The sequence below is a fragment of the Muscardinus avellanarius genome (assembly GCF_963383645.1).
Source record: "Muscardinus avellanarius genome assembly, chromosome: 7".
Taxonomy (NCBI): Eukaryota; Metazoa; Chordata; class Mammalia; order Rodentia; family Gliridae; genus Muscardinus; species Muscardinus avellanarius.
In genome coordinates, this window is record NC_137793.1 from 27,664,878 (window position 1) to 27,736,966 (window position 72,089).

Here is a 72,089-nt window from a genome sequence, read left to right on the forward strand (position 1 = left end):
CTGTTTCCAAATAAAGTATAAAATAGGTCTGAGAGTATAGACCGGAGGTAAAAAAGCCCCTGGGTTCCACCCCCAGTAACACACACACACACCAAAAAAAAAAAAAAAAACATAGAAAGAACTCTTACATTTCAATAACAAAAAGGCAAGTCAAGTAAAAAGTGGTTGAAGGACTTGATCAGATATTTTTCCAAGGAAAGGCAAATTATCAACTCCAAACCCACTGCAATGACCAGAAAAAGAAAAGATCCAGGCTCAGTGTCACATGCCTATAATCCTAGGTAGAAGCTGAGAAAGGAGGATCACAAGTTTGACGCCATCCTTAGAAATTTAGCAAGACCTTGTCTCAAAAGTAAAAAGGCCATTTGAATTTCTTCTTTTGTGAAATATCTATTTAGTTCATTTGCCCATTTTTTGATTGGGTTATTTGTTTATTTTTCTTAGCAGTGAATTTCTTGAGTTCTCTGTATATTCTAGATATTAGTCCTCTATCGGAGGAATAGTTGGCAAAAATGTTCTCCCATTCTCTTGGCTCTCTGTTGATGTTCTTGATAGCTTCTTTTGCTGTACAGAACCTCTTCAGTTTAATGTAATACCATGTATTGACTTTTATTTTAATTTCTTGTGCCTTTGGGGTCTTGTTGAGAAAATTGTTACCTATGCTTATGTGTTGAAGTGTTGAACCTAAGCCCTCTTCAGGGAGCTCCAGGGTCTCTGGTCTGATTTTCAAGTCTTTGATTCATCTTGAATTGATTCTTGTACTGTGTGAAAAAGTGGGGTTTATGTCCATTTTCCTACATATGGTTAAATATTTCTAGTAGCTGCATTCACAGCAGCCTCCAAATGGCAACAACTCAAATGTCTAACAAATGTCATCAACAGATGAACAAGCAAAAGGTAGTAGACTTATAGAATAAAATATTATTCAGCTATAAGAGAGAACAAAATACTTGGACAGAAAACAACACAAATAAACCTTGAAAACTTTATACTAAGTGAAAGAAACCAGACATAAAAGCCACATATTTTGTGATTTAATTTATGCAAACCATCTAAAATAGGCAGATCCATAGAAATAGAAAGTAGGTTACTGGTTATCAGAAGCTGATGAGAGTTTGTGAAAGGACTGCCTACTGGGCATAGGTTTTCAATTTGGGGGTCAAGAAAAAGTTCTGGAACTAGATAATGGTTATACAATATTTTAAGTTTACTTAATTCCACTGACTTGTATACTTTAAAGTAGTTACAATGATAAACTTATGTCCTGTGCATTTAAGTACAATAAAAATAAATTTATTCTATTAAGAAAACGCTAACTCATCACTAAGGTGCATACCAATAATAATTGGATTAAAACAGTCTCTAGCAGCAAATATTTCAGATCATCTCCCCCACTACACAATAAATCCTTGCGTGAGGATACTTAATTCTTGCTCTCTGTAGGTAATGTTTGACAATATGCAAATCAAATAATCTTGTATTGATCAAAGGAAACAATTCTGTGTATACCTTACAATGAAATTATAATTATCCAATAGGGAAAAAAAAAATCCCCAAAGCTTCTTTTCTCTCAGTGCCACTCCCCTGACATACCACATCATCTTCTGTCTCCCTCTTGAATTCTCCAGGGGAGAAAACAAATTTCTTTCAACCCTAAGGGCTTTGTATAACACTTTTTCCTTGAGGGTCATTCTATATTTCCCATTCTGGAAACACTGTCGGCCATCCTCACTCCTCAGCTATTCTCAGGAAAAGTCAAATGTTTTTTCTAGTTCAAAAGCATTCTCATTTAAAGACTTAAGAATGTGTCTTTTAGACATGTGCTGAACAGAAAACAGCATATCTCCTGCCACTGACTTGGAGATTTCCAACATTTGAGAAGCTTTAAAATTCCTTAGCTGATTTATTTTTAATGCTACATGTGCTGAAATAATGAGTATTATTAATCCTTAAAGTATTGCCTACTTTCCAACTACATTTTCATACTACATAAATAGAGATGCTGCTGCTAGCTCAAGATCAGTAAGTGACATCCTTGGGTCTGCTTGTTTTTCATGGTAATTAAACAGGAATTAAACATGGTAATTAAACAGGAATCTGGCAAATCAGTTAATGCTGATAAACACTGACCCACTGACCTGATTTTCTCTTCCTGTGGCCTTTGGTATTTCAGCAGGTTGCCACATGCGGGTAGTTTGTGACTGCATGGTTACTTCAGATAAAATTGAACCCCTGACATTTCTGTATCTGTCAAAATGCCATCTCTGTGGTAAATGGCACAGAACTTGGAAGAGGGTGAAGTGCTGAAGGGTGAGTTTTTGTTGAGTTTGTTGCATCTTTGTGGGTGAGCAAATATCTCCCTTTGCTGAGAAGGCTACTGTACTAAGAATGTGGGCACCTTGGGTGTAGCTCCTGTACCACTGAACAGCTCTGGGCTTTGAGAATGCCACTTAATATTCCTATGAACAGGTCAAATCATCAGAAAGGTCTCTCTTCTCTAGTTCTATTGAACTACTATCGCATGAGTTATCTCACTGGCCCCTTCTCTTGGAGCCAATTTTCTCCATTTTGGGTAAATGCTAGAATTCTCTGAGCCCAATTTCTATGTAGAAATGAAAACAAAAGACCAACACATGCACAGTTAAAGGGAAACATGTATTTTTGTTTAATTAAAAATGTTTGCACTGATTCATAATCCATAATAGTTGTACATATTTATAAGGTACCCTGTGATCTTTCAATTTTTGTGTACATTGGGTAGAGATTAACTCAGGGTAATTACCATATCCATTGCCTAAAATTTTTATTATTTCCTTATGAGTGAATACATTCAAATTTCTGTCATCTATTTTGAAATATATAATGCCTTATTGTTAGTTATATTATCCTTCTGTGCCATTTAACACCAGATCTTAGTCTTCTTATCAAACAAGAACATTGTAGCCATTGATCTAGATTTCCCCTCCTGCTTCCCCCATCTTCTCCACAGCCTCTGGTAACCACTATTCTACTCCCAACTTCTAGAAGATCTACTTCCTGATTCCACTATGTCTGATGTGTTTAATGTATAATGTAAAAATGTATTTTGGAACACTGAATGTACATGAACTTCCACTTACAGGGACAAGCAAGTCTTAATACTCAGACTTTAAGAGAGCTGGCAATTAAAGTTAGAGCATACTGTCCCCCACACTTCAGTAAACTCTACAATAAATTGGTTCTTCTCTTTAAAATACAGGGTACAACACTTTTGCAAAGAAGATCCCCCAAAGGTTTTGAGGGGCATCTGGCAAAGACAGTTTTTCCAGTTTCCTCAACATGATCCTCTAACTTCTTACCTTGTCCCTGCCAGTCACCATTTGCTTTATTCCATCTGTGTGAGAGCAAAGCATGGTCTGGGCCCCCTACAGGCCACTGGCTGTTCCAAGTTTTTTCCTGCCAACATGACTGTGAGGCTATGCTGAGTGCCCTTCAACCAGATTGCTAGCCTATGTCAAACCTACATGAACCCAGACTCCAAGCCATTCTAAAGACTGCTTCAGTGTGTTCCTAACTGTGCAGCTGTGGATATTGACTGAGTGCCTCCTGTGTATCAGACACCAGGCTAGTCACGGGGAACTCAGAGTAAACAGAATGCATAGAGGATTCTGTCTCCATGAAATAATAATCTAGTGATGTGAGACGGGAAATAGCATAATATCAATTGTAGTGGATGGTGTTGATGTTGATTGATTGACGAGAAGTAGTCTCTCACGTGAATGACAAAGGAGTCAAGATGGCAGCTGGAGAGGATGAAGAGGGGAGAGATGTCTCTACTTCTCCCATCCTTTCACTACCATCCTGCTTTTATTGAGGGTTAGAACCAAAACATTATAAGATATTATTAATCACAAGAAATAACAAAGAAATCATGGGGTGAGTTAGCGAATAACACTAAGGTAGTCACAGATGAATCAGGGAAGGAAAGGGTAAACAAGAAAACTGTCAGGGTCTTAACTTATCTGTCATGGTCTCTGGTTATCAGTCCCATTTGTTTCTTGGAAACTTGTCTGGTAGAAACAAAGCCCACTTGGGTTTTGTGCCCCTCCTAAGCCAGACCGAGGTGACCTCAAAGCAGGTGACTAACAATGCTCTCAACACTAGATAAGTAATGTATTTGTTGTAATATGGTAAGTACTATGAGTAGAAATAAATCAAGAAATGTAAGGGGGTGTTATTGATATTATATAACACAGTGAGGAAGAGCACAGGTTAAAAAGCAGCTTTGGAAGGAAGTGAGAAGGTGAGTGTGTGACTATATTGGGAGCAAAGCACTGCAATTATGGGAAACAGTGACCACAAACCTTGCACCAAGACACTGGGACACTGAGAGCAGAGCAATAGGGTCATATTACATCTTAATGTAATATTCTGTTGAGAATACTTGGAAGAGGAACACAGAGGAAGGAAGTTAGAATATTAGGACAAGTTTAGGAATAAATGATGGCAGAATGGGCCAGGAGGATAGTACCAGAAGTGATAAAAATCTGAATATATTTGATGGTGAAGCAAAATCAAGATTCTGTGATTTGAGAGGGTACAGTTTTAATGCCTGTGCAAGTGGTTCATCACAAAAACACCACCCTCTACCCAACTAGTCCTTCATCAGTACACACTTAGTGAATCCAGGGTGCTAGTACAAGTGATATTTCAATTTAAATCAGTTCAAAGAGTCATGCGTGAGTGTCCTTTTCTCTCGGTGCTGTGTATGCTCCCTAATCCTTTATCACACATTGCTAAATCACCATAGCAGAGCCTTTGAGAGCACCTGAGCATCCAGTCTGTTTTTCATGGTAATCACTGGTGTGCTAACTTTGTGCCCCTTGCCCCTACCCACAGGTGGTCTCCTTGCCCCAGCCACTGTTGCAGGTGATGATGGAAATAAACAACAGGAGTTCTCCAGATGTGTTTGTGCTCCTGGGCTTCTCCACACGACCTGCACTGGAACCAGTCCTCTTCGTGGCTGCCCTGGGTTTTTATGTGGTGTCGATCTTGGGCAATGCTGCCATTATTCTGGTCTCCCGTATAGATGTACGTCTGCACACACCCATGTACTTTTTTCTGGCCAACCTGTCATTTCTGGACATCAGCTTCACCACAAGCATCGTCCCACAACTCCTAGCCAACCTCTGGGGACCCCAGAAAACCATCAGCTATGGAGGATGTGTGGTGCAATTCTACATCTCTCACTGGCTGGGGGCCACTGAGTGTGTCCTCCTGGCTGTCATGTCCTATGACCGCTATGCTGCCATCTGCAGGCCACTACACTACACGGTCGTCATGCACCCACAGCTGTGCCTTGGGTTGGCATTCGCCTCCTGGCTGGGGGGCCTGACCACCAGCATGGTGGGCTCCACACTCACCATGCTCCTGCCACTGTGTGGCAACAATCGCATTGACCACTTCTTCTGTGAGATGCCCCTTATCATGCAACTGGCTTGTGTGGACACCAGCCTCAATGAGGTGGAGATGTACGTGGCCAGTTTCATCTTCGTTGTCCTGCCTCTAGGTCTCATCCTAGTCTCATATGGGCACATTGCCCAGGCTGTGCTGAAGATGAAGTCAGCAGAAGGGCAGAGAAAGGCATTCAGCACCTGCTCTTCCCATGTGGCAGTCGTGTCCTTGTTTTACGGGAGCATCATCTTCATGTACCTGCAGCCAGCCAAGAGCAACTCCCATGAGCAGGGCAAGTTCGTCGCACTCTTCTACACTGTGGTCACCCCCATGCTGAACCCACTGATCTACACGCTGAGGAACAAGGATGTGAAGAATGCTCTCAGACACGCTGTGTTCCAGAATTGCTGTGACCTCATGGGGAAAAGGGGCAAATTTAAAGACTCTGGTCATTTCTGAGGAAGAAGAATGAGTTTCGGCATCTCAAAATTTATTTTGAAGGGCAAGATATTTGGAATGCCATTTCTATTCCACTATAAATCAAGCTCAAGGTAGGTAGAAATCTGAAATGAGTGTTCATGCACTGTTTTCAGACCAAAATGAAGAAAAAATGTTTTAATTTTCATTACTTATCAAATTCATTTGCTAAGTTGTTAGTACAGTGTATTGTTATATACACATATGCTCTGTATATCATCTTTTGTTTATATTATCATATATGTGTGTAGTATATATCTATGCTATTATATTGGTTTGCTAATTGTTTATAATATGCCAGGGTCCAGCCCTAGCAGAGTCGAGGTTCGTGTGTTGATGAGGGGAAGCCGAGGTCGATGAAAGAAGAATGACCACATGAATTCGATTCAACCTTCTCCATCTTTATTCAGTATCTGTTACAACTTTTATATTTTCTTTTTTGGCAGAAAAGCAAGGGCATAGCCATGCAAGCAGGATCACCAAGGACAGTAAAAGTTATTATTTTCTATAGAGTTTAGGGCAAGGGTGCCAGACATTTAAATAATCATAGTAGGCTTTGTCTCACTTCACAAGGCTGACTCAAACTTAATCTTATACAATGGCTCAAACTAAGGTCAGTTTGAACTTAATGTTTCGCCCAATATCTTTATCCTTGGGAAAAAATCTTTGCTGCCTGAGTCTTTCACAAGCCACTGCCCATTAGTTTAAGTTATAATGTTTATACATAAAATTCCAATTATACATATTAATCCAAATAATCCTAAAATAATTTTATGAAGAAAGGAATGCTAGACAATCTTCATGGGGGATCTATGCCGTTGCGGATCCCCTGATCAAGCTTTCTCAAGATCTGCAAGATATGCTGTAGCAATAATATATCTCTGATTAAGGGTGCATAATCTATTAAAGTATTTTCCATTTTTCCCAATATTTGTAATAACTATGCAAAATAGATATTGATAATCTTATAAAGATAGGTGATTACAGAGCTACTAAAGGTTTAAACAGAGATGTAAGCCTAGATCCATAGATGTGCTTACAATTTTATCTATAACTCTTTGTGGTATAATAAAAAATACATGGTTGGTATTTGTCTCAGTTCCTGACATAGAATTCCTATAGCCGCTTATGATAGCCTGAATGGTCAGGGTAATAGGAGTGTCTTTTGTTGTTCTTTACAAGTTCCTGTTAACCACACCTGAGTTTATCCTAATAAGGTGACTCTTGGCAAGCCCTGAGGGGGCTTGTCACCAGAGAAGCCAACCATAGATTAGAGGATTTGAACTTATAGTCCCACCCCAAACTTTAAGAGAATAGAGATAATCTGGGGGTTGAGTTTGCTTTCTCAGTGAGGGGTTGAGAGACCTCTGGGTTTTTTGACACATTCCTGTACCAGGAGATGGAACATCCCATACCTCAAAGGGACATTGAACAGGACCTTTCCAGACCTCACCCCATGTCCTCTTTATCTAGTTTTCTATTTGTATTCTCTTTAATATTCTTTATCATAATGAGTAAACATAAGTAAAGTACCTTTCTGAGCTTTGTGAGAATTTCCAGCAAACTCTCCACCCTAACAGGAGCCCCTGATTAGCAACAGAGCAACCTGGGGCCTGGGGTGACGTCTGCCCTGAGGATCTTCCATGGGCCTGAGTTCTGTGTAGTGCACATTCAATGCAGGCGGCTAAAGTCAGAATTGAACTGAATCTTAAGAGACATGGTTTGAAAACTTATTGTTGGTGTGGGGAAACCCACACATTTGGCATCAAAAGTGTTAAGAGCAAAAACATCCCTCTTACTTTAGGAGAAGGAATCTAAAGATGCAAAAGAACTTTAAGAGTAGAACTTTGAGTTAAATTAATAAATCAGTGGCTTCATCAATAATGTGCTACACTACTTAGCTATAACACTGAACTACTGTATTAAATTCCCAATTCAACTCTAGACCTGTTTTCAGGACACAGAGGAAGTTTTTAATTGCTCAGTAACACATTTGTTTACTTTTTTCACATATCCAAGCAAACTTTCATTATTTTTAAAGGGAAATCTATTTCTGAATGTTGTAAAAATTAGCACACATGCTGCACTAAGACATAAATCAAGTTCACAGAGTAGTCATTGTCTTGTTGACTTAGAGCTCAAACAGTGTTATAAAGTTGATAATATCAACCATTTATAGATGACAAAATTCTGATCAGAAAGATAGTGTTTATGTTCATTTATTATAACACAGATGAAGTAACCACAAAATCATCTATTTGCAGTAGCTATCCATTCAGTGGCACTATTTTTTTTCACAAAATGCCATCTCCAGAAAATTACCCTCCCCTTTAGAATTAAGCACATTCTTAAATGTTACATTAATCTCACAGATTGCTCATCTGATTAATACCAGCAAATAAATATTGGGAGATTTGGATAAACATGAAAATATATTATTGGTAAGAGTACAGCCTAGAAACTGTTAACTCCTACATTTCAACTGCTAAAAGCTACATTTCTAATGAAAGTAAATTCTCTGTTGATACACAGAAAATGAAAATGAAAAATTCATATATGGATATATGTATTGTAAATATAAAAATATCATTAAAAATTTATCAAAACAAATTTCATTCCGATTACATGAAAACATTAATTCTTTTTGCATATTCTCTATTACCCAATTCCCTTATGTTTACTTATTCACATGTAAAGATTGCCATGGTAAGTACATAGTCTTTGGTTTTGTCTCCTAATGAGAAGAACAAGATACCTGACAGGCTGCATGTGTAGTATCACCAGGAACATTCCTATGCAATGTCTGACTCTCCTGATCTAATTTTCACAATAAATCTGTAAGTTAGAGACCATCATCAACTCCATTTTGTAAACAAAGAAACTGAAGCCCAGTTAGCAGAATGTGAATATGAGAAGGCTCCTGTGTCAACCCAAGAGTTGATTTCAAATGCTTCAGGGCTTCCTGAATACTTTTTTATTAATATTATTGTTTTTTTTAGCGGGTCAAACTCTTCCTAAGGATAGAGCCAAGGAATCAAGTGGTGTAGATGTGGAGAGAGCCCCAGGTGGACCTGGCATGAAGGCTTCCAAGGGGAGGTCTGGTGGTCCTCAAATGTTGAGAGAAAGAACAGACAAATGCAGGAACACAGGTATCAGGAATAAGAGTCTTACAGATGAATGTCAGGTTTTATACTGTTAGACTATTAGGAGAAAGGAGGGCATGGCATAAATATATGTTTGAAGTTATGCTTAGAAATGGCCTCCTATCACCAAGATTATGTTTATATTTTTTATCTTATTCTACTTTTTGTTTAGGTTTTTAATCAATTTCATCTACATTGTGTTGGGGTAGGGGAGAAAGAAAGATGTGTTATAAAACATTTTTCAAATGTTTAGTCAACAGTCCCCAAACAATTTTCCCATTATTTACATTTTCATTATTAGCTAGAAATTATGCCCTTACCATATTCAAAATTTCATATATATATATATATATATATATATATATATATATATATATATATGTGTGTGTGTGTGTGTGTTTATCTGAAGAATATCAATTCAATTGCATGATAGCATATTTATTTGTTTATTTTATTTCATTTATTCAGTTGAAATCATATTCATTTTTAAAACATAAGCAGAGAGTCTCAGTTTTTACTGTAAATTTTAAGAAAAATGTGTGAAACAAACTATAATTGCCATTAACTTTTAAAAAATAAACAAATGCCAGTGGGGATATGGAGAAAAAGAGACTCTTACACACTGTTAGCAAGAATACAAACTAGAACAGTTTAGAGGTTCCTCAATAAGCTTAAAATAGAACTGCCATATAATCCACCTATATCATTCCTGATAACTTCTCAAAAAATAGAAATAAGCACACAGAAGAGATATCTATGTGCCATGTTTATTGTAATACTATTCACAATAGGCAAGATATGGAATTGGCCTAGGTAATTCATCAACACATGAATACCAAAATATATGACACATGTACACAATGGAACTTTATTCAGCCATAAAAAGTACAAAATTATGTATTATAGAAAAATAGATGGCACTGGAAGACATTACGTGGAGGTGAAAGAAACTAGACATATAAAAACAAGTAGTGCATGTTCTTTCCTATGTGAAAGTGAGAAAAAAAAGTGGACATGAAAGTAAAATAGTGATGACTGGGGATAGGAAGGGGTCCAGAGAGGGTGGAAGAAGGGAGGTTGAATTTTTTGGTGCACATTTAATACAAGTATGGAGACATCACACTGGAACCTATTGAATGTCCCATTAAAATGTGTTAAGTTTTTTATAGAAATACAACTAAAGATTCTCACTTTACTTTTTATTATAACTTTCAAGAAAAAAATGTAAGCTATGACATGTCATTAAATCTTAAAACAATCCTACTTTAGAATTGTCAAAAGGAACTGGGCGTGGTGGTGCACACTTGTAATCCCAGTACTTGGGAGGCTGAGACAGGCAGATCCCAGGTTTGTGGCCAGCCTCAGCTACTTAGTGAGGTCCTCTGAAATTTAGTGAGACTCTGTTTCAAAATAAAGAATAAAAAAAATAGGGATAGGGTATAACTAGTAGGTAGAATGTCCCTGGGTTCCATCTCGAATACTGCAAAAAAAAAAGGAAAATAGACAAGTTTATTTTCATCGTGATGAGCATTACCATCATATCACTGTCCCATCCTCATCTTTTCAGTTCTCCTGGAACCCCTTGCCTCACTCCCCACACTCTGCTGTCCATGTGGACCACATCACCATGGCACTCCTTAGACTCACAGCCTAAGTTCTTCTGTAGTACAGAGGTACTGATTGCCTGGAAGCCTGTTCCAAAAGAAAACCTCTAAGATGGTGACTTTCACGCTTTCATATGGTTTCTAAGTGACGCTGTTGGGCTGGGTGTGCACCTCAGAGTCATAGCACTTGCCTAGGGTCCCCAGCCCTGGAGTACAGAAAAGAGAAGGAGATAGAAACACATCTGACATGAAAAAAACCACAACTGACACACCCCTTCCTGTGTGAAATTTTCTCTTCCATGTCATCCTGTCATCGCTCACTTTGAAATGCCTGCTGAATTTGTCAAATTGATTTCACAATACATAAAGGACATGGTGTGAAATTTGAAGGAAACAGTGATCTGAGTAAAGTAGTTACAAATAACCTGTGTAGGGCAAGAGGAAGCAGGACTAAGAACGTGGCAATTTATCTCCCCAGAGATCTGGAAAACTCAGAAAAAAAGGGAATATAGGAAGAGATAAATGTACTCCAAAATACCCCTACACACACACACACACACACACACACACACACACACACACACCCCTTGCATTTGACCAGATGTCATTGCATTTCACATGAGTCAGAGTCACAAGTTTGCTGCAAAGAAATCGTTATCTCCCCTAAAACCACGGTGAGCAAAGGGAAGCAAAAGCTCTCTTTCTGTATGCAGATGATCCGTTGTAATTAAATCCATATATGTAAAGGACATGAAGGGCCCATCACCTACAAGTGACAGTACTAATTATTGAGTCTGGAGCCGCTGAAAGAGAGAAGCCCCTACTTCATCTATACCTCGTCACTTCATAGCCACTGTGCCTCGCCATTGTCCTGGGACAGACGAGGAATCCCAGGGTGAGTGGGGCCAGGCTCCATCAGAGCCCTCCTAGAATCAGCAGGCTGATGTCTCTCCCAGAACCTCCCACATGGCCCCTCAGGTCTTTGCTTCTCAGCATGTAGATGAGGATACTCAGAGTAGGGTGACCAAGCAATAGGTGAGGGTAAGGAGCTTGCCCCAGCTGAATATCCATGTGGATGAGGATGCTGCACCATGCACTGGAGCAGGTGTTGAAGGCCTGGTGTATCCAGGCTGCAAACTGAACCTTCAGCATTGTAGCACAGCCATAGGAGACTACCATCAAGGAGGATAGGGACAACCAGAAGCCAGTCAAGCCCTCAATCCACCCAGTGTCCCTGCAAGAAATGCAGATAGTGGTCGATGTTTCAGACATGATGTGATGGATGGGGCAGTGACCACACTGTGCCAGGGATATCATCACTGAAGACATCACACAGAACTGGCAAACTACTGAGCCAGGCAGGGTGACAGCAGCAAGCACAGCTGGAGATGCATGTGGCCATATAGAGCTGCTTGCAGATAGCCACAAAGCAGCCATGCCCCATAACACAGAGGAGAATACATTTAATGCCCCATGAACAGAAAGGCCAAGAGCTGGATGCACACCTCAATATATTGGTGGAGTTTTGTGGAACCCAGAGGCTGAGCAGCAACTAGAGGTGCTACTGTGTTGTATAGCTGAAGCCAGGGAGGGACATCCTGCTGGGGAAGGACTATATACAATGTACAATTGAGGTTTTACTACGAGAGGAAGATGAGGATCAAGTTGCCTGTGATCAATAGAAAGCAAAATTACATTATCAAAAATTACATTATCAACAAGGAACAGAGCCATCTTCAACTTGGGCTGCTCAGACCACTCATCCCCCTGGTTTGACACATCTACTCAGAGAAGGTGACACTCATGCTATCATTAGAAAATTGCATGAGTTGTTTTGTCACCTTAGCAGGAACACAGTTCGTTGCACCATACGTGTATTTTAACTAGTCTGCCTTGCCTGCTGATTCTCTAAGATTTGCAGGACAAGGCATTAAGTAATGATGTTTACCCATAACAGGATGGAAGCTACAACTTTTTCCTCAATAGAACTCAAATCTATCCAATAAATTTCACTAAAAATACCTCTAAAACTATAAAACCTGTTTTAAAAAAGCTTTTATTGGTATTTTCAGAAATAAAATAACATAAAACTCTATATTTTTGTCAGGATCTACAACTTTGAGCCACTTTCTCTGCTACTAGATTAAAATCTTCTAAAATTTGTGAAACATCAGATTCAATTAATAGATCAGCTATTTCATTTCCACATTGCATTTCTATCCTTCAATTATTATAAATTATCTGCAAAAATCATACTATTACTTCTTTGTGCCAACCTCACATTGTGAACTGCAAGTTTAGACAGGAATAAAACACAGTATCTATTACAAATGTAAGAAAAAAAAACCGATCTATTCTATTGAAGTTACAAGATCACACAGAAACTGGCAGGCATCCATTTTGCAATTTTCATACATGTGTCTATATGTCCACTCCCAGTTGTACTGGTTTCATGTTTATTCTTTTGTAAAATTTGCCCAGTGAAAACTAGCCAACTGGAGTACATTATAAAAGCCATATACCAGCCAATAAGGAACAGCATAGTGCTCTTCACCTTTATGTTAAGGGATAAAAGGCTAAGCAGACTGCCCATCCGGTGTGCTTGCACCCTTCTGTACAAAAGTAAATTTCCTTGATGAGTTTTTTAGCTTCATGAGTTTTTATTTGCAGCTTCCTGAAAATCTGTTTCAAACAATTGGGGGCATTTTGGAAATCCCATCATTCAGGTGCCACAGGCTCCCAACTCAGAGGCACTCGTCCTACTACCTTGCTGTGGTAGCCCCTGAGAGCTTGGGAAAACTTGGCAGATTCCTAATTGGCTGAGACCCAGCAGTAAAAATCTCTCAGCAACAAAGGTAAAAGTCTAAGCAAACACTGCAGCTGACCAGATAACTTTATTCATGAACCAATGTAAGAAATGCTATGGGGAGCGGCAAAGTATTTCTTTGGTGGTCAGGCTATCTCAGGGGGCTGTGTGGGGGTGACTTAAGAGGCATGGGAAGATGCCTAGTGGGCTCCCAAGATTCTAGTTTTCCTGTGAGAGGCAAAACTGGAAGGGGAATGATCAGGGACTTATGGCAAAAAGAAACAAAGGATGATTAAATATTATTATTTCATCTGAACCTAAAAGACCATATTATGACTCGCTGTCTTTTGGCAGAAGTTCGGGCCAGATGAGGATTAGATGTATTAATTATAGATAAATGAGCACTCATAAATTTTTTAAAAAATGGACCCAAATACCTTTTAGTTCACCTGACTTGTAAATCTTTAATAAATAAGTTTATCTAAGTTTGGTAAAGTAGAAGTAAAAGATGTTATTAAAATTTATTTTTACTAGGTTAGATGATTAAGATTATTTGGTTTATAAGGATGGTCTGATTAAAGACATAGAAAAAATCTCAAAACAAAAGTATTCAAACTGCATTATGGATATTGATGTAAGCATTCAGCAAATTACACACTGAATTTGGAGAATAAGTAAAGCAGAGAGACTTTCTGCAGTTTAGTCAGAAAAGCATGTGTAAAATTGGGGTCAGAAAGATGATGTTGTTTAAGAAAGTAAAATGGCTGAAGGGCAATCCAACGATAAAGGCAGGGGCTTATGGCATGGATGGTACCACTGAGAATGGGATTCTACCTGGTGAAATCCTCCAAGGTAGAGTTCATCCATAAATCCAATGAGGTCACTCTGGGTGAGACAGGGTTCACTGCCAGGGCAGAGATACAGTGAGCTGTGGAGAAAGCTGTCTGAAACACATACTTCTGATAGGAGATCACCAGAGTTCAGGCACAGCCCAGGGGAAGCATATTAGGATCATCAGGCATCCAGTTCATCCTGGAGCCCCTGATCACAATGATGATCTTCATGAGCTACCAGAATGTGGAAGATGAAACAGAGACCAAGGAGGTGCTGGGTCTCAGAAACACCATAAGTGAACCCAGTAGCAATGCCTGCTGATTTGGGGCAATCTTGCAACTTCCCTGAGTCCATCATGTTCCATGGGTTCAGTCATAGTTAAAATAAAAGTGGAGCTGGGCATGCTAGTGCATGCTTGTAATCCAAGTACTTGAGAGGCTGAGACCAGAGAATAACAGGTTCACAGTAAGGCTCAGCTATTTAGTGAGGCCCTCTGCAACTTAGTGAGACTCTGTTTCAAAATAAAGAATAAAAATAGGCCTTCCCCACTTCCCACTTCATTCCCATCTTGTACCCTATTAAGATGTATGACTACAATGTACCAATAAAAATTTTAATATAAATTGAATTTAATTTAGATTCAATATTATTTATTAGGTTTAATATATTTAATATATTTAGTATATTTAATAGATTTAATATAAAAATAGAGATGGAGGTGTAGCTTGATGATAGAATGTCCCTGGGTTAAATCCCCAGTACCTCACAAAAAAAAAAAGTTAAAAGAAAGAGAAAAATGCTTTTAGGTAAAAAGGGATTTTGTATGGCAATATTTTTGTTCTAAATTACTGAATTATCCCATAGAGGAAAGAAAAGAAAGATCAGAACAAAAAATCAGAGGGTTAAGTAAATCAGAGGGTTTGAGGAAGTTGCAAATAATTTGTAAAGAATAAGACATATAAAATATATTTTATATCTGTAGGGCTGATTATAATTAAGAGAAATTGTTTAAAGAGTTTTCTAAAAGTCACATTTATACCTTGATTGTATGTTTAAAGCAATTATGTTTTCTTAAGATATTGGTCTGTTCTTGATAAAATTTTACAAACACTAGCCAAAAAATTATTAAAGCAATTTTCTGTGTTTTCTTTAAAATGATAGGGTTTTGGGGTTTAGTTTTGGTTTGTTTTTGTGGGGGTTCTGGGAGATTTCTTTTTGGGCTTTTTATTTTTGTTTTGCTCTAGGTAACAATTTACAAAGAAATAGCTTAGATGAAGATTTTGCATTTTTATCAAGATAATCTCAAACTGGCTGTGGTGGTGCACCTTATAATCCCAGTACTTGGGAGGCTGAGACAGGAGGATCACAGGTTTGCAGTGAGGCCATTTGCAACTTAATGAGACCCTTTATCATAGTAAAGAATAAAAAATAGGGCTGGGGTGTAGCTCAGAGATAGAATGCCCCTGGGTTCAATCTCCAGTAGCACAAAAATAAAAATAGCCTCTTAAGTTTACCATCGTGGTTAGACCTTTGGTCACTGCATCTTAGCAGAGTCAGGGCTTGAATGTGTTTTATGGCACTAAACTCAAAATAAATTAACTATTACTTTGAGTTACTATAGCATATTTGAATCCTTATATATCTGTGATTATAGATATGTATACATATGAGGGCTAAATACTTGAAGCTTATTGATGTATCATAAAAGCTATAAAGTTAGTTATATAGGTTGTATGTTTTATACACATGTAAGGTAATCAATAAATTATCTTTTTGCAATGTGCATTGTATCTAAACTTTAATCATTAAAATGCTTAATAAAGTCATTAAAATTTCTATCTATATGTTTAGTATCATTCGAAAATTCATCATTTAAGACCATTTGCATGTTTGTTTTGACTGAATAAATGTTTTACTATTATATAAGAGAGATGCAATTGCCCATCAGATTATAAGCTTATTTCTGATCATTAATACTGCTGTATAAACTTGTAAAATATCTAGAGCTATTCTTTGATATTTTGTCAATGATGTTGATCTACATAAAGTTGTAATTATAGCTATCTTACTAAGCAGTGAACTTTAAAATTTACTCTAATAGTAAAGATTAAGTTAATATACATGTAACAGTGATGTTATTACTGACTTATTTATAAGTTAAGTATATTTGTGTTTACTAAGTATACTCTAAAATACAAAGCTTAAAAGAACAGGTTACCAAGTTAGTGTCCTCTAAAAAAAGTGTTAACTAGGTGTGGTGGTACACACTTGTAATCCTAGTACTTGAGAGACTGAAACAGGAGGGTTGCAGGTTTGAAGGCAGCCTCAACAGCGAGGCCCTCCACAACTTAGTGAGACCTGTTTTCAAATAAGAAATAAAATTAGGCTGGAGGGTTAGCTCAGAGGTAGAATGCCTCTGGGTTCAATCCCTAGTGCCACAAAAAAATTGTTAATAGTGATAGACTTTTTTATGTTTTTGTTTGTGTGTTCCTAAAATGTATTGTGACCATATTTAAGCAAAAATGATTAGAGGAGCTCAAACACTAGGCATTCTAAACTGTGTCACTCTGATTAAAAATTGGATATTAATAATATATATATAAGCAAGTCAAATTTAAATGAAATTTTGTTTATATCATCAAATATTGCCAAAGCTATTTTAAAAAATAAATTTGTTTTGTCTCTATTAGTTCTGATTTGTATTTTCTATATATTTGCAATTGTTGTCTATTAACATTACAGATATACAACTTCTGGAAAAATAACCTAATCAGTGTTTTGAGATGATAGCCATTACCAGCAAAACAGATAGGTTATATATTGACCCCTATTCATTAACAAGATTTAGTGAAACTGGAATATTATATGTTCAACAACTGAAACTTGGAAAATAATCAGGAAATAATAAAGCTAAGGAGAAAACAATGAAAAATATGTTTCTTGCCCTCCAAGGTCAAATAGGATCCAGGGATGATGGCACTTTTTTAAGACCCTGAAATTCTGGTAATCCATCTTATCTTCTGTAACAGGAATAAGCACCAGGCATTTTGGCTCATGCTTGTAATCCCCGTGCTTGGGATGCAGAGACAGGAAGATTGCACAGGTTCAAAGCCAGCTGCGCTGGTTTAAGAGACCCTGTTTCCAAAGAAAAATATAAAAAATAAGTCTGGGAGTGTAGTCCAGAGGTAGAAGGGCTTCCAGGAACCCCAGTTCCACAAAAATAAATAAATAAATAAATGGAATAATAAAAGCTCCAAAGACTGGGAGCCACCAGTACATATTCTGAAAAAGGAAGAGTCATCAGAGAAGGCAATGTCTCCTATGCTTCAAGGAAAGCCAAATGGTCAGCAAGACCATGACGCATCCTGAAAGATGCCATAATCAGTATAGGAAAAATCTCATAAAGTCCCTAAGAGTAACTCTAAGGAAGCTAGACTAACCTAAACAACAAAATAATTTTACAAAACTTTCTTTGCCCAACATAGGGCTACTTACTTTGCGGCAGACTGACTCAATGGGGATGGCCGCTGAAGTCCACTCGAGATCGATTTATCTCAGAAAGATGGGCATGGATTTGGGTGCCGTTCTGCAGCCACTTATCTGCAGCGATTCTTTCCCTTTTATGAAATAAATTCCTTTAAGTTCCTATTCACGGTGCTTTGGGAAAGAATTTGACATGGACAAAAGCTTCTTGAGCAATTGACACTTTATTACAAGAACCCTGAAAAATTTATATCCTTCACCAGTGAGATTAATAGTAGAAAAAAGAAAGGAGTGCAATCACTGCGAAACAATAGTGAATGACATGTAAACAAAGTAAAAAAAAACTAGTCCGGCATTCAAGAGATTAGCTCCGGATCTTGCGGCAGATCCAGCTGCCCTTGCAGACAGGCAGTTCCAAAGGGCAAATTCCAGAAGACACAGGCATGCCCAGGGCTTGGAGAATAGGCCTCTCATGGAATCTTCTTTAACTTTTTTGGAACTTTCCATCTCTAGGGCATAGTCCATATGGCAGGCATGGGGAGATATGGCGATCCAGGGGGATGCGATGGAAGTCTCCCAGGTTTCATCTGCATTACCTTCTAAAGTCTGAAAGCTTAAGCAAGCTCATAACAGTTATTTCTTGAATGCCGGATATGGATACTTAAAATATAATGAAGTTTTTAGATTTAGTTGTCAGATGTACTTCTCTAGCTGCTGAACACTTTTCCTCAACCGATAGGCTTATTAGAAGCCTATTCATCTTATAAATAATCCATATTCCTATCACAGACCCTTTGCAATATCCTGATTCTCTCTTTCCCATTTGGGACAATCTTAGGATAAGCTCTTCTTCATACAAAAATCCTTTCTTATTCTCACCATATTTCCTTTCTTTCACACTTACACGTTTATTATATCTATCCTTTGTTCTGGCATATTCATTTCTTAGCCACATGGCGCCTCCCTGTCTCGGGCAGTGCTCATACTGGGTGTAAAGGTCAAGAATCTTCCTAGCCTTCAGCTCTATTGTATTGGGCAGTATTAGCTGCTCATAAAATAGGTTGCTTTGATGTCACACCCAAAGTTTATCTTCTCTGTATCTAGGAAGGATCACAAGGAGAGGGGTAAACAGAGGCACCAGGTTGCCTCCCTTTTTGGGCTATTATTGTAAGTTAATGATTAGGATGAAGGTCAGAGATAGAGGGGAAATCTGCATTTGTAATTACTGTGACTGGAATGTTGCCATATTCTAACTAGATTTTATTACCATTTGAGCAAAGCCGAGGACATTTAGAGGCTTAGACAAATTACCAGAAAGTTTATTTTCCACGGACTCAGTTTCTCTCACAGTCCTGATCTTACATCACCAGAGCAATTCGTGTGGAAAGTTAAAAGAATCATTACCAAAAGAATAATAGTTATGAAAGAATATCTAAGAGTGGGGGAGTACTTTGGCCAGAGACAACACTTTCTCTCAGGGCTTTCGCTCACATTGAGAACCAGCCAATTAACTGCGTGGGAGACCATCACACAGATGCTGAGGAGAAGCAAGTAATCTCGGCATTACTTGGTCTTGAATGTCCAGCAGAAAAGTATAATAAAAAAATAAGCATTCTACCCTGAGGTATAAAAAGCCATACTCATAAATTCATTTTAAAAAGACCACCAATGTAATTTAACTAGATACCTTATGACTTTGGCTCCCCTTATAGTCTACATTATAATTTATAATGGTACTTCTGCTTTTAGGCTCACTAAAAAAATAATGTGGTACTAATGTCCAAAATTTAGTCTTTATAAAATGCTATAAAGCTAAACACGTCCCTCTTGGGGTTTTGGGGGTTTTTTGGGTTTTTTTTATGGTACTGGGGTTCCTGGAAGCCCTTCTACCTCCAGGCTATACTCCCAGACCTATTTTATATTTTTATTTGGAAACAGGGTCTCTTAAGCCAGCATAGCTGGCTTCAAACCTGCACGATCCTCTTGTCTGCCTCCCAAGCGCGGGGATTACAAGTGTGCGCCACCATGCCCGGCCTACAATTTTTACATAGGGTTTTTTTGTTGTTGTTTTTTTTTTGGTGGTACTGGAGTTGAAACCCAGGGGCCTTCTACCTCCATGCTACACTCCCAGAGCTATTTTATATTCTATTTAGAAACCGGATCTCTTAAGCCAGCTGAAGCTGGCTTCGAACCTGCGCGATCCTCCTGTCTCAGCCTCCCAAGCACGGGGATTACAAACGTACACCACCACACCCAGCATTCCCTCTTGAGTTTTTGCAGGTCCAGGATCACCATACACCTAAAGGAGAAACAAAGTGCTTGATTTACAAATACCTCTACCAAACATATAAAAGACAAATAGTTGTAGATATGCCTTATAATAAGCAAATTATTAGTACTAATGGACAGGTTATTAGTAGTCAATATGCTAAATTTTATTCTATGCTCTTTGTTTTTAAAATATAGAGTGGATTAATTATTTACATTATTATCAGTAGAGATTTGTCAGCCCCAAGGCATTTGTCAACTGTACCAAAGATGTTACAGAAGGAATAGCTAAATAATTAAATGCTACTAACCAGATGACATGGGAAAATAGATTAGCTCTACAATAATTAAGAATCCTAATAAGCTGGGCATGGTGGCTCATGCTTGTAATCCCAGCATTTGGGAGGCTGAGACCGGAGGATCTCAGTTCATGGACAGCCTCAGTTACTTCTTAGTAAGGCCTTCTGCAACCTAGTGAGACCCTGTTTCAAAAAAAAAAAAAAAAAAAAAAAAAGAATCCTAGAGAAAGAATTTTCTGAAAATTCAAGAAAAGATGAGCCCTTCATGAGTATAATGGAACAAAGTTTCAATAAATGGAAGTGAATAATGACATGTGTCTTAACATCTCTTATCATTGCTATTAGAATGGAGTTTGGTAAGATGATGTATAATCCCTTGCATATAAGGATTAATGCAGAGACTTATCGAGATAGCCATTACTAAATAGCCTCTGCCCCATACCATAACCTTTTTCTACTTGCAAACCCAGATTGAGGAAGTCAGCTCATGTTAACAGAATTAAAAAAAAAATAATGAAAGTGTATAATAGAAGAGGGGGAAATTATAAGAAAAAAAAAGCAATTTTTCTATCAAACTTACAAGATCACATAGAAACTGGCAGACTTCGTTTTGTAATGAGCTTAGATAGCCATTGTGTAGCTTTCGTACATGTAGCTATATGTTCCACTCCTGAATGTTCTGGTTTCATGGTTGTCCTTTTGTAAGAGCTCTGTGTACTCTGAGCTCTTAATAATTAAAGATATGGTCCAGTCATCTGACTGGGTGACTAGAGCAGTCTTGTCCAACAGCCCCAAGGCATTTGGTTGTGCAAGATGTGAGGCTTTTTGTACATAACATTCTCTCTGGTTCAGGCCATAGCTTCTACTGCCCTGAGAAAATGTCATCCTTCCCCTTGTTCCCTAACATGGAGAGTCATTAACCCTCATCCCCTACTCATCCAAGTATTACCTTCACATAGTGATCTGGAGGGAATTTTAAAGCTTTCAGTTATTTAAAAAAAATTAGTATTCAGTATCGTCCCCTAAGACTCCAACCCGCAGGGGCTTAGAGAATGACACAGACACCTCTTCAGCTGAAACATGAATTCTTCTTTAATGGATCCTTAATATGTCTCAATATGTCTCCTAATATATCTCCGAATATGTCTGTCACTGCGTATAGCAAGCACAATATATATCAGCATCATAATCCCTCCCTCTATTCCCTACCAACCCCAAGCTTTCCACAGCTAGGGCATGCACATTTCTGACTCTCTCATAGGCAGGCTGGTGGTAGCACGAGGTGCTGCATCACTGATCATTCTGCAGGCACGTAGCATGGCACACTGTGCATGCTCAAGGAGATGTCCATCTTGTGAGTCTCATGACTTGGCTGCAAGCCTAGGCGCCATCTTGAGTCCACGCTGGCAACAAGCCTGGGTGCCATCTCGGTCCAGCCGAGTGGGCCCCGACAATTCAGCCCCAGAGATTTATTCCTAAGAGTATATGTTTTTCATACTTTTTTTTTCCTGTGGGTGTAGGGATGGAACCCAGGGGCATTTGACCCCCAAGATACACCCCCTGCCCTATTTTTTTTATTCTTTATTTTAATTTTTTGTGTGTGTGGTACTGGGGGTAGAACCTAGAGGCTTTTCTAACTCCAGGCTATACTCCCAGACCTATTTTACACTTTATTTGGAAACAGAGTCTCACTGAGTAGCTGAGAGCCTCACTAAGTAGCTGAGGCTGGCTGCGAACCTGTGTGATCCTCCAGTCTCAGCCTCCCAAGTGCTGGAATTACAAGCGTGTGCCACCACACCTGGCTTTGTTCATACTCTTGAATTGCCCAGATCCATAGATCTCCTTTTCCTCCCTGGAGATATAAGGATTATCAAGAAAGAAATTTCAAGTTATTTTTGTGCCAGAGAAAAGCACAAATAAATTCACATTAGGAAAACTAGAAAAATAGGAGGAAATAAACCTTAAGCAAGTAGAAGAAAATAAACAAAAATTAATGAACAAGAGCTAATTGGGTGATGTGTGCTTGTATGTCTCTACCATCCTGTGTTCCATTAAGATGTATCACTACAATGCAACAATAAATTTTTTTAATTAATGAACAACAAAAGAAAAATTTATAAAAACTAAGAAAATCTGGCTACCAATAAAATTGATAAACATCAAATAAGATTGGCAAAGAAAAAGAAGAGGCTGGGCATAGTGGCACATGCTTCTAATCCCAGCATTTGAGAGGCTGAGACAGGAGAATTGCAGTTTATGGACAGCCTCAGCTGCTACCTAGTGAGGCCCTTTGGAACTCAGTGAGACTCTGTTTCAATAAAAGAATAAAAAAAAAAAAATAGAGCTGGGGTTGTACCTCAGAGGTAGAATGTCCCTGGGTTCAATCCCCAGCATCACAAAATAATTAAAAATTTTTAAAGTTTTAAAAAATAAAAGAAGAAGATGGCAACGAAGAAAAGCTGGGCTTACGAGCCCGCTAACAACCAATCTCTATTACCACAAAATCAGCGCCTTTCATAGCCAGAAAACACCATCAGCAGAGAAACAAAAAATGTAATTTCAAAGGACAGAGAAAAAGAGGGCTGGAAAAACGAGACACCAGAAAGAAACCAGACCACAGTGCTGCAACCGGAACTGTGGCGCGAAGCGGTGGGCGCCATTTTCCCTTGCAGCACCAGGCTCCAGAGAGGAAGGGAAGTCATAATGGAGCTCAGAACCAGAGAGGAGATACGCCGGCCTCACGCCCGAGGACACAGCAGCAGCGCCTTACTACCAGCGGCAGCAGCGATCTCACCAGACGGCACCAGACCAACGCACTCAACAGCCCACCAGGCTCCAGAGAGGAGCGGCAGACAGCGAGCCGAGGTGAGCCGCTGCGGATCAGCCAGGAGGAATTCGGCAGATTTCTCGGCGCAGGGAACATCTAAAGCTCCCAGAGGCTGGGCTCAGCACACCCTGCAGGGACTCAGAGCAGAGCTCAAAAACAGAAAAAAAAAAATATGCCAGCCTCACAGCCGAGGGCGTGGTAATGGCGCCACAATGCTACCGGCGGCAGCAGCAGCGAATTCACCGAGTCCACGACATCTCCATCTGCGCACTCAACAACAGTGAGTCAAATTGTGGCCCCTAGAGGAGAAATCCCAGTACTGTACTCCCAGGGACTTGACCCAGTGGGGGAGTGGCAGTGGCAGAGATATCACACCATAGGAGAACGCCCAACCTGGCAACCCCCATGGTCTAAAGCAGCCTCAATTGACTCCCAGGGTCTGAGACTCTGTGATACAACCTAGTAAAGGAGTAGTGGTAACTGAGATACCACAGACTCGAGATACACAGCACCTTAAGTGAAGTCGTAGTGACCAAGGAAAGAACCCAGAGAAGGCACAAACTTCCAGAATCATGGGAAAGAGGAATAACAATGGAGCAATGAATGCCCACAACCCCACAACATCAGAACCTGATAAAACAGAAATTCAGAGATTTCTAGAAGATCAAATCAGGAAAATGACTATAGAAATAATAGAGGTATTTCTAAAAGAATTCAGAGAGAGCCAAAGAGAGATAAAGGATGCAATGAATGAAGTAAAGGCCTCAATTCAAAGTACAAACAACCGATTAGACCACATGGAGAATAGAATCTCGCTCGTAGAAGATGATCATTCAAAAAATGAACGCATAGTTTCTAATTTAGAAAAAAAAATCCAGCAGCAGGAATCTGACATTGAAGAAATATGGGTCCATTTTAAGAGAGCTAACCTAAGAATAATCAGAATAGAAGAGGGAAAAGAAGGTGAAACCAAAGGGATCAACAATCTCTTCAAGGAAGTATAGCAGAAAATTTTCCAAATGTAGTGCAAGAGGTCAATACACAGGTCCAGGAAACTTATAGAACTCCCTTTAGACAGGATCAGAGAAGAGGATCCCCATGCCACATAATTGTCAAAATGCCAATGTGGAAGCCAAGCAGAGAATCTTAAAGGCAACAAAAACAAAGAGCCAAGTGACATTCAGAGGCAAACCAATTCGAATCACTCCAGACTTCCCAAACCAAGTCATGAGAGCTAGAAGGGCTTGGAGTAACATATTCCAAACTCTGAAAGAAAACAACTTCCAGCCAAAAATTTCCTACCCAGCAAAACTTTCTATCAAATTAGATGGAGAAATAAGAAACTTTCATGACAAACAGAAACTGAAGGAATTTATGTCTTCAAAACCAGCGCTAGAGAAAATACTCAAAGAGATTAACTACAAAGAAGAAATAGGTAACACACACCAGAACCAGAGAAACAAGATTTTCCATCCAACAGACAACTAAGATTGGTTATCTGTGAAGATTCATTATTTATGTTAGTCTTTTACCTATCTCTAAATTGTATTGTTTGCTTTTATTGTTGCTAATTTTTAGGATTTCTAGTTAGGATATTAATATACCTTCAGATATAGCATTTGGAAATATTTTATCCCATTCTATCAGTAAATTTAACTCTGTTTATATTGTCTTTAGATATACAATATTTTTTTATTTTTTAGGGAGTTTATTTACCCTTTTGTTGCCTGTGCCATTGAAATCATATCCAATAAATCACTGCCAATTTCAATGTTGTGAGGTTTTTATGACCCAGATTTTCTGCTAAAAGTTTATAGTCTTAGGATTTATATTTAGGTCTTTTATCTATTTTGAGTTATGTATATGTGTTAGATAAGGGTCCAATTTTATTATTTTTCATGTAATTATTATTTTTCAACAATATTTAGTTAAAAGATTATTATTTCCTCCACCAAATATTCATGGAAACCTTGTCAAAAATAACTTGACAATATATGGAAGAATTTATCTCTACACTTTTATTTAACTCCAATGGTTTATATATCTGCCTTTAGAACAGTACTACACTGTTTCAATTATTGTAGCTTTATATGATTTGAAATCAGAAAATATACATCTTCTAGCTTTGTTCTTCTTTGATATTGTTTTGGGTATCTAGAGTCCATATTTCATATCAGAATAGATTTTTTCTGAAAAATAAATAAATAAATGTATGATAGTTTCACCTAAAAAAAAGAAAAAAATACTCTCTGGTAAGAAAGAAAGCAAAAAGAAATATTGAAATGTTATCTTTAAGTCATCAAAAACTTGGTATCAGACAAATGAAACTGTTATATGAGATTATCATTGTTAATACTGGATAAACTGCTATAAAACTAGATGTCAACCATTAAGCCAAGCATGGGAAGGAGGGGTGGGGAGGGAACGGGGTGGGGATCAGGTAGGGGCTGACTGGACAATGTGTACATGTATGTCTACAAAAGTATTTTCTTTATACCATTATGATGTATGAACACATCGCACCAATAAAAAAAAATGTGAAAAAAAGAGAAAAAAGAGAGGACAGAAATTCTTGATATCAGGAATGAAAGTGGAGATATCTGTAAGAATATAATACATTTTTCTTTTTTTTAAATTTATTGGTGCATTGTAATCATACATAATTGTGAGGTACAGGATGGTAGAGGCATACATGCACACATCAATCATTTATCCCTTCCCCAATTCCCACTCCATTCCCCCTTCTTCTTGTGTTCAGCTTAGTGACTGACTTTGATATGTTTGTGAATACACATCATGCACATTAGGGTGCTTCCTTTTTTCTCCCTCCCATCTTCCTCAGTTAGATTGCCTTCTTTATTTATCTTAGTTTTCTCCTTTGTATTGCAGAAGAGAAGACTCAGAAACAAATCTACACACTTTAAGCCATTTGACATTTGACAAGGAGGCCAAAAACATACACTGAAAAAAAGATACCCTCTTCAACAAATGGTGTTGTCAAAACTGGTTAACCATGTGTAGAAAAATGGCAATAAACTCCACTTTCTCACCCTGCACAAGAGTTGATTCAAGATGGATCAAAACCTGGAAATGAGACCAGAGACCTTGAAGAGGGCACAGGTCAAACATTTCAACACATAAGAACAGATAAAATTTTTCAACAAGACCCAAAGGCACAAGAAATTAAAAGGAGGTCCAATTCATGAGATTGCATTAAACTGAAGAGCATCTGAATAATAAAGAAAACTATCAAGAACTTCAACAGAGAGTGAAAGAATAGTAGGAGTTTTTTGTTTTTTGTTTTTTGTGGTACTGGGGTTTGGAGTTTGAACCCAGGGGCTTTCTACCTCAGAGCAACACCTCCAGCCCTATTTTTTATTCTTTATTTTGAAACAGAGTTTCACTGAGTTGCAAAGAGCATCACTAAGTATCTGAGGCTGTCCTCAAACCATGATCCTCTTGTCTCGGCCTCCCAAATGCTGGGATTACAAGCATGAGCCACCATGCCAGGCTATAATGGGAGATTTTTGCCTGCTATTCCTCTGATAAAGAACTAATATCTAGAATATACAGAGAACTCGAGAAACTTACAGCTAAGAAAACAACTAACCAATCAAAAAATTTGCAAGTGAACTAAATAGACACTTCACAAAAGAAGAAATACAAGTGGTCAATAAATGTGTGAAAAAATGTTCAACATCATTAGCAATCAGAGACATGCAAATCAAAACTTCCCTGGGATTTCACTCAACCCCAATTAGAATGTCCATCATTAAAAACACAAACAACTATAATTATTTTTTCTATCAAAGGAATAGTTTGACTTAAGCTCCATTTTATAAAACCTCAGTTCTGTAACCTTGTGTGCACTTACATTCTTTTGTAAAGTCAGCATTTCCTGGAAATTGCAAGTGCCATCCCCTCCCCCAGGATCCCCTCCAGCCAATAGTATAAAGATTTTGCAGCTACACTCAAGAGCATAAAGATTGTGCAGCTGTACACCAATAGCAGTACAGCACAGAAGCCTTGTATGAGAAATAAAAGATCCAGCAGTTTTGCTGTTTGCAAACTTGCACATCTGACTTTTCTGGTGGCAGGATCCCTTTATGTAAACAGCAAAATTGCCTTGCTGAGCCTCTTTGGAACATGGATCTTTTCTTACAATGTCATGTAAATTTATCTTTTTATTTTTTTAGGTGAAACAGTCCAGTATTTTATATTACATGAGCTCTTATGTCATTTGCAGTTCATAAATCCTTATTATACACATTTGTGGCTGTCTGTCACCACAGGATCTTGATCCTCTTAGACAGTAGGATAACAGTGATCAGAGCCTGGGACTGGAGATGGTACAGGGAGGAAAGGAGGAGTGGTTGGTTAAAGGGAACCAAGTGTCAAATGAACAGGAGGAATTGGCTTGGAGATCTACTACACAGCAGAGTGACCAATCAACAAGAGTATCCTATATATTCATTTCAGTCACTGAGTCTATTATAAATTTCCCTGCAGTCACATGGACTGCAAGAGGACCCTAAGCTCTATAAATCCTGATAGCACAAGATGAACATCAACCCAGCAGGGTCTCCCACAGCTACCTGAGGGAGATGCTCACATTGCAAACCAGGCACCCTTTACCTCCAACTGGGAAAAACTCCAGAGACTGTTTGTCCTCAATATTTTGCCTGCCAGAGATGGTTCTTAACAAATTTCTGTTTTTCATGAATCTCAACATCACTGATATTTTGCTGTTTTGTGTCCTTCTTTCACAAGTCAGGGCGGGGCTGGTTTCAGATGCTGATTACCGCTTTCAGAAAGATCGATGGGAAAATTAAGTGCCATCAGCCTGTCTTGGTCTGGCCAAGACACCCATAGGAGAATAATGAAGTCCTGGGAAGCCCACTGTGTTGTGAGTCAGGAAGAGGTGGGGTGCAGTCCTCAGAACAGTTTAGAGATCACCTGATTCAGCTCAGTTCCTTGACTGGACCATGCAAAGAGTTGGGTCTTTCTAAGGGGCAGTTTCTCCTATTTAGAGGAATGGCTCTGGGAGAGCCCTTGGAGAGGCCAGACCCAGGTTTGGATCCTTCTGCCAGTCTGAGTTTCCTCTGGGTGCTGAGCACAGAGTCAGATGTCCTGGAGGTCAGAAGAAGGATGTGTGATCAGAAAGGGGCTGTTATCCAAGGCAAGTTTCAGGTTCCCAGCTGCACATGTTCCCATCTTAGTAAATGTCTGCTTTGAGAGCCTAAGTAACATCCAGGAAGATTCCCAGCCCTTGCCCAAGTCCAGCCTCTTTACAGGCACAGTCTTTACTAGGTAGTCATCTTGGACAGGGATGGCTTTGGAGTCTGTCCAGATAGATGGATAAATGATCTGTCCAGATAGAGTCTGTCCAAATTTATTTCTAACACGTCAATTCAGACCACATAGACATTAAAAAGACAAGAGATTACTATAAATAACTGTGCAACACACATACATTCTAAAATTTAGATAAATACACCAATTTCTCAAAGTCCACAAAACACCAAAATTCATCCAAGATGAAACACATGCCTATACAGTCCTATAAATATTAAAAAATTTAATTCTTAGTTTAAAACCCTTAAACAGTCTTCAAACCCAAATTATTTCACTGGAAATTTTTACCAAATAAAGGAGAAATGATACCAATTCTATGTAAGATTTTATAGAATAGAATAGAACAAATACATTCTGACTCATTTAATGAAGTAAGCATTACTCAGATGTGAAAACCCAATAAAGAACAAAAAAAGAACACTTCAAACAAAATTTCTCATTAACATAGATTTTTTTAAAAATCCCCTTCAAGCCGGGCATGGTGGCGCACGCTTGTAACCCCAGCATTTGGGAGGCTGAGACTGGAGGATCGCGGTTCGCGGACAGCCTCAGCTACTTAGTGAGGCCCTCTACAACTCAGTGAGACCCGGTTTCAAAATAAAGAATAAAAAATTGGGCAGGGGGTGGAGCTCAGAGGTCAAATGCCTCTGGGTTCCATCCCCAGACCCGCAAAAAAAAAAAAAAAAAAAAAATCCCCTTCAAAACCATACATAGCACAAAAAGTCCAACAACATATAAAAGCAATTTTAAAAATCTTTCAGCTAAGCCAGGCGTGGTGGCACATGATTGTAATCCCAGCATTTGGGAGACTGAGACAGAAGGATTGCACAGGTTTGAAGCCAGCCTTAGCTACTTAGTGAGGCTCTTTGCAACTCAGTGAGACCCTGTTTCAAAATAAAGAATAAAAATAGGGCTGGGGGTATAGCTCAGAGGTAGAATTCCCCTGGGTTCCATCCCCAGTACTGAAAAAAAAAATCTTCCAACTGAACTTCATACCTTCTACAAAAAATAACTAAAAGTGGATCATAGAAAATAAATATTAAATATAAAATCATACTTTTAATAGAAAAGAAAAATAGGGGGGCATGTAGTTTGGCAAGGAGTTCTTAGTGTGAATTCTAAAAGCCAATCTGTAATAGAAAAATTGGACAAATTGGACTTAACTCAAATTAAGAAATTTTGTTGAAAGATACTGTTAAGAAAAATTAGAAGCCATGGTAAAGGCTGGTGTAAAATATTTTCAGTTCATATATTCATCCATTAAATTATTTCTATAATTGCTGAAGAACACTCAAAACTCTACAGGAAGAAAAGGAAAGAGACAAGTTTTTAAACACACAAAGATTTGAACAGAGAATTTAAAAAAAAAAGGCATGGCAGTGACAAACACAGAAAAAGATATTCAGCATCTATCATTAAACATTAAGGAATTAAACCATGATGCAGTGCTACCACACACCAATCAGTTCAGCTATCAGCTCACAGGGAAAATAGCAAGTGCTAAGAAGGCTACAGAGCAGCAGGACCTCACACTGCTATGGGAGTGCAAAGTGGCCACCACTCTCAAAAACAGTGTGCCATTTTTTGATGAGCATAGACTTGTGCCGTGACCCTATAATCCCACTCCTAAAGAAATAAAACTTTGTTTCCAGGAAATCTTGTATTCAAATGTTTATAGACATTCTAGTTAAAATTATCTCAAACTGGAAACAACCCAAATATCCACTAACCAGCAAAAAGATGAGCAAACTGAGGTCATCCACACAATGGAATTCTACTCATCCAATATTTAATAAATGAGCTACTGACTGATACAGCCACTTGAATAAATTGCACATGCATTCTACTGACCTTATAAGGCAATTTTAAAGTCAATCATGGAAGTTTATGATTACATTTAAATATCAGTGTCCAGGCAAAGCCGCTATTGAGGCCTCTGAGGCTGGGATCGGAGCCTGCCGAGGGGTTAGGCTGGTGCTGGGGCCAACAGCCGGCATTGGAGCCTTCCGTGAGGCAAGGCCGCTACTGAGGCCTCCGAGGCCTGGATCGGAGCCTGCCGAGGGGTTAGGCCAGTGTCGGGGCCAGCGAGACCAGAACCGGGGCCTCCCATAAGGCAAGGCTGCTGCTTGAACCAGCGAGGTCTGGATCAGTCCACCGGGTAGCCAGGCCACAACTGGGGCCGTCAAGAGTGGGATCGGTATTTGCAACACGGCATGCACAGAGAAATATCACAGAAAATTAAAACCAGATGCTTCCCCTAATCAGCAATAAGTAGGAGGAAACGGGCAACAGGAAATGGTCGAGCTATAGAAAGGGCCCTATAGTGAAGCAACTAAGGTGACCAATCAGAGGGTATGGAATAGGGGAGGATGGAGCCTCTTTAAAAAGCAGGAGGTACATAAACATATGTATCAAAGTTAATCACCAAACAAGCATGGGATACAGGGAGGGAGAGGGAATGGGATGGGGGCTGGATGACAGCTAATTGGATGATGTGTGCTTGTATATCCTCTCAAGTCTTATATTCCAATGTGATGTATGATTACAATGCACCAATAAAAATAAATTAAAAAATAAATAAATATCAGTGTCCAAATAATGAAACTGTAGAGATGAACACAGACACTCAATGACTCAGAGTTTAGGGTGGGAGCACTGTCTTAATAAAAAGATAGTTCAGGGAGTATTTTGGGATGGTGGAACTGCTCTATGTCCTCATCTTAGTGGTGACTACACAATCCATAAAATTAAAAAAAAAACTGCTCACCAAAAAGTTCTACAGTTTCACTTTATGATAAAGTTTTGAATATAATATATAACATTCCAAAGAAATACCTGCTTTTACATATAATTTTAATTTGTATATACATATGGACTCTTTGCTCTTATTTAGAAAATTGTCTAGCAAAATACTAGACTTGAGTTCATTTTTCCTTCTGGAATACAACACTGTCAAGACCATCAGGCTGTGAATGACAAGAATTATAGACCTAGAAGATTCAAGGGGAACATCCGTTAGCCTGAACTGACTTCGTTCTCTCTTTGTTTCATCTGGATGGGACTAAGGAGGCAGTGTTTTGATTGTTTATATAATTTTAGTTCCAATGACAAAAGTAAAGGAGTAGCATTATCAATTTAGTCAAATAACCCCAGTAATTAAAATAAAGTTGATTTACGTGGGGTGGTATGCTGACTCAATTCATTCATGTTGGAATTTAGACCAATTATGAGTCTGATATTTTCTGCTCAGAGATGGAATTAAGTCAGACAAGTGGGGAGCCCCAGGGGACCATGCTGTCTTTGCACAGAGCTTGCACACACGGGCTTGTTACAGGAACCTCTCACGGGAGCATCATCACCCAGGCAGGCCTCAGCACTCACTCAGGTGGGGCTAACAATAAAGACCCTCCCCCAAGAAGCTGTTGCCTCAGGGGCCCAACCCTGGGACAGGCACAGCAAACTTTTTAATGGCTCAGTTCCAAGCAGTTAACAAAAGCTTAATGAGGCCTTCTGTGCCAGAGAGCTTCTGTCTCAAAGGATGCAGCAAATCTGAGGTCATTATTTTCACAGTATTTGCCACCTAGACTTAAAATAATGATTCTTGAGATCCTTCTAATTTAAAAGAAAACTGTGCTAATTGCCAGCTAACATGATTAAACCTGAACTCTTCAGTCACTCTTCCAACTTGTTACTTCAGTGTCCAGAAAAGCACATTAGACTCCAGGGCCTAAGTCTAAGTTAATCTCTTCCTCCTCTTCCTCATTTTTTTTACTACCAATCAAGTCCCCAGTCTTGATTATTCTACTTCTTTAATGTCTCCCAAATCCAATTCCTAATCTTTACTTCAACTCTCATTTTAATTAACTTGTGTAATTTCTTCCTTGAGTTATTAAAATGCTTTTCTTTCTTTCATCTAAGTCATACTTTGAGTTGCAGCAAATGATCTGCCTAAATTGTACCATGCTCTCTCTGTCCTAAATGCATCCTTCCTCTCCATGTTGGATAAGTTAAAATCCAGGTTCTCGGTGTGGCATTAATGAGGGCATTTGGTAGCCTCGCTCTTCCTGTGTCTCACTGCCTACCACGGCCACCCCCCACCTGAGTCTGTATCCAAACGCATCAAACACTGGGCTCACAGTGCTCTCTGACACCACTTTGCCAGCACCTCTTTCCTGTTCTTCAGGGGTATCATCTTCCTCTCATTCTTTCACTTTCCAACTTATTCATTCAAGACCCCAAGAGAGTCATTGTCTCCTGCAGAAAACCTAAACCTCAAAAACCAAGTTATGTACCCACCCTGTTCTTTCCACAGAGCACATCAGCATCATCTTTTATGCTTGTGTCTCCATTATCCTAACACAATATACGTGCTGAGTGAAGAGGAAAACGAGTCAAATGCAAATGACTAAAATGTAAATTATTTTAATCATTTTTAATTCCTTGAATTATTTTATCAAATCCAGAGTTTTAGGACATTAGATGTAGTACCATTTGTGTGTATTTATAATAAATATTAATGCAGCATTTTAAAATTCTTAACAGGAATGGAGATCAAGTTTTACTTTTTTTATAAAACCAATATATTTTGCAAAGAGCTATTATTGCACTCATCATCCTGCCAAGCATTGTAGCATAAAAATAGTTAAAAATTATATTGTCTCTACCTACAAGGAGTTTATCATTAAATTACTTATTATATTAAAATGAAGTGTGACTTCATCCCTGCAAATCTCCATGTGGCCAAGCATTGCCTCATGATCAAATCCCCTGAAATTGGATTCTTTTCCCTCCAACAGCATGAAAACAGATCCATCAGCCCTGTGCTCAATTACTGCAGTGTGTACTTGAAATACTGTGTTCTCCACCTTCCCAAAAGTAAGTTCATATGAGAGTGGCAGAGGACTCTGCTTAGAGGTAAAAAGGTTTACTTTCTTATGAAAGGATCCAACAGTTTCAGGGAGATTGGTGGGTTCAGTGAAAACAGCCAAGCTAGTATGTATTGATGAAACATAGTTAACCAGAGAAGAAAGAACAGATGCCAGTGTTGTCACACTTATCACAAGCCATGAAGAAACCTTCAGATTTGTCCAAGTGTAAGCTGTGGCCATGACCTAATCTAGTGCCTATTGAAACAAGGACCTCGGGCTTGGGTTGTGTTCCTGCATGGCAAGCACCAACTAAACTTTCACTCCTAAAAATTAAGTTGCAGGGAACAGTTCCAAGATATTTTTATTCACAAGTCTGGAGGGAAAGATTAATATGGGATTTCATCTTCATGGAAGAAATGTGAAGGCACAGGCCAGTAGAACACAGTGCAATGCAAAGACAGAGACATAAGGGCAGTGTGAACAGCACGTTCTTTCCCCTCTTCCACTCTGCACCGGCCTGCAGTGCTAGGACAAGGCCATGCCTTGGCCAGCAGAATCAGGCCCTGGCCCCCTGGCATCACCCAGCCTGCACTGGTTTTCTCATGTTGAGCCACAAAGAAGTGATGTCCTTTCTTAACTGCATAACTTAGGAAACAATAAAAACTTAATTATGACCTGATACTGTAAAACTACCAGAAGGAAGCACAGGATAAAGCTCCAGGATATTAATCTGGGTGACAACTTTCTGTGTATAATCCAAAAGAACAGGCAAAAAAATGTAAAAATAAGTCAAATTACATCAAACTAAAGAGTTTCTGCATGGCACAGAAAACAACCAAGAGAGTGAAAAGACAACCTAAACAATGCAAGAATATATTTGCCAACCACACATCTGATGAGGGGTTAAGATTCAGAATGTATGAAAAACACCCTTTGCCTCCCCCCCCAAAAAAAATGCAGTAGCTTGAAAACAATTTGACTTAAAAATAGACACAGGATCTAAATGAATACTTCTGGATATAGGTATTTCTCCAGATAATCCATAAAATGGCCAAGTATATTAAAGTATTCAAAATCACTGATAATAAGAGAAATACAATTAAAGTCATGATAATATGGCTACTATCAAAGACAATAAATAATAAATATTGTAACAGATGAGGAAAATAGGGAAGTCTTGCATGTTGGTTCCTTAACTTTTTATATATACTTTATTGGTGATTCCTTCACTTTCATGACTGAGTCTCCACAATACTAGGTTATTCATCCATATGTAACAGAAAATTTTAGCAACCACATAGACTACTTCCTGTTTAGCTATAATATAATCTATAGCGATTCTATTATTTAGTATAACTCAAGCTAGAGGATTTAAAGTATGTTGTGCCTTTGAGTAGAACCTGCTGTGGAATCTATTGTGAGGGACACATTTTTAAAACACTTTTATTAGTGCATTGTAATTATACATTACATTCAAAGTGATAAAAACATATATGAACATATCCCTTGGTGAATTTCCCTCCTAATCCCACCCTGTTTCTATTCCTCCCTTTCCCATACATGTTAGTGAGATTAATAGTGATATCTTCATGTATGGACATAACCTTATTTGAACTGTTCCCTTCCTCAAGCCTTGTTTTTTTCTTCTCCCCCCCCTAATCTTCTTCCACTGTTCTAGTGGTTTCTCTCCTCATTTAACTGAAGTGTGTAAGAGTTCCTATTTCCTCACTTTCTCACCATAATTTATTATTTTATGCATTCTTGATAATTGCCATTTTAACTAGAGTGGTGTAGAATCTCAGTAGTTGTGATTTGCATCCCCTTGACTGCTAATGATGTTAAACGTGATTTTTACATTTTTTTGGCCATTTGATCTTTTGAGAAGTGACTATTCATTTCAATAGCCCATTTTTACCTGAGTGGATTGTTTGTTTTGATGTTAAGGTTTTTTATAGTTCTTTGTATATTCTAGGTATTAGTTCTCTATCAGAGGAGTAGCTGGCAAAGATTTCATCCCTATCTTGATGGTTTCCCTTGCTGCACAGGTTTTTTAATTTGAGGCCATGCCATCTATCGATTCTCATTTATATTTCCTGAGATTTACAGATCTTATTGAGGAAGTCTCTACCAGAGCCTTTCTGTTAGAGAGTTACTCTTATGTTTTCTCCTAGTAATTGCAAAGTTTCTGGTTTAATTTCTAGGTCTTTTGTCCATTCTTAGTGGACTTTTGTACAGGGTGAAAGACAGGGGTCTAATTTCATTCTACATATGAATATCCAGTTTTCCACTGCCATTTTGGTAGTGACCTTTTGACAATGTTAATTTTGCCTATCCAAGAACATGGGAGGTCTTTTCATCTTCTAAGTTTTTTTCAATTTCTTTCTTTAGTATTCTATACCTTTCATTATACAAGGTTTTTATCTCCTTGGTTAGATTAATTCTAAGTTTTTTATTTCTTTGGGACTATTATGAATAAAATTATTTTTCAGATTTCTTTTTCAGTGGACTTTTGGTTGGTATATAGAATAGCTATTGACTTTTATAAGTTGATTTTGCATCCAGCTATTTTGCTGAATTTGTGTATTATCTCTAGAAGTCTTTATCATAACTAAGACAAGTGGTACCTAGGGTGCATTACCTCATGCCACCCATTATTTCAAAAGAGATGGAGGAAAAACTTCCCTCTAAATGTTAAAATATAAAATAATGCATTACTGGGGTAAAAAATCACCTGAAAGAGGCAGCTTCCAAGAAAACTTTTTCTGTTTTATTTTTTTTTTGGGGGGGGAGTGATTGTTGTTTTCAAAACTTGCTAACTTGCACCACTGAGATTCTTCCCTAGCCCAACAGTCAGAATTTCTAAGAATTACTGGCCATTTAGTATTTCTTCAGTATAGAAAGTTGTTCCAATTTTTTAAGTTAAAAAAGAAAATATCAACTCTTGAAACTTTGATGAATATTACTATAAAAATGAAACAATAATCTCACAGGAATTCAAGGTAGTGAAAAGGGACTTTTTTCCATGCTGAGGACTGAACCCAGGGACACTCTACCTCTGAGCTACATCCCAAGCCCTATTTTATTTTATTTTGTTTTATTTTATTTTATTATATTTTATTTTTTAAATTTGGAAACAGTCTCACTAAGTTGCAAAGGACCTTACATTGCTGAGGGTGGCCTTGAACCTGTGATCCTCCTGTCTCAGCCTCCCCAGTACTGGAATTACAGGCATGGGCCACCACGCCCAGCTTATGAAAGACGATTTTTTTTTTATGGTGCTGGGGTTCCTGGAAGCCCTTCTACCTCAGGGCTACACTCCCAGACCTATTTTATATTTTTATTTGGAAACAGGGTCTCTTAAGCCAGCTGAGGGATCCTCCTGTCTCTGCCTCCCAAGCACGGGGATTACAAGCATGCGCCACCACACCCAGCAGAAAGACAATTTTAAATGTCACAAAATCCCTTAGTCCTTATTCCTCGGGAAACATGAGACAATAGCCACCTGGATAACTCTGACTTGGTATGTAGCTTTATGATGACTCCCTGGATTCATAAAAATAATAAATAACCACAGTAAAAGCCTTTTTCTTCTTAGTACAGTTATTTCCTGGTGAGAACAACATAAATGACCATCCCAAACCCACATCCTGGGCTATTCTCTTTGACCAATGCAATTGTAACAAGGGGTTTGCCATAACCTCTTTATTCTGTTTTCAATCTATATAAAAAATTAACAAAGCTGGATGTGGTGGTGCGTTCCTGTAATCTCAGTACTTGGGAAGTTGAGACAGGAAGATAACAGGTTCAAGGCAACCTTAGCAACTTAGCAAGATCTTCAGCAACCTAGAGACCCTGTTTCAAAGTAAAAACATAATAAGACCCAGCATTTGGGAGGCTGAGACCAGAGGATAGCGGTTCGCAGGCAGCCTTAGCTACTTAGCAAGGCCCTTTGCAACTCAGTGAAACCCTGTTTCAAAAAAATAAAAAGACTAAAAAATAGAGCTGGGGCTGTAGCTTGGAGGTACAATGCCCCTGGGTTTCATCCCTAGTACCACAAATAATAAAAATAATAAAGACTGTTAGTGTAGTTCAAAGGTGGAATGCCCCTGGGTTTAATCCCCAGCATCATCACACACACACACACACACACACACACACACACACACACACACACACCTCACACACTTAAACAGCATTTTAGAAGTACTTATTCTGGGCAATTAGAATTTGTGTTTTTCTCCCTGGGGCCATCACATTTGAGCTTGAATAAACTTAGTTATCCAAGACAAAATTATCACATTGATCCAGTTCAACTCAGTTTTTAAACTATATCACATCTGCCAAAGGTTGCTACCTAGCTTAAATTTGGGTCACATATATTGTTTGTTAAGTCAACTGTGAACAGAACATGGTGTGTGCCAGGGTTCAAAGAATAGAATGAATTCCAGACACACTGGAATCACAGCTGGCTCCAGCATTGATAAGCTGTGTGCTGAGTTACACAGCTTCTCTGTACCTTCATCTCTCTTCAAAGTGATTTTAGAATCCAAAGGACCAATGTAAGGCAAAATGTTTACAAGAGTACCCAGCATATAATAAACACTAGACAAGATTAGGTATTATTTATTAGCAGAAATGAATGTCATTAAATATTCATGGAGATTGATATCAAATCCCCATTATTCATTTTACACACTGAACAAGCCACTTTCTGGTCATTTTGCTTCCCCATGTAGCTCCCCAAAAAGGTTACAATCTATTGGTCAGAAGCAAGAAGGAATGGTATAATGCAAATATTGTTTTCTCTCATTAGTATGTAGTACATTGCCATTCTGGTACAGTTTGCCAGGCTCTTAGGATCATAGCACATCCAGTGCAAATTCTTTGTTTTTTTTTTAATTTTATTTTATTGGTGCACTGTATTCATACATCATAGTGGGATACAAACTTTTGTAGACATACATGCACACATCGCCCAGTCAGCCCCCACCCGATCCCCACCCCATTCCCTCCCCATCCCTCCTTCCCATTCTTGGTTTAGTGGTTGACATCTAGTATTATAGCAATTTATCCAAAATTAAAAATGATAATCTCACATAACAGTTTCATTTGTCTGATACCAAGCGTTTGATGATTTAAAGATAGCATTTCAATATTTCTTTTTGCTTTCTTTCTTACTAGAGCATATTTTTTTTCTGTTTTTTTAGGTGAATCTATCATATATTTATATATTTATTTTTCAGAAAAAAATCTATCCTAATATGGAATATGAATTCTAGATACCCAAAACGATCTTGAAAAAGAACAAAGCTAGCAGATATATATTTTCTGATTTCAAACCATATAAAGCTACAATAATTGAAACAGTGTAGTACTGTTCTAAAGGCAGATATATAGACCATTGGAGTTAAATACAAGCCTAGAGCTAAATTCTTCCCTATATTGTCAAGTTATTTTGGACAAGGTTTCCACGAACATTTGGTGGTGGAAATAATAATCTTTTAACTAAATATTGTTGAAAAATAATAATTACATGGAAAAGAATAAAATTGGACCTTTACCTAATCCCATATACAAGTATTAACTCAAAATAGATAAAAGACCTAAATATAAATCTTAAGACTATAAACTTTTAGGAGAAAATCTGGGTCATAAAACCTCACAACATTGAAATTGGCAGTGATTTCTTGGATATGATTTCAATGGCACAGGCAACAGAAGAATATACAAACTCCCTAAAAAATAAAAGAAAATATTGTATATCCAAAGACAATGTAAACAGAGTTAAAAGTTACTAATAGAATTGGATAAAATATTTCCAAATGCTATATCTGAAGGTATATTAATATTCCAACTAGAAATCCTAAAAATTAACAACAATAAAGGCAAACAATACAACTTAGAGATAGGTAAAAGACTAACATAAATAATGATTCTCCACAGATAACCAATCTTAGTTGTCTGTTGGATGGAAACTCTTATTTCTCTGGTTCTGGTGAGTGTTACCTATTTCTTCTTTGTAGTTAATCTCTTTGAGTATTTTCTCTAGCGCTGGTTTTGAAGACATAAATTCCTTCACTTTCTGTTTGTCATGGAAGCTTCTTATTTCTCCATCTAATTTGATAGAAAGTTTTGCTGGATAGGAAATTTTTGGCTGGAAGTTGTTTTCTTTCAGAGTTTGGAATATGTTACTCCAAGCCCTTCTGGCTCTCATGACTTGGTTTGGGAAGTCTGGAGTGATTCTAATCGGTTTGCCTCTGAATGTCACTTGGCCCTTTGTTTTTGTTGCCTTTAAGATTCTCTGCTTGGCTTCCACATTGGTCATTTTGACAATTATATGGCGTGGGGATCCTCTTCTCCGATCCTGTCTAAAGGGAGTTCTATAAGTTTCCTGGATCTGTGTATCAACCTCTTGCTCTATATTTGGAAAATTTTCTGCTATTACTTCCTTGAAGAGATTGTTGATCCCTTTGGTATCACTTTCTTTTCCCTCCTCTATTCCAATTATTCTTAGGTTAGCTCTCTTAAGATGGGCCCATATTTCTTCAATGTCAGATTCCTGCTGTTGGATATTTTTTTCTAGATTAGAAACTATGCGTTCATTTTTGGATTGCTCATTTTCTAAGAGCGAGATTCTGTTCTCCATGTGGTCTAATCGGTTGTTTGTGCTTTGAATTGAGGCCTTTACTTCATTAATTGCATCCTTTATCTCTTTTTGGCTCTCTCTGAGTTCTTTTCGAAGCACCTCTATTATTTCTACAGTTATTTTCCTGATTTGATCTTCTAGAAATCTCTGATTTTCTGTTTTATCAGGTTCTGATGTTGTGGGGTTGTGCACATTCATTGCTCCAGTGTTATTCCTCTTTCCCATGATTTCGGAGGTTTGTGCCTTCTCTGGGTTCTTCCCTTGGGTCACTATGGCTTCACTTAAGGTGCTCTGGATCTCGAGTCTGTATTATCTCAGACCCCACTACTCCTTTACTGGGTTGTATCACAGAGTCTCCGACCCAGGGAGTCGATAGAGGCTGCTTTAAACTATGGGGGGTGCCAGGTTGCACATTCTCCTATGGTGTGATATCTCTGCCACCACCACTCCCTCACTGGGTCAAGTCCCAGGAGGCCCAATACTGGGATTTCTCCTCTGTGGCCCGCAATTTGACTCACTGTTCTTGAGTACGTAGATGTAGCTGTACTGGACTCGGTGAATTCACTGCTGCTGCCGCCGCCGGTGGCAATATGGCGCCTCTGCCACGCCCTCGGCCGTGAGGCTGGCGTATTTTTTCTTCTCTGGTTTTGATTTCCACTCTGAATCCCTGCAGCGTGTGCTGAGCTCAGCCACTGGTAGCTTTAAATGCTGTCTGCGCCGAAAGATCCCGCCTGGCTGTTCCGCAGCGGCTCTCCTGGCTTGCTGTAGCCGTCCGTTGAGTTCGCCGCTGCCGCCGGCAGTATGGCGCTGCTGCCGCATCCTCGGGCGCGTGTGTCTCCTCTGTGGCCCTGAGCTCTGTTCTCCCAGTGCAAATTCTGATATGTGGCGTATCTTCTTTCCCCAAGTAAATACTCTGCCAGTGAGCATTTACTGTCCTTTTCACCTGAAACCTTTCTATTCAGGATTTAAGACCATTTATAGTTAATCTTAATTCTGTTCACCTCTCTGCCATGATGAAACTGTCTTTGATGCAGAAATACTTGTTTTTATAAACTATTATAATCTGTTCTTCTCCCATACATTTTTCAAGGTTTAAGGATTATGCAACTTCATGTTATAGCTCAATATTTTTTATGGTACTAGGGATGGAACTCAGGGACATTCTACCTCCAAGCTGTACCCTCAGCCCTATTTTATACTTGGTTTTGAAACAGGGTCTTGCTAGGTTGCTAAGGTTGTTCTTGTACCTGTGATCCTTTGTCTCAGCCTCCCAAGTACTAGGATTACAGGTATGTGTCACTGTGCTCAGCATTCTAGCTTAATTTTCTGGCCAGATATTTTCTCACTATCCCATCCCTTCTCTTCTTCACTTTATTCCTTCAGTATAATAAAATAATATTATTATTAATAACATAACAAAACCATAAGCAATATTACAATACTGTAGTTATGGTTATTAAACTAATAACTAATATATATTTTGACAATAATATAAAAGTATTATTGCTCTCCAATTATTAGATTATTTCTTTATTCCAATTTCTTTTCAAATGATGAGATTTGAGGGGTATTATTTTGAGTCAGTTTTACAAGTCTCTAAGGATAAATCAGTTGAACCAAGTTTGTCAAACTAAAGCTCAGAAGTTGCTAGCCAGTTTGCCTATGAGTCAGCCAATTCCTGACACCATTCTCTGTTGACTATATCTAATACTAAGATTTTGTTGCTTGGGCACTGTCCACTGACACAGTGCCAATTCTGGAATGCACAACAAGGATCTGAGCACAGTGCATACTAGGAAGTATGAGCAGGCAGGCATTTTATAGCCATGTTGTTTTCTTTGATTTTCTTAGAAATCCAAAGTATACAGTGTGTTTAAAAAGTACTTATTAAACTGAATCTATCAAAAATTTGTCACATAATTATCATGGATATAGAAGGTTTTAGGTGAAAGTATAAAAAAAAAACTTGGGAAATGGTATCCACAGATACCATTCATGTGGTCACACGTTCAGGACATGGCAAGTAGATTCCTGGGTGAGCACAGGAATTGAATTTTCATTATCCCTTAAACAATGGTTTTCAAATCAATCACCAGTGAACAGTGGTACCTAGATGCATACCTGACATTTTTATTCAAGAAGTTGGGGAATGTTTGAAAATTTGTATCTTAAGGTTTCTTTTTTTTAATTTATTTATTTATTTATTTATTTATTTTATTGGTGCACTGTATTCATACATCATAGTGGGATACAAACTTTTGTAGACATACATGCACACATCGCCCAGTCAGCCCCCACCCGATCCCCACCCCATTCCCTCCCCATCCCTCCTTCCCATGCTTGGCTTAGTGGTTGACATCTAGTATTATAGCAGTTTATCCAAAATTAAAAATGATAATTTCACATAACAGTTTCATTTGTCTGATACCAAGCTTTTGATAACTTAAAGATAACATTTCAATATTTCTTTTTGCTTTTTCTTACCAGAGAATATTTTTTTCTATTTTTTAGGTAAAACTATCATATATTTATATATTTATTTTTCATAAAAAAATCTATCCTAATATGGAATATGGACTCTAGATACCCAAAACGATCTTGAAAAAGAACAAAGCTAGAAGATATATATTTTCTGATTTCAAACCATATAAAGCTACAATAATTGAAACAGTGTAGTACTATTCTAAAGGCAGATATATATAAACCATTGGAGTTAAATAAAAGCCTAGAGCTAAATTCTTCCCTATATTGTCAAGTTATTTTTGACAAGGTTTCCATGAACATTTGGTGGTGGAAATAATAATCTTTTAACTAAATATTGTTGAAAAATAATACTTACATGGAAAAGAATCAAGTTTTGAAAATGCTTCAGCTTCCAATTCTGAGATGCACTGATTTTCTGAGATCAGCCATCAGAGTTATTTTTGGTGGGGGAGGTCATTAACCTGAATATAAAACAGCTTTTTTTGAAGCAAAATATTTATAGCTATCTAAAGTAACCTGATAAGGAAACCAAAGTCATCATTCTACCTAAATGTCATTTGCTCTGTTCTTTACAAAGACTTGCACTCCTAATTCTAGTTATCCTTCCTAGAAATACTTTAGCTATTCAAGCAGCATCGCAAATGATGGAGCAAATCCTTCCTTTTCAGAAAACAACTTAAAGAACACTCTCCACTCATGGAGAAACATCCCAGGTCTAGGACACTGTGCTGTTATTTTACTTATGTTAGTGGCGTACATTCTAAAACCCCACCTCTCTCGTAAATAACAGAGCTCTGGGAAAAAGTCATGTTGCTCACTTTTTGATGACATAGTCTGCAGAATATGTCAGTATTGTTGGCAGCCCGAAAGAGTTCTTCAGGTCCCTGTAGTTGTGGATAAATCACAAAATGAGGAAACTGCAAGGTAGAACAGCTAACCCAAAGCTGGCACCTGTGAACAAGAGGAAGCCACTCCATATCCAGAAGGCCCAGACTGGGGTCAGACCCAAAGGTCTCTGTACACTTGTGTCCACTCTACTCTCTCAGTATTCGTTCTTCAGATGACTACAGACATAACAAAGAATGTAACTGGAGCAAATCCACTATACAGGTTGAACATCCCTGATCTGAAAATCCAAAATACTATAAGATTCAAAACTGTGAGCACTGATATGACACCACAAGTAGAAAACTCCACATCTGACTTCATGAGGTGGATTGTAGTCCAAATATAGGTGCACTAAAATACTGTATAAAGTTACTTTCAGAATATGTGTTTAAGGTATATGTGAAATATAAATTTATTTAATATTTAGACTTGGAACTCCTCCACAAGATATTTAATTGCATATTACAGAGATTCCAAAATCCCCCCTCACCAAAAAAATATATATATCTGAAGTTCAAAACACCTGAGGTCCCAAGTATTTGGGATGAGGGACACCATCCCAACCTGTATCACTCCAGCATTCCCTTCATTAAGCTTCCCCAGCCCCTTTCTCCCACCCCAGGAGCTTCTTTACTGCCCCTCTTACATCCTTGTTCCTCAAAGTGTAGATGAGTGGGTTGATGCTGGGAGTGACAACAGTGTAGAAGAGAGTGAGGAATTTGCCTTGGTCTTGTGAGTAGCTGTTGGCCGGCTGCAAGTACATGTAGATGATGGTCCCATAGAAGAGGGAGACCACTGCCAGGTGAGAAGAGCAGGTGTTGAAAGCCTTCTTGCGCCCTGCTGCTGACTTGATCCTCAACACAGCGGCACCAATCATGCCATAGGAGATGAGGATCAGGGAGAGGGGCACAAGGAGAAGGGCAACCCCCAGAGCAAAGGCAAAGGCTTCTACCAGCATGGTATCTTCACAGGACATGGCAATAAGAGCAGGCATTTCACAGAGAAAGTGGTCCACCCTGCACCGCCCACACCGGGAGAGTTGCATCGTCTGAGGACACATGACAAAAGAGTTTAGGAAGCCACAGCACCAGGCCACACTGACCAGCTGCAGGCAGAGGCGTGAGTGCATGATGATTGCATAGTGCAGAGGCCGACAGACGGCCACATAGCGGTCATAAGACATGACAGCCAGCAGGACACACTCTGTTGAGCCCAACACCATATAGATGTAGAGTTGAGCCACACAGCCATGGTAGGTGATGGTCTTATCTGGGCCCCAAAGATTCCACAGTAGCTGAGGGACGATGCTTGTTGTAAAGCAGAGGTCCAAAAAAGACAGATTGCCAAGAAAGAAGTACATGGGTGTGTGGAGCCTGGCATCCATGATCGACAGCAGGATGATGGCAGTGTTTCCCACCAGGGTTAGGATGTAGAACACCAAGATGAAAGCAAAGAGGATTATCTCCAGTCGAGGCCGATCAGAAAAGCCCACCAAGATGAATGCCTGTGGGTGGCTGACATTGTCCCTTCCCATAATTTTCACCAGCTGTTAAGGAGAAACAGCACAAGATATGGGTAAGAAAATATATAAAGACTGAAGCCAGTACTCTCCAATTTGTATTTATGAGACTGTGAAATTAAGAGTCATTTTCCCTTTCTTGACTTAAGAAAAAAAATACTTATTGATGCCAACTCTATGCAAAGCAGTATACCTGATTCCCCTGAAGAATAAAGAATAAATTCATTCTAGAGTTTTTCTCCTTGGTGAATAATGTACACAAATAATGACAACGTGGGTGGGGGATAAGTGGCTAAAAACTCAGTTTAAAGAAGATTTGTTGAAAGGCTTAGTGTTGTGCAAATTATTTCCAATCTATCAGGGAGAACCCTGTAGAAAAAAAAATTATAGCAAAGGAGACTGTTGCTCTGAGAGTTATTTTTTGTTTGTGTTTCACATAACAAGAACTTAACATATGTCAGACTGAGCAAAATGTTTCAAGAAGAGGAAGCAGATGTGCAAAGGCATGAGGGCCTTAATTGATGTATGACACCAGGACAATCCATGAGTTCACAGCACACATCAGGCAACTCCTTAATGGCAAGTAGTTTAGGAAGACAGAACACGGTATTTTTTTTTAATCTTACAAAAGGAGTGAAATTACAGACTTGATTCTGCCTCTCTAAGAGATAGGTCTGCAGCCCAGCTTGTCTGTGGGTGTATCCGCTTTTCTCAAGCAAGATGGAAAGGAAGATAGCTCTCTCCAAGTCCTCACTCAGACCTCACATGCCTAGTGACTGGCAACACTGGGGACCACTCTGATCACTTGGAGCTGTTCATGGCTGCAACAGTCTAGCCAAGGGCTACAGTAGACAGTCAGCCTTATGGCGCCAGTGTCTTATCAAGACTGTGTCCACCACAATGATAGCCAAAGACATCCGGTAACATTTAAGAAGAAAGTAGTAGCCGTGAGAGTACCTGAAGGACATGTGGCCTCTAGCACCACCTGTGGGTCCTGACAGTAGAGTTGTTATGAACTCCACCCAGCTGAAAACTGCAGTGGGGAATTCTGTAACTTTCAGTTCAGTAATGCAGACACTGGATTCTCAGCCAAGGCCATGAAAGGGTATAAAGAGGAACTATCAGCAATGCCAAAGAATGGGGAGACCTTCAGAGCTGCCTGATTATTACAAGGAAAACACACACACACACACACACACACACATTTTACTTGTGTTGGTTTTGAAGAACATCTGGTACTTCTGTATTCACAGATCCATCATGAATTTTCATCCAAGTTTAAGAGACCCCAGGAGTGATAATAACAAGCTAATTGAAAATGACATAAATTGTTCAGCAATGGATATTACTTAGGGCCTGACTTATCAGCCAAAATTGCAAACTTACCTTATTATCATCTTTTCAAAGCTATTTTTTAAATGCTTTATAATCTCAGCCCAAGATGCTGAATCTACCTATAGGTTCTCCTCTGTATCGCTATCAGGCATTCAACTATGAATCAATGCATCCTACTTTCTCATGTACTTTTGCTTATGTCTTGAACTAAGAATCATAAAATTTCAAGGGATGGAGTTTTTTAAGTGTCCAAATACGATTAGATTTTAGTTACCACAAACTTTTATAAACAAACCAGTTTTGGAAACTCCTTTGACCTAAAAGTTTGACTGAGTATCTAATCAAAGCTTATGCCCAAACCACACCAACTCATGGATAACAAGCCAAATTATTTCTATGCTTACTGAGTGGGCTTTAGTAATAGCAAGTCATAGAGTTATATTTCTCTCTATTGATATTTCAGGTATACAGAACATTCTAAATAATAATCACCCTTTTCATGTTTAACAAAACATTAAACTTTTTGCAGAGGTTTTCCACCCAGTTTCAGGCCATCCTTGCTGCAGCACTGCAAGGTACCCAGGCCAGGCATTAGAGTCTTCACAGTAGAGACAAGTGGCCTCCCTGATAGAGCAGTCACACAAACAGCCAATGTGCACATGAAATTTTGTGTGTGTGTGTGTGTGTGTGTGTGTGTGTGTGTGTGTGTGTGTGTGTGGTGGTACTGGGGTTCCTGGAAACCCTTTTACCTCTGGGCTACACTCCCAGACCTATTTTATACATTTTTATTTTTTGGAAACAGGGTCCCTTAAGCCAGCGCGGCTGGCTTTGAACCTGCGCGATCCTCCTATCTCTGCCTCCCAAGCGTGGGGATTACAAGCATGAGCCACCACACCTGGTCCTGCACATGACATCTTTATATTAAAGCAAGGACCGCATGCCAGACACAGCCATTAACTCAAAGTTCCACTCACTCTGCATTCTTTCCTTTTGCTATCTATTTCTCGCCCTTTTAGGCTGTGGTTGTTTAAGGTTGATCATTTGCTACTGTACCCCACCCCCACTAAGCTGCACATACAAGCCTAACAATATAGTCCATCATTCTGAGCAGTTTCCAGAGAAAAGCTTGTGGTTATTCTCAAAACTGCCAGAGAAGCTCAGCAATGCTCAATTTTTGACTACACTCAAACGAAACAACACAGAGGACTCCTGTTTCCATCAGCTATCTTTTCATTTGAAAAAGTGAAAGGAGTGGTTTGTCGTGTGTGCATCTAGATTCAAGATGCCTCCAGACTGGCTCATGTAGGAATGGGAAGCACAAAGGATAAAAATCACTTCCAATATACTCTGAATTTTCTTTGTACAATTTGGTCTACTCTGTTAACTTCTGAATTTGATGAAGTATCATCCTTCCAAAATGGAATTCCTAATTGCAAGTCAGTATTGAGAAACCCTTACTCTAATGCCCTACCTAATATAAACCCTAATAGAAAATACTACAAAGATAATTGTATATGCACAAGAGACTAATACAGATATGGCCCATTGCCACAACAAAGCTCCTTTCCACATTCTCACCCTTCTTCTTCTCAGACAGTAGAAGACCTAAAATTCTGTCAGCACTCCTTACTTCAATTCCAAAGATCAACCAGAAGTTTTCTCAGGGACAAGACAGCTAGCTTGAGTCCCTTTTAGTTTCTGGGTCTTCCGAAAGAAATTTCACTAAAAACCAACAGGAAATTGAGCACAAAAATATATTCTGACCCAATGAAACTTTAAGTAGCAGAATTTAGAGGAGATACGATTATCTGTGGAAAGAAATGGCCATAATGGCATCTTCTCTGTAGTTAAGTGGGTGATGTGGCCTGGTGCCACATTCCAGACCAGCATATGCTGTCTCACAACCATATATTCAGGGTCCCTGCAGTTAAGAAAATGGAAGACTGGTCTCAGAGATAAAAGGAAGTATGCTTGGGGCTTCCCTTTAACCTAAGAGCTCATAGATTACAATGCCATTTTATTGATTCATACTAAGTGGACAGGAGACCAACTTTAATACCTAGGTCACTTTGGGAATTTGGAATAGTCTTGGGACCTGAGGGAAAATGGCTCCATTTGTTTACAGAGCTAAGACCTCAGAGAATCTAGATATTGGCCCAGTTCCCACATATAAACACAGCTCACCAGGGAGGTAGCATTGGGAGTTTCCAAACACATAGCTCATGTTTCCTAGAAGAGAGAATTGATTCCTGAGCTTTATGTAAAAACAGAAGTATATCAATTTCTTCAATTGGTCCTGGACTCAAAGTTAAAATTATGAAAGTATAATAGGCAAGTAGCCCCAAAGAGTTAAATCCAAACCCTCTTATGTGAGAGAGAAAAGGTTAGGGGGGAATACAGATACAGAATACTCTCGACTGTCATTGTGACATTGAGAAGTCAAAGGAACCTTATTTCCTCTCTCTATTCCTATGCAACATGTATTTTCCTCCTACACAGATAGTGCCACACCAAGAAGCTAGTGTTAGGCCACTACTTGTACCCTGTAAGAAGTGAGACTAAGCTGGGCGTGATAGCACATGCTCGTAATCTCAGGGCTTGGGAGGCTGAGACAGGAGGATTGCACAGGTTCAAAGCCAGCCTCAGCTACTTAGTGAGGCTCTCAGAAACTTAGTGAGATCCTGTTTTGAAATAAAATATAAAATAGGTCTTGGAATATAGCCTGGCAGTAGAAAAACTCCTGGGTTCCACCCCCAGTACCACAAAAAATAAATAAATAAATAAATAAATAAATAAATAAATAAATAAATAAAGTGAGACTAGACAATTTAGGCCCCTGGGTAGATGCACAAAGATCAAAAACCCTCTTTCACATGGCTGTATGTATCTACCCAGTGGTCCAAGTTGTCTAGTCTCACTTCCTACAGGGTACCTTGCAGACAAAAACACCTCATTAAAAAGTCAGCTTTTCATACAACTTCCAAAAATAATTTTATTGCAAATATTATTTAACCATTTAGACCAACATTGATGCTACTACTTGTATTAAGTCAAAATAGGAATCTTTTGAAAGTAGCAGAAGATAGGATATATCATATTTTCTTTGATCCTAGCTGTTCATATTCTGATTTAAAAATACAATCTTGCATGCATTTTGAAAAAGGTAATTTTAACTTCTAATTTTTCATATGAGAAAAATTAAACCTTACACTGATACTTGCTCTAGACTGAATAGCTAGTAGCTAATGACTGCAAAAACTAGAACCAGCTCTCTCAAATCATCTTTCCTCATCTTCTTTCCATTAAATTAGGTAAAATGGAACTGATACTAATCAAAGTGGAAGATAGTAGATTTTTTTTTCAAAGTAAAATAATATTTTTTTTATTTATTTTTATTTTTTTATTTATTTTATTTATTTTTAAATTTTATTTTATTGGTGTACTGTATTCATACATCATAGTGGGATACAAACTTTTGTAGACATACATGCACACATTGCCCAGTCAGTCCCCACCCAATCCCCACCCCATTCTCTCCCCATCCCTCCCTCCCATGCTTGGCTTAGTGGTTGACATCTAGTATTATAGCAATATCCAAAATTAAAAATGATAATCTCACATAACAGTTTCATTTGTCTGATGCCAAGCTTTTGATGATTTAAAGATAACATTTCAATATTTCTTTTTGCTTTCTTTCTTACCAGAGCATATTTTTTTCTGTTTTTTTGGTGAAACTATCATATATTTATATATTTATTTTTCAGAAAAAAATCTATCCTAATATGGAATATGAATTCTAGATAACAAAACGATCTTGAAGAAGAACAAAGCTAGCAGATATATATTTTCTGATTTCAAACCATATTAAGCTACAATAATTGAAACAGTGTAGTACTGTTCTAAAGGCAGATATATAAACCATTGGAGTTAAATACAAGCCTAGAGCTAAATTCTTCCCTATATTGTCAAGTTATTTTTGACAAGGTTTCCATGAACATTTGGTGGTGGAAATAATAATCTTTTAACTAAATATTGTTGAAAAATAATAATTACATGGAAAAGAATAAAATTGGACCCTTACCTAATCCCACATACAAGTATTAACTCAAAATAGATAAAAGATCTAATATAAATCTTAAGACTATAAACTTTTAGGAGAAAATCCGGGTCATAAAACCTCACAACATTGAAATTGGCAGTGATTTCTTGGATATGATTTCAATGGCACAGGCAACAGAAGAATATACAAACTCCCTAAAAAATAAAAAAATATATTGTATATCCAAAGACAATGTAAACAGAGTTAAAAGTTACTAATAGAATTGGATAAAATATTTCCAAGTGCTATATCTGAAGGTATATTAATATCCCAACTAGAAATCCTAAAAATTAACAACAATAAAGGCAAACAATACAATTTAGAGATAGGTAAAAGCCTAACATAAATAATGAATCTCCACAGATAACCAATCTTAGTTGTCTGTTGGATGGAAAATCTTGTTTCTCTGGTTCTGGTGAGTGTTACCTATTTCTTCTTTGTAGTTAATCTCTTTGAGTATTTTCTCTAGTACTGGTTTTGAAGACATAAATTCCTTCAGCTTCTGTTTGTCATGGAAGCTTCTTATTTCTCCATCTAATTTGATAGAAAGTTTTGCTGGATAGGAAATTTTTGGCTGGAAGTTGTTTTCTTTCAGAGTTTGGAATATGTTACTCCAAGCCCTTCTGGCTCTCATGACTTGGTTTGGGAAGTCTGGAGTGATTCTAATTGGTTTGCCTCTGAATGTCACTTGGCCCTTTGTTTTTGTTGCCTTTAAGATTCTCTGCTTGGCTTCCACATTGGTCATTTTGACAATTATGTGGCGTGGGGATCCTCTTCTCCGATCCTGTCTAAAGGGAGTTCTATAAGTTTCCTGGACCTGTGTATCAACCTCTTGCTCTATGTTTGGAAAATTTTCTGCTATTACTTCCTTGAAGAGATTGTTGATCCCTTTGGTTTCACTTTCTTTTCCCTCCTCTATTCCAATTATTCTTAGGTTAGCTCTCTTAAGATGGGCCCATATTTCTTCAATGTCAGATTCCTGCTGTCGGATATTTTTTTCTAGATTAGAAACTATGCGTTCATTTTTGGATTGCTCATTTTCTAAGAGCAAGATTCTGTTCTCCATGTGTTCTAATCGGTTGTTTGTGCTTTGAATTGAGGCCTTTACTTCATTAATTGCATCCTTTATCTCTTTTTGGCTCTCTCTGAGTTCTTTTCGAAGCACCTCTATTATTTCTACAGTTATTTTCCTGATTTGATCTTCTAGAAATCTCTGATTTTCTGTTTTATTGGGTTCTGATGTTGTGGGGTTGTGGGCGGTATTCATTGCTCCAGTATTATTCCTCTTTCCCATGATTTCGGATGCTTGTGCCTTCTCTGGGTTCTTCCCTTGGGTCACTATGACTTCACTTAAGGTGTTCTGGATCTCGAGTCACTAGTATCTCAGACCCCACTACTCCTTTACTGGGTTTTATTACAGAGTCTCCGACCCAGGGAGTCGATAGAGGCTGCTTTAAACTATGGGGAGGGGTGCCAGGTTGCACGTTCTCCTATGGTGTGATATCTCTGCCACCACCACTCCCTCTCTGGGTACAGTGAGGTACAGTACTGGGATTTCTCCTCTGTGGCCCGCAATTTGACTCACTGTTCTTGAGTACGCAGATGTAGCTGTACTGGATTCGGTGAATTCACTGCTGCTGCCGCTGCCGGTGGCAATATGGCGCCGCAGCCACACCCTCGGCCATGAGGCTGGCGTATTTTTTCTTCTTTGGTTTTGATTTCCACTCTGAATCCCTGCAGCGTGTGCTGAGCTCAGCCACTGGGAGCTTTAAATCCTCTCTGCGCCGAAAGATCCTGCCTGGCTGTTCCGCAGCGGCTCACCTTGGCTTGCTGTAGCCGTCCGATGAGTTCGCCGCTGCCGCCGGCAGTATGGCCCTGCTGCCGCGTCCTCGGGCGCGTGTGTCTCCTCTGTGGCCCTGAGCTCTGTTCTCAGTCCGCTTTCTCTCTGGAGCCTGGTGGTTTTTTTGTTTTTCTGGTGATGGTGTTTTCTGGCTATGAAAGGCGCTGGTTTTGTGGTAATGGAGATTGGTTGTTAGCAGGGCTCTTAAGCCCCGCTTTTCTCGGTCGCCATCTTCCCGGAAACTCAAGATAGTAGATTTGACTACGGTTTTTCATGCTACAAATGACCCTTATAAGTCCACAAGGGTCAACCCTATCTGCTCCATGACACTACTGATTAATTTTCCTTTCAGTTTAACTTAATAAAAGTGAAATTATACAGTAAATTTATTTTTATTTATAGATTGTTGTAGACAACACTGCTTTTATTCATTTTCTTTGTGTATAGTACTTACAGTATGAATACATTATGTTTTTTACTTTTACTGTGAATTGCTTCCTACTTGGGGCTGATATAAATTAAATTGCTATGAAAATTATTGTATAAAATACTTATGAATCACTTTCTACATAATGGGGTTTTAAAAATGTTAACCTTACAGTGACATTGATTATCTTGATTATCTTGAGATAAAGAAAATTAAAGATGCTGATAAGTAGAAAACATCTCATATTTCTAGATTGAAAGAATTAACTTTGTTAAAATGTTAATATCATCTAACAAGATATACATATTCAAGACAATTCCTATAAAATTCTGTTCTGTTATTGTTGTTGTTGTTTCTGGTGGTACTGGTGGTGGAACCCAGAGGCTTTCTACCTCCAGGCTATACTTACTGACCTATTTTATATTTTATTTGGAAACAGGGTCTCACTAAGTTGCTGAGAGCCTCACTAAGTAGCTGAGGCTGGCTTTGAACCTGTGCGATCCTCCTGTCTCAGCCTCCCAAGCGCGGTGATTACAAGCGTGCGCCACCACGCCCAGCCTAAAATTCTGTTATCTTTTACAGAAAGAGAAACACAATCCTAAAATTGATATGGAACCACAGAATACCCTGAGGAGCCAAAAGATGCTTAGCAAGTACAACAAAGCTAGAGACATCATACTACCTGATTTTGAAATATATTATAAAAAAGCAAGAATAGTCAAAAACTGATGTTTCCATAAAAAAACATATGAGCAGAATAAGATGAAAAGAATAGAAGATAAAAAATGAGAGAATATCCCCAAAATAATTCCACTCATCTGCACTCAATGGCTCATCAACAAGTTACCAACAACACATAATGATGATAATCTCTCAATAAATGGTGTTAAAAAAATTATATAGCCACATGCAAAATAATAAATTTGGATTTTTATCTCACATCTCACACAAAAAAACTAAAACTGAAATAAAGACTTAAACATGGAATTTGTTCATGTATATCTATTAGAAGAAAGCCTAAGAAAAAATTATCCTAACATTAATTTTGGTAATGATTTTATATGTGATTAAATGTGCTCTAAAGCACAAGCAACAAGAGCAAAAATAGACAAGTGGGATTTTAACAAAGTATTGATTCTGTGCATCAAAGAAAACAACCAACTGGGTAATAAGGCAAACAACTGGCAAAAGGGACATATTTGCACACAAAATACACAGGAAGGAAGCCCACCAAGTGTTGTGTGCATATGTGTCACTCTCAACTTGATATACTTTATGATGTTAGACTATAATGCACCAAGAAACATATATTTTTAAAAACTCAATAGGAGCCGGGTGTGGTGGAGCACGCTTATAATCCCCGCGCTTGGGAGGCGGAGACAGGAGGATCGCACAGGTTCAAAGCCAGCTGCACGCGCTGGCTTAGGAGACCCTGTTTCCAAAATGAAAATGTAAAGATAGGTCTGGGAGTGTAGCCCGGAGGTAGAAGGGCTTCCAGGAACCCCAGTACCATCAAAAAAAAAAAAAAAACCTCAATAGGAAAACATAAATAGATTAAAAACACAAAGACTCTGGGTATTTCTCAAAAATAGACGTGCAAATGGCAAGCAAATAAATGAACAGGTGCTCAACAACACTATCAAAAAATATAAGTCAGAACTACTTTGAGAAATCACTGGGAGCCTCTTAGAATGGCTATTATTAAATAGACAAAAGCCTCAGCATGGTGGCCCAGGCTCCTGGGAGCAGTGTCAGGGTTGAAGGGTGGGTGTTTCACATGTGATTTACAATGAAATTGTCTACATTTAATTTATATCATGCTGAAAAAGCCCAATCACACCTAACATAAGAAGCAAAGAAAAGGTGAGTTTGGTTGGTACTCAAATGGGAAACAGTGAAATTTAAACAAAACTTCCCTATGATGGACACCAATTTTCCCCTCTACATCTGCTTTAATAAGAAGCTCATTAAAAATTTTTTTAAGTTGGCTAGAGATCCTATAGAGGAGCAAATAAGACAACCTAACCGTGGGGATGGGAGGTGGGGAGAGGGAAATGCTTTAAAGTGCATGATGTACTTATTCATATCGAAGTCAACCACTAAAACAAGCATGGGAGGGAGGGATGGGGAGGGAGGGAGGTGGGGACTGGGTGGGGGCTGGCTGGGGGATGTGTGCATGTATGCCTACACAAGTTTTTTACCCCATTATGATGTGTCAATACAATGCATCAATAAAAAAATTAATTTAAAAAGTTGGCTAGAGACTCTGTTTCAATTGTGTTGTATAACAATTTTATTGTCTCACAGTTTTGCCTTCAGCTTACTGACCCATATTCCCCAGGGCAAAGATTTTTCCAAAGTATTTCAAATACAAATAATATAAATCCCTCTTGTACAAACTTAACTCCTGAATTAATTATCTATATGTAGTCACTCAGGTCTCAGAGGATCCTAGAGAACAAACCTCAGAAGACCCTCCCAATCAACAAATTGGCTCTCCTAGATGGATTCTGGTTACTCTACTACCCTGTGCACTAAATCCCAGACCATCTGAAAAGAAGTTGCATCTTTCTGACCCAGGTCTGAACAGTACCACTGCTGGCTCCTCATTCTCAACACCTTTTGCTTCTTTGACCTCAAGGTAAATGAGTGGAAAGGTGGGAAGGCTCCAGCAGGTGTGTGACACTCCTTTCTCCTATAGTGGATGCCAGGAAGGATTGCAAAAGAGATTCACTTACCCATGAGGGTGGGCTATTGGAGATGATGGGAAGTAAAAACTCAGGAACTAAAATAAAACCATTCCGAGATCATGTTCTCAAACTGAATTATGACCATTTCTCCAACTACACATTAGATTTTAGATTCAAAGAAAGATTGGGATTGAAAAACATTTATAAAGATAAAGATATAGATTTATGACCATTTCCCCAACTACACTAGATTTTATATTCAAAGAAAGATTGGGATTGAAAAACATATAGAGATAGATAAAGATAAAAATAGATACAGATTTCTCAAAGATTATAATGAAGGAAAAGACAAACGGCAAAAAAAAAAAAAAGAATCCCAAGTAGTGAGTGAAACAATACACATCCCACCACACACAGAGCCTCTAGTATGCACCAAATACTATACCAAGAGATACATGAAATCAGAAAGAAAACAGATTAAAAAATCTCTTTATTCCATATCTTACATGATATTAGAGACAAACAGATTAAAATAAACTAAAATTTCAGTTAAGCATAGAATGTTGGGTAGCATTGGAGAAAAGAGAAAGAAGATTGTATAGCAAGTGAAATGATTGTCCTTTCCAAGTAAATTGAGCAGATATGACTTCTCTGCAATGTAGAGGAGGCCAGTCTAACATGATTATTTACATGGGCAATAGCTGAGAAGGATTCAGTTGACACAGTGGAAGAAGAGATATTCCAATGTGAGTCACTCCTGTATCTAGCTATTTGTGCATGCATGTATCCAACAGCTGTGACAGGCCAACACTTGTTACGGAAAGGGAAGGGAAACTAAAGATCAGAGGATGGAAATGCTAACAACCTGATTTTATCATTTTATATTTTTATATATCATCACTACATATAATATATATGCATCAAATCTTTACACAGTACCACATAAATTCATAATACTTAAAGCTAATGATGAATTTTAAATCATTTTTAAAGAAACCTAAACAAATGTCAAATGTTTAGAAGACAGAAGGGCATCAAATCATTACATAGTACCACATAAATACATAACATTTAAAGCTAACGATGAATTTTAAATCCTTTTTAAAGAAACCCAAACAAAGGTCAAACTTAAAATGTTTAGAAGACAGAAGGGAAATCAGAGTGACTATAATGGCGTAAGAATGCAAAACAGAAATGGAAAAATCTGAACACTCATACTCTGCCGGTGGAAATGAAATGGCAGAGCAGCTTCACAAGTGAGGAAGTAGTTTCCTCAAAGAATTAAACACAGAACGACCTTTAGATCCAGAAACACCCCCATAGAATTCATACTCAGTGGAAATAGGATCCTGAAGAAGAGTCTGTGCACTATGTACATTGCAGAATTAAGAACAGGAGCAGAACCATAGAAGCACTTTGTGTCAATTGATACATGAAGGAATGAACAATGTGGTACTCAGGTACAATGCTATATTATTCTGCCTCCAGAGGTAGAAAACTGTGACATACCTTGCAATACGGAAATTTGCAAAACATTACCTCAGAAAGTAAGCTAATCACAATACAACTAATACATGATTCTAATTATATGAGACATTTAGAAAATCAGTGAGTATTGCCATAGTACAGAGGCAGGAAAGAACAGGGAGACATTATTGAATAGATACATTTTGAGTGTACAAGATGAGAAGATTCTGGAAATGAATAATGATGAGGATTGTGAAAACATTGTGGATGTACTTAAAACCACAGAAAAGCATACTTTTAAATGGTTAATGTAGTTGGGTTGTGGTAGCTCATGCTTGTAATTCCAGTGCTTGGGAGGAGAATCACACATTCACAGCCAGCCTCAGCTACCTAGTGAGGCCCTGTACAACCTAGTGAGACCTTGTTTCAAAATAAAGAATAAAAAACAGGGCTGTAGGTGTAGCTTGGAAGTATAATGCTCCTGGGTTTAATTCCCAGTACCACAAAAAAAAATTGTTAAAGTAGCTGGGCATGGTAGCAAACACTTATAATCCCAGTGAGGCTGAGACAAGAGGACTTCAGGTTCAAGACCAGCCTCAGCAATTTAGCAAGACCCTGTTTCAACATAAAAAAAAAAGTAGAAAGGGCTGAGGTTATATGCCAGAAGTAGAATGTCCTTGGTTCAATCCCTAGTACCACAAAAAAAAAAGGTTATGATAGTAAATTTTATGTTTTCTATATTTACCATAAAAGTTAGAAAGAAAAAACAAGGGAGAGAGGATTACTCAAAATAAAGCCATTTGATGTCCTCATCATGACAGAAAGATAAAGACTTTGATGGCTGCACTCACTCTCCACCATTTGCCTATCTATTGGACCTTCAGTGTTCTTCATCTCTTTAAAATTAGAAAACAAGGAGCAAAAAAATGTGTCAAATCAAAGTTCAGCAAGCCCCTGTATTTATGACAAGACAGCAATAATTTTTTAATGGAGTATGGCACAGAAAGGATAGTGGAGTGACAGAGAGAAAAAAGAGAAAGATAATGAAGAGTTTTTTTCACATAAACAAAGACATATTTGAGCTGACTGGGTTCTATGTTAAATTTCACATGAAATCTTTGATATTGCATATCTATCTACTTCAGTGTCATCTACTAGGACAGACTTAGAGTCAGGTGCATATGGTGAGAACGTCTCACAAAATTAGTTCAATTATCCCACCAATGCAGTAGAAGGTGTGAAAATGTTGACAATGAAAGTCAAAATTCCTGTTTCTCCTCATTTACCTCTTTCCTTCCAGTCATAAATAAGACACATGTGATGGAAGGAGACAATGTGAGTTTCCCCAACTCATTTGTCTTGCTGGGATTCTCAGAGCATCCTTGGCTGGAGATGCCCCTCTTTGCAGTGGTCCTGGTCTCCTACATCTTCACCCTGGTGGGCAATGGCTCCATCATCCTTCTCTCCTTGGTGGAGCCCACACTCCAGACCCCAATGTACTTCTTCCTGGACAACCTCTCTTTGTTGGACCTATGTGTCGCCTGCACCATTGTGCCACAGTTGCTGGTCAACCTCTGGGGACCAGAGAAGACCATTGCTTCCTGGGGATGCATCACACAGGCTTACCTCTTCCACTGGACAGGCTGCAGTGAATGTGCCCTGCTGGCAGTGATGGCCATTGATCGCTACGTGGCAATCTGCCAGCCCCTTCGGTACTCTCTAATCATGCGCCCATGGGTATGTGTGCAGCTGGCAGCTGCATCCTGGTCCAGTGGCCTAGCCAATTCTCTGCTCCAGGCCACACTCACCCTCCAGCTTCCTCTGTGTGGGCACCACACCCTGGACCACTTCTTCTGTGAGGTGCCTGTTTTAATCAAGCTGGCCTGTGCTGATACCACAGCTAATGACCTGGTCCTGACCTTAGGAGCAATTCCTTTTGCAATAGTGGCTCCCTTGCTGGTGCTCATCTCATACACCTGGATTGCTACGGCTGTTCTGAAATTTCCTTCAGCAGAGGGAAGGTCCAAGGCACTCCGCACCTGCAGTTCCCACTTGATGGTCGTGATCATGTATTTTGGGCCAGCCATCTATATGTACATCCAGCCTCCAGAAAAAAGTACCCAGGCTAAATTAATGTCCTTCTTCTACTGTGTGGTCACCCCACTGCTCAATCCACTCATCTACACTCTGAGAAACAAGGATGTGAAGAAAGCATGGAGGAGGCTCCTACAGCCCAGGGTGGAGTGAAGTCCTGAGAACCCAGATGGCCTCTCCTGTCTCCTGAAACAATTGTGAGCACACATTGCTTATACTCGCATGATTGTTACCTGCATGAGTGTCCTTGGGATCCAAGGAGCGAGTTCCCATTCCCCACTGCCAACCACCTTGATGACTGGAGAAACTCCTTGCAAATGAAAGCTTTATGTGCTGCAAGCTTACATAGCGTCATTGTGCTTTTTCTTTCCCCTTTTCTAATAGCTTGCTTTCCAGAGTTAAAATGAACAGTAAGGTCCATACATCCATAAAAGAGTATAGACATTATCTTTTCCAGTCTTTTCCTACGATAACTTTTCTATCCCTGATGGCCTCCAAAGAAATTTGCTGAAAAAATTTAAGTGGATCTCAACAAGAGTTTTTCAGCAGTTACAATAGATATATCTCACCAACTATTCAGGCCATTTTAACCACTTTGGTCTCTGAGAATACTATGTGGATTTTCTCCTCAATCATATGTCACTCTACATATTAGCATATTCTCAATGTCCTTACCATCCACATTTGATCTTTACTTGTGGCGATAATCATTTCTATCTCACCATAAATAAATTACTTCTCTCAACATTGAATATGACTTGACTTGTCATATTCAATTATATGTCATCTGCATCTATTTAATTTCTGCATGTCAATTAATGTTTTTAACAATTAGAATCAGTTTTTGTTTTGTTTATTTAGCAATATATAGTAGACTCTATTCTCTCTTAATTGAAATGAGGTTTTTTAAAAAAAAAAGTTGATCTGAATGTAAAATAGTGCTAGAGTTTGGGTGATTGGGTAGGGTGGATAAAGCAATTTTGCAAGATGTATTAAAACACAATTAGTTGGAAGGAATTTTTACTTTTGTTTCACCGTGTATTGAGATACCTGCTCACAAAACCCTGCTACATGTATTTTGAAGCTCTGGAACAAAGGAGCTCAAAGGCCCAAAACATAAAGAAAGGTATAGGTAGAGGAATGATTAAGTATTCTGACTCAGTCAATACATGTGGTATGTTGAAATGTCACCCTGGACTCCATTAATAGGTATATTTATTCAGCCAGGCATGCTGGCGCACACTTGTAATCCCAGTGCTTGGGAGGCTGAGACAGGAGAATCACATGGGTTTGAAGTCAGCCTCAGCAACTAAGTGAGACCCTGTTTCCAAGTATAAAAAAAGCCCTGGGAGTATATCCTGGAGGTAGAAAGCCCCTGGGTTCCACCCCTAGTGCCACAAAAAGATAGGTATATTTATTCATGTTAATAAAAAATAAATTATAAATAAAGTTAACATAAATTTCTAATTGCCTAAGTTTACCTTCTTTTTTTTTTTTTTTTTTTTGCGGGTCTGGGGATGGAACCCAGGGGCATTCAACCTCCGAGCTATGCCCCCTACCCTATACTTTTTATTCTTTATTATGAAACCGGGTCTCACTGAGTTGCAGAGGGCCTCACTAAGCAGCTGAGGCTGTCCGCAAACCACAACCCTCAAGTCTCAGCCTCCTGAATGCTGGGATTGCAAGCGTGCACCACCACACCCAGCTGGCTTTACCTTCTTTTGAGTGATATTTACTTTTGATCTCACATAACAAAGAAAATGGGAAGATTTTTGTTCAATAGGCACCTGGAGTAAAATCATTTCTGAGCGGAGCCTGCCGAGGGGTCAGGCCGGTGCTGGGGCCAGCGAGGCCAGGATCAGAGCCTGCCATGAGGCAAGGCCGGTGCTGGGGCCTCCAAGGCTGGGATCAGAGCCTGCTGAGGGGTTAGGCCAGTGCTGGGGCCAGCGGCCAGCACCGGAGCCTTCTGTGAGGCAAGGCCACTATTGAGGCCTCCGAGGCCGGGATCAGAGCCTGCCGAGGGGTTAGGCCGGTGCTGGAGCTAGCAAGGCTGGCATTGGAGCCTGCCATGAGACAAGGCCGGTGCCGGGACCTCCGAGGCTGGGATCGGAGCCTGCCAAGGGGTTAGGCCGGTGCCGGGACCAGCGGCCTGTATTGGAGCCTGCCGTGAGGCAAGGCCAGTGCCGGGGCCTCCGAGGCTGGGATTGGAGTCTGCCAAGGGGTTAGGCCAGTGCCGGGACCAGCGGCCGGCATCGGAGCCTTCCATGAGGCAAGGCTATTATTGAGGCCTCCGAGGCTGGGATTGGAGCCTGCCGAGGGGTTAGGCCAGCGCTGGAGCCAGCGAGGCCGGGATCAGAGCCTGCCACAAGGCAAGGCCAGTGCCAGGGTCTCAGAGGCTGGGATCGGAACCTGCCGAGGGGTTAAGCCAGTGCTGGGGCCAGCGGCCGGCATCGGAGCCTTCCATGAAGCAAGGCCGCTACTGGGCCTCCGAGGCCTGGATCGGAGCCTGCCGATGGGTTAGGCCGATGCCAGGGCCATCAGCTAGCATTGGAGCCTGCCATGAGGAAGGCCAGCGCTGGGGCCTCTGAGGCTGGGATCGGAGCCAGCTGAGGGGTTAGGCCAGTGTCGGGGCCAGCGAGACCAGAATCAGGGCCTCCCATGAGGCAAGGCCACTGCTGGAGCCAGCGAGGTCTGGATCAGTCCACCGGGTAGCTAGGCCACAACTGGGGCCGTCAAGAGTGGGATCAGTATTTGCAACGCAGCATGCACAAAGAAATATCGCAGAAAATTAAAACCAGATGCTTCCCCTAATCAGCAATAACTAGGAGGAAAGGGGCAACAGAAAGTGGTTGAGCTATAGAAAGGGCCCTATAGTGAATCAATGAAGGTGACCAATCAGAGGGTATGGAATAGGGGAGGATGGAGCCTCTTTAAAAAGCAGGAGGTACATAAACATATGTACCAAAGTTAATCACCAAACAAGCATGGGATGGAGGGAGGGGGAGGGAGTGGGATGGGGACTGAATGAGGGCTAATTGGATGATGTGTGCTTGTATATCCTCTCAAGTCTTGTATTCCAATGTGATGTATGATTACAATGCACCAATAAAAATAATTTTTAAAAAATTAAAAAATAAAAAAAATAAAAATTTAAAAAAAAACATTTCTGAGGCCACTTTACCCTCTAACCACTATGTTAGTTAAAAGCAGACTTTATGTAACACTCCACTCAAGCTTCTGAGGCCTTGAATGCCTCTTTTCCAATTGGAGCAGAGATCAAGTCTCCACATCAACATCTGAGAAATAAAACCAATGCTTTGCTCAAAAGGCATCTGGTTCACAATGATCCTGGCTCTGAACCTCTCATCTGTCTAATCCTTCCCAGGGCCAAGCAGTGTAAATAAATAGCCATGACTAAACATAGATTTAGACATTTTTATAGTAGGATAAGTAATGATATAGGCATAGATACCATACAGGGCACAAGAGCCCAGTGACTCTTTCCCAAGTCATAGTTTTATGGGATTAAATGATCAGAGGAAAGATCCACAGGATAGTCATCTTGAATATTTTCATTTACACCTCTGCTAAAAATATTTAGAAAAGTACACACCTGTTTGCACTGAAATTGGTTTCAGTCAAATAAACTTCAAGCCTAGCATAGTTGCATACACTTGTAATCCTAGCATTCAGAAGGCAGAGACCAAAGGATTGCAGTTCATGGACAGCCTCAGCTACTTAGCGAGGCCCTTTGCAATTCAGTGAAACTCTGTTTCAAAAAATAAAAACGAATTTTAAAAAATAGGACTGGGGATATAGCTCAGAGGTAGAATTCTGGGTTCCATCCCCAGTACTGCAAAAAAATAAAATAAAATAAAAATAATAAATTTATCACAATAGACAGTTGAAATGCAGTTCTATGGCATATTATTTTTCATGTATTTAAATTTCTAATTTATATTCATAAATTATTGCTCTATATATTAATGTGTTATATAGTAGTGTCATGGCATATGAATATATTGTGGAATAACCAAATCAACTCAATTAACCCATCCATCACTGCACATACTCCTTACATGATATCTTCCATAATAGGGATATTCAAAATCCACCCACTCAGTAACACTGAAACAGACTTTAGTCAACTATTAGCTGTATTCACCATGCTAAGAGATTTTATATTACTATATCAAAGAGATATATTGGTGCAGATACACACTGAAATACCATTCACAATAGCCAAGGTAAGAGATAAAAGTGTCCATCAATGAGTGAATGGATAAAGATAATACAATTTATATATTTAATAGAGTATTATTCAGTCTTAAAAAGCAAAGAAACTTTTCATGTGCAATGACAACACAGATGGAATTGGAAAAAATTGTACTTAGTGAAATAAACACAGGAAGACAAATATCTTGTCTTTGATAAGGCATCTAAAACAATTAAAGAATGGAAGCAGAATGCATTTGTGGTTACCAGAAGATGAAGTTTGGGGGAAATAAGGATATGAAAAGTAAAGTACCGGTTAGATAGAATTTAGAAAAAATAACTTGGTATTTTCTTATAGTATATACAATTTCTAAAAAACTAATCTCATTGAACACCATGAGTATATGATGTGGTCATTTTCAGATCCACCAAGTTAATAAGACTTAGATTTCACCTAAGGTAATCTGTATTTCTTAATTAAGTATGAAAAAATGGATGCCTGTGATATCTTTCTCTAGTATGGAGTCTAATCCTAAAATAAATATAATGACAGAGGTTAGAGAAGAGGAGAGATAACCACTGCCGGCTAATAGGCATGGATGGCTGAGATGGAGATGTCCTGGAGCCTCAGCAGGGATGAACTCTCCTGGGGGGAATTGGGTGATGCTGCCTTCAGGATTTCCTACCTAAGCTCTCTGTCTGTTCTCTTAGTTACTCTCTACCATAAATGGTATCTTTCTAAGATAATTATCCCTGTGTTCAATGTGAATTTTGTACCAAAAAGTAAATGTTCTTAGTCATATTCAAAATGGGAAATAATATTTTTATTATGAGCTGGATGAAAAGAGACTGTGAAGAGAGAGTGTGGAAGAACAGGTGACTGATTCCTGGGCTTTATAGCAGATGAATTTTAGAAATGATTAACAGGTAAAGCTGAAGCTTAACTTCCATAGTATGTTTCAAACGTGTTCTTTTTTTTTTTTTCATTTCCATGGTTGACTTCTCATGTAGTCTTTGGGAATTTCTAAAATTATTTCACTTTGGAATGAAGGATTAGCAAAAGCATACTTGTTGGATTGCATCCAATTATTAAGATTATACACACAATTAACAAAATTATAGTTTTCATTTTTTTCAAAACTGGGGATTTAACCAAGGGGCATTCTTCCTCCAAGCTATACCTACAGCCCTATTTTTTATTCTTTATTTTGAAATAGGATACACTAAGTTGCAGATGGCCTCACTAAGTAGCTGAAACTGACAACAAACCTCTGATCCTCCTGTCTCAGACTCTCAAGTACTGAGATTACAAGCATGTACCACCACATCAAGCTATATATAGTTATTGTATACATAAAAATATTTGCATCCCATATATTTGATAATAGATTAATTTTCAAATTATATAAGGGATGCATATAACCCAATAGAAAGGGATATTGTGGCATACAATATTTAATAAATTATTAAATAAAATAATATTTTAAAATATTGAATAAAATAATATTTAATAAATTTTTCCATAAACTTATCCAGAAAATAGAAACCTATCCAGCTTAAAAGCTTCTCAATTTTCTAATAAAGGAATGTATTTGTGTTTAAAGTATACTACCTCACATCTATTTAACAATGAAAACTTCACAAAAAAACTCCCTGTGGTAGACATCTGCCTGCCTCTCTGGATGTTATTTGAGAAGGAGCTCATGCAGAAAACATGATGTGGCCACAAACTCTCTCTGGATTGTGTTGTATAAAAATTTTATTGTCTTCAGGTCTTGCCTTCAGTTTGCTAACCCACATTCCCCAGGGCAAGGGTTATTTTAAGGTATTTCATATACAGGAAACATAAATCCCTCTAGAATTCTTTTTACAAACTTAATCCCTGGATTAATTATCTATACACAGTAGGTCTCAGAAGATCCTAGAAAACAAACCTCATAAGACTCTCCGAATCATCAAATGCTCTGTCCTGACTAGATCCTTGTGACTCTGTCATTCTGTCCAATAAATCCCAGATCATCAGAAAAGAAGCTGCATCTTGCTGACCCAGGTCTTACCAGTGCCACTCCATCAGCTCCTTGCTCCCTGCACTTCTTGCTTCTTTGACCTCAAGGTAAATAAGGGAGAGTTCCAGGGTAGGCATAAGCAGGTGTGTGACACTCCTTTCTCCTCTGGTGGATATTACAAAGGTTTGCAAAGGAGATTCACTTACCTGAGGAGGGCAGGCTATCAGAGGTAATGGGAGAAAAAACATAAAACCAAAATGAACGCTTTAAAACAGTCTTCTCAAACTGAATTATGATTACTTTCCAACTACACCATAGACAGTGGATGATAGATTCAAGAAAAGATTAGGATTGAAAGAGTGTTTGGGGTGTGTGTGTGTGTGTGTGTGTGTGTGTGTGTGTGTGTTTCTTGAAGAAGCTGATGAAGGAAGAGGCAATCCCAAGTGGCAAGACGGTACCTCACCATTCTAAGACTCTAGTAAGCACCAGAACTATACAAGGTGATATGTGAAACAAACAAAAAAGAAAAACAGGTTAAAAACACCCTTCATTCCATATCTCACATTGTGTTAGAGATTGATGGCTTAAGATAAACTAAAATTTCAGTTACGTGTGGTGTCGGGTCACATTTGAGAAAAGAGAAAGAAGTTTGTATTAAAGTAATGATTGGTCATTTGCAAGTGAATTGGGACAGCTATGACTTCTATGAGCTATAGAGAAGTAGGGGAGTTCAGCCCAACCTGAGCATTCAACTGGGCAATAGCTGAAGAAGGGATTCAGTTGACACCATGGGAAGAGGTCAGCTATTTCTACATGAGCAAATCCAGTATCTAGTTATTTATTGGTGCATGTATTAAATAGTTGTTACAAACCAACACTTGGGCAGGAAAGACAAGGGAAACTAAAGATCAGAGGATGGAAATTCTAACAACCTGATTTCATCACTATACATTGTATAGATGCATTGAATGTACTAGATAAATACAAGTAGTACATAAATATGTAACATTTTAAACTAATGATGAATTTTTGAATATGTTTAAGGAAACTGAAAACATATGTTAAACTACTAAAATGTTCGGAAGGCAGGAGGGAAGGCCACAGAGTAAATGTAATGGTGGAAGAATACAAAATAGAAATGAGGACAAAGAATGAAGGCCATGGAGATTTGACAAGGAAAACATGGTGACTCCAGGGATTACAGGAAAAGCAGGCCTCCACCACATAATGAAGGAAGAAGGGAGAAAAAAACTGGCATGTGCAAGGGCACTCAGCTGGTGTGTGTGTGTGTGTGCTTTTTAAATGTGCAAATAGTGCAAAGGATGAGGTGGTAGGAGAAGACATAGAAGCCAGGGGTGTCTGTAGGTCATTCTGGGCTTTATAATAATGAATAAAAATATGAGAGCTGCAGATTCTGAAATCACTCATGTGGGTTAGCATAAAAAATGGATTAGGTAGGGACCTTTGGAAGCAATGTCAACCCAGGGCCAGATAACAAGTCTGACATTATGGCAACAAGAGGATCTGGTGAAATAGTTCACTCATTCCTGAATTTTATGAAGAATTGTTCTTCTTGTGCTGTTCCCAAAAGCTGATGACCCTGCTAAAACCAAATTATTTCCATTTGAGTCCTTACACAGAGAAAGTTCCTAAAAATATAACATTTGTCATTATCTGCCTGACATTTCATGTAAAATAATAGCCTCCAGATTTATCCATGTTACCACAAATGAGGTTATTTCCTTCTTTTGATGACTAAACATCCCCACAGATCTGTATTTCTCTTAGGAGGCAATGGAGTGAAAGAGCCAGGTGTGTGGGCCTGAGGGTGACCTGGCATCTGAGGATATTAGAGAACTAGGACACTTACATGCTCATGGTGGAACAAAAATGGAACAGATCACTAGTACAGAAGTTCTTTAAAGCTTACACATTGTTGGTGACAAATGCTTATAATCCTAATACTTGGGAAGTTAAAACTGGAGGATTACGGGTTCAAAAACAGCCTCAACAAATAATGAGACTCTCATCAACTTAGTGAGATCCTGATTCAAAATGAAAATAAAATAAGGCTGGGGTATAGCTCAGAGGTAGAATACCTCTGGGTTCAATCTCCAGTACAAAAAAAAAAGCTTACACATAGAATAAACTTATGATTCAGAAATGTACCTTTCGAGTCTATACTAGAAAGAATGAAAAACAGTATTGCAAAAAGGAATTGGTACAACATGTGCTTAGCATCTTTATTCCTAAAAGCAAAAGCATGGAAGCCATTTATGTACCAACTAACAGAGGAAGGTGTAAACAAAAGGTGGTACAAATGTAAGATGTTTTATTCACTCTTGAAAGGTGCACAATTGCAACATACTGCAATATGGATGAAACTGTAAGACATGAATAAGGAAAATAAGCTAATTACAAAATTATAAATACTGTATGATTCTAAATATCTGAGGTATGTCTAGAATATGCAAAGAACTTAAAAGACATTCTACTAAAAAAAATCAAATAACCCAATCAAGAAATGGGCAACTGCTGGGCGTGGTGGCAGATGCTTGTAATCCCCGCAGTTGGGAGGTGGAGACAGGAGGATGGTGCAGGTTCAAAGCCAGTGGCGCTGGCTTAAAAGACCCTGTTTCCAAATAAAAAGTATAAAAATAGGTCTGGGAGTATAGCCCAGTGGTAGAAGGGTTTCCAGGAACCCAAGTACCACCAAAAAAAAAAAAAGAAAGAAAAAAGAAATGGGCAACTGAATTGAATACACTTAACAAAAGAAGACACACAAATGGCCAATAGATACATAAAACATGTTCAACATCATTAGCAATCAGAGAGATGCAAATCAAAACTACACTGAGAGCTGGCTATGTTGGCTCACACTTGTAATCCCAGTACTTGGGAGGCTAAAACAGGAGGATTGCAAGTTCAAAGCCAGCCTCAGGTACTTAGTGAGGCCCTTCAAAACTTAGTGAGACCTTGTTTCAAAATAAAAGAATAAAAAATATATGGCTGGGGATGTACCTTGGAGGTAGAATGCCTCTTGATTCGATTCCTAGTACCTCAAAACTTCACTGAGAGTTCATCTAATCCCAATCAGAATAGCAATCATCAAAAAGTCAACTAACAGCCGGGCGTGGTGGCGCACGCTTGTAATCCCCACACTTGAGAGGCAGAGACAGGAGGATCGTGCAGGTTCGAAGCTGCCTGGCTGGCTTAAGAGACCCTGTTTCCAAATTTTAAAAATATAAAAATAGGTCTGGGAGTATAGCCCTGAGGTAAAAGGGTTTCTAGGAACACCAGTACCACCAAAAAATAATAATAATAATAAGTCAAATAACAACAAATGTTGGTGAGGATTTGGGGAATAGAAACTCTTCTACATTGTTGGAGGGATTACAAACTAGTTTAGACACTATGGAGATCAGCATGGCAGTTCCTCAGAAAGCTGGGAATTAATCCACCATATAATTGGGCTACACAACTCTTAGATATCTTTCCAAAAGGTCCAAAATCAGAGAACTACAGTAATATATGCATACCTATATTCAGAGTTGCACAATTCACAATAGCCAAATTATGGAAGCAACTCAGGTGTCCATCAATTGATGAAGTGATTGTAGAGTTTTGGAAAATAAATAAAGAACAAAATCATGTCATTTGCAAGAAAATGGAAGGACCTGGAGAACATTATGTTAAGTGAGATTAGCCAGTCACAGAAAGTGAAGGGTCATATGTTTTTTTCTAACATGTGGAAGCTATGAAGTAATTGAGATGCCAGAAGGGCTCCAGACAATGGAGGAGAAACCTAAGTGAAGCCAGAAAGGTTGTCTGAGGAAAGGGGAGTGGGAAGACTGAGGTTCATCAGTGGAAATACTACCACCAACTATGTGTACATATGTGAATATACCAACATCAATCCGGGTACTCTGTATTAGAAAAGGGGGAGATAGGGATGTGAGGAAGGGGGTACCAAGTGCTGTGAGCATGTATGTCACCGTCAAAATGATTCACATTATGATATGAGACTACAATGCACTAATAAGATCATATACAAAAAATAAAAATAAATATCTAAGGAAGTAGGAGTAGTCAAAATCATATACACAGAAAGTAGAATGAGGGTTGCCGGGATCTTGGGAAAGAAAGAACAAAGAAACATTTTTTCCTTTGTGCTTTTTAATTTTTTAATTGTTATTGGTGCATTATAGTCACACATCTTAATGAGGTACAAGATGGTAGAGACGTACATGCACACATCACTTATTTAGCCCTTGAATAGGTTCAATTTGAGTTTGCAAAATAAAAAGATTCGGGAAATGGATGGTACTATGGGCTGTGCAGCATGAGAATATACTTAATACTACAGAACTGCATACTTGAAAAGAGCTAAAGAAGTAAATTTTATGTTTTGAGTATTTTATCATAATGAAAAATTGGAAACAAATGGAGAGAGGACTACATAAATATATTATGTGATGGCCTCCTCCTAGGAGAAAGAACTCTTCACACTGTGTGCTTGCACAGCACTCCAAGCCACTGCCCTGTCTATCTGGGCCCCACTATCTTTCACTGAACCATACTGAAAGGAAACATTAAACAGTGTTTCCTTCAAAAACATTTTCTGAAAGATATGTGCTAAATGAAAATTACTGCAAGCCCTTTTCTGTGCATGACAAAAGTAATTTTTTAATGGACTGGGAAGGAAAAATAGTAGTACAGAAGAGAAAAAGCAAGCAAAAGAGAGATAAGAAAAAGGGGGAGTTGTTTTATAAAGAGATACAAATTTGAGTTGATGGTGCTTTACGTAGTTCTCACCAAATCTGTAATATTCTAGCACTCTCTCTACTTCTGTATCACCTCCTAAGGCAGAGTATTTTAGAACCAGATCAACATTATGAGAAACTCTTACAAAAATTAATTGAATTATCCCATCAATGCAGTGGAAGGTGTGAAAATGGTGCCATGGAGTTATTAAAAATAAAAATATGATGTTTATCCTCATAATCTACCACTTTCCTTCCAGGAATAAGTATGACAGATGCCATGGAAGGAGACAATGTGAGTTTCCCCAACTCATTTGTCTTGCTGGGATTCTCAGAGCATCCTTGGCTAGAGATGCCCCTCTTTGCAGTGGTCCTGGTCTCCTACATCTTCAACCTGGTGGGCAATGGCTCCATCATCCTTCTCTCCTTGGTGGAGCCCACACTCCAGACCCCCATGTACTTCTTCCTGGACAACCTCTCTTTGTTGGACCTGTGTGTCACCTGCAGCATTGTGCCACAGTTGCTGGCCAACCTCTGGGGACCAGAGAAGACCATTGCTTCCTGGGGATGCATCACGCAGGCTTACCTCTTCCACTGGACAAGCTGCAGTGAATGTGCCCTGCTGGCAGTGATGGCCATTGATCGCTACGTGGCAATCTGCCAGCCCCTTCGGTACACTCTGATCATGCGCCCGTGGGTATGCGTGCAGCTGGCAGCTGCATCATGGTCCAGTGGCCTGGCCAATTCTTTGCTCCAGGGTACACTCATCCTCCAGCTTCCTCTGTGTGGGCACCACACCCTGGACCACTTCTTCTGTGAGGTGCCTGTTTTAATCAAGCTGGCCTGTGCTGATACCACTGCTAATGACCTGGCCCTGACCTTGGGAGCCATTCCTTTTGGAATAGTGGCTCCCTTGCTGGTGCTCATCTCCTATACCTTCATTGCTAGGGCTGTTTTGAAGTTCCCTTCAGCAGAGGGAAGGTCCAAGGCGCTCCGCACCTGCAGTTCCCACTTGATAGTTGTCATCATGTATTTTGGGCCAGGCATCTACATATACCTCCAGCCTCCAGCCAATAGTTCCCAGGCAAAGTTCATGTCCTTCTTCTACTGTGTGATTCCCCCACTGCTCAATCCACTCATCTACACCCTGAGAAATAAGGATGTGAAGAGAGCATGGAGGAGGCTCCTACAGCCCAGGGTGGAGTGAAGTCCTGAGAAACCAGATGCCCTTTCCTGTCTCCTAAAATAATTGTACGAACACATCACTTATAATAACATGATTGTTTTCCAAATGAGTTTCCCTGGGATCCAAGGAGAGTTCTCATCTCCTAATGTCAACCACCCTGAAGAAAGTTTCTACTGACTGGAGAAACTCTTCCAACTTGAAAACTCTATCTTCTGAAATCTCCAATACAGCTACTATGTTTTTTGTGGGTTTGTTGTTGTTTTGTTTTGTTTTGTTTTGTTGTTGTTGTTGTTTTGGTGGTACTGGGAATGGAACCCAGGGGCCTTCTACCTCTGGGCTACACTTCCAGACCTATTTTATATTTTATTTGGAAACAGGGTCTCTTAAACCAGCTGAGGCTGGCTTCCAACCTGCGTGATCCTCCTGTCTCAGCCTCCCAAGCGCTGGGATTACGAGCGTGCGCCACCACTCTTGGCTTGCTACTATGCTTCTTCTTGATCCCTCTCTGCTCCATAGAGAAAATGAACATGGTCCATACATCTATGGGATGGTAAGAAACATCCTCTTTTCAAGTCTCTTCTTACAACCACTTCCAAATAATCTTGTTCAAAAAAAAAAATTTTTCCCTCCCAAAATTTTGGAAAACACTCTGAAATAGATACCAACAAAATTTTAGAAATTAAGTATTGCCTACTCAAATCATTTTAATCTCCTCTGTCTTCAAGAATCTCATGCCCCTTTCCTTCCTCAACCACCTGTTACCATTCTGTTTATTATATCTTTTTTATCAATGCCTTCAGAATAGAACTTTGATCATTTTTTGACTAGTTATTTCAAACTCAACATCAGAAATTTACTTCTTCAATTATTTTATGACAGGTATCATTCAATATGTAATTATATTTCTTACCTACTTATGATAGCATTACCTGCTTCTGCTTACTTTCTCAATATATCTCTGTATAGTTTAAAAATCAGAGATAGCCCTCTTTCTTTGTATATTTGTCAATAAAGATAAGAACCAAAATGCCTA

The 72,089-nt window shown here is 38.9% G+C and overlaps 3 protein-coding genes and 1 pseudogene across 4 annotated transcripts in view; 3 read left to right on the top strand and 1 right to left on the bottom strand.

The window, feature by feature from the left end:
* Positions 1–4,911: 4,911 nt before the first annotated feature.
* Positions 4,912–59,039, top strand: LOC308265031 (uncharacterized protein; the record flags this gene model as incomplete). The annotated part of the gene is made up of 4 exons (XM_080698660.1): positions 4,912–5,863; positions 8,910–9,059; positions 13,139–13,279; positions 58,093–59,039. 4 exons carry the CDS (start codon positions 4,912–4,914, stop codon positions 59,037–59,039), a joined length of 2,190 nt encoding a protein of 729 aa, XP_080554786.1.
* LOC308265242 (putative olfactory receptor 2W6) lies at positions 44,005–44,949 on the bottom strand (the record flags this gene model as incomplete). Its single annotated transcript, XM_080698839.1, has 1 exon — positions 44,005–44,949. One exon carries the CDS (start codon positions 44,947–44,949, stop codon positions 44,005–44,007), a length of 945 nt encoding a protein of 314 aa, XP_080554965.1.
* An 11,111-nt stretch (positions 59,040–70,150) lies between the features above and the next one.
* LOC308265032 (olfactory receptor 2G3-like) lies at positions 70,151–71,077 on the top strand (the record flags this gene model as incomplete). The annotated part of the gene is made up of 1 exon (XM_080698661.1): positions 70,151–71,077. The coding sequence occupies one exon, from the start codon at positions 70,151–70,153 to the stop codon at positions 71,075–71,077; it is 927 nt and encodes a 308-aa protein (XP_080554787.1).
* A 463-nt stretch (positions 71,078–71,540) lies between these two features.
* LOC308265033 (olfactory receptor 2G3-like) overlaps positions 71,541–72,089 on the top strand; it is a 14,038-nt pseudogene continuing 13,489 nt past the window's right edge. The window contains exon 1 of the transcript in view: positions 71,541–71,606. The product of the transcript in view is annotated as an olfactory receptor 2G3-like (transcript). The remainder of the gene's footprint in view (positions 71,607–72,089) is intronic.